Raw genomic sequence first — 72089 nt, 5'->3', positions numbered from 1 at the left:
TGAGAGAGTCTTATTGGTGAAAACCCACACAGGCGCCGAAAAGCAATGGTGAGAAGAGAAATTGAAATGAGAGAGTCTTGTTAGTGAAAACTCGCAAAGAGCACTATAAAGCGACGGTGAAAAGATAAATGAGAGAGGTCAGTTGGTGAAAACTCGTAAAGGGTGCCATTGATTGAAAAGAAGGAATTCCTTACAACCATCCGCACTGATAGAGTCCTGGTAAGGTTTCTCGGTTTTAAGATATGAGTTATGATGGGTTTATAAGAGATTGGATGGTTGCGCAGATCGAGTATCCAGTCCAAGAAGCATGTCTTGTCTATTGAAGTCTGCATGCACTCCAGATAAGTCCTTCTGTCCTTCCCCCCGAAAGGGACATTTTTCGTTAAATTCATTATCTTCTCCTTTGTTTACTTTTCTTTGAATCCCTTTCGGTTTAATCTTTCTCCGAAACTAAATCAAAGAAAAGATGGCAAGATTGGTTTTACAGGGTTCTACCTAACAAAAGCCAAAATTCAAGGAAAAGCACCCAGCCTCAGCAGGTGCATCAAGTCGATCTCGACTAGTCATGATGGCCGATGCTCCAAATTCAAAAATATTGAAAAGGAAAGAAATCCAGAGTCAAGTGCCCCTAAAGGCAAAATAAGATGAAAAGGCCAAAGCCCCACACGGGCTAACCATCATGTGAAATTTTGAAAAGTTCAAATCCCTGGGTTTAGAAAAGAGACAGATTTCCAGAAAGCCAGCGAGCAATGGAGATTTTCATCGAAAGAGTTGGGCCAAGATCAAGTGATCAAAACAATCAAGTCCACAAAACTAACCACCGCTTCAAACTGACGAATTGTTCTATGATTTGAAAATAGGAAAACAGGTGCAGTCCAAAACAACCCTGTAAGAAGCAGGTGCAATAAAAGCAAGACATGCAAAAACCAAAACGGTTCTGCAGCAAGAGTTGACCCGAAAAGGGAAGTCCTTTTAAACTCTTCATTCATTCTCCTTGATAAAATAAAAAGTTAAAAAAAGATTCAAAATCATGGTAGCCTAGGGTCCCCAATCTCTAGCTATGTTTTCCCAACATAGGGTCTCATTCCCTAGTCACTCTCAGCATAACCTGGTAGTCTTTCCCATTACAAGGTTCCACTCCCTAGTTTATTTCCGGCATAACCCGATGACTTCCCCGGCATAACCCTTGGACCTCCCCGGCATAACCCGAGGACCTTTTTCTTTTCCGACATAACCCGATGACTTTTCCGGCATAACCCGTGGACCTTCCTGGCATAACTCGAGGACCTTTTTCTTTTCCGGCATAACCCTATGACTTTCCCGGCATAACCCGTGGACCTCCCCGGCATAACCCCGGGACCTTTTTCTTTTCCGGCATAACCCGATGACTTTCACGGCATAACTCGTGGACCGCCCTGGCATAACCCGGTGACCTTTTTCTTTTTCGGCATAACCCGATGACTTTCCCGGCATAACCCGTTGACCTCTCCATCATAACTCGGGGAGCTTTTTCTTTTCCGGCATAACCCGATGACTTTCCCGGCAACCTGTGGACCTCCCGGGCATAACCCGCTGACTTTTTCGGCATAACCTGTGGACCTCTCCGGCATAACTCGAGGACCTTTTTCTTTTCCGGCATAACCCGATGGTTTTCCCGGCATAACCCATGGACCTCCCCAGTATAACTCGATGACCTTTTTCTTTTCCTGCATAACTCGATGAATTTCCCTGTCATAACCTGAGGACCATTTTTCTGTTCCGGTATAACCCGATCATTTTTCCAGCATAACCTGGTAATTTTCCCAACTTGGGGCCCCCGATCCCCATTTGATTTCATTTTAGATATAGGGTCTCCAATCCCTAATCTCTTTTTCTCAAGGATACACAATCCCGATTTTAATTGCTATCAATAAAGAAATAGATTAGATTTTGTTACAATAACTCACGAAATTTTTCTAGTAAAAATTGGGGCAGAAAAATTTCATTCGTTTGTTTGCTTTGGTGCCCGAATAGGTTTTCACCGTGAGGCATAAGGTTTGAGATGACCAAAAGAAGAAGTCTCAACCCAAACAATAGAAACGAAGAACAAGAAAAAAAGTTGAACTCTTAGTGTAGAAGCAGAGAAAAGATGTAGACTGCTCAAGATATGATTGAAGACACAAGTTTTGCATGTCCCCCTTGATCCGAAAAGCTGAAGAAGAATGAACCAGCGATTGAAACTAACAAGCATCAAGATTCAGATCAGAGTCTGCAGGAAGAACCATCCAAGAATCAAGATCAAGCTTTAGAAGGTTTATAGATAGAGATTTTGTAACTCGTAGTTGATTGGCTTAGCTAGTCTAGCTTTTTATTTTTTATTTCGGCGTAATAAGGAGCTCAGCAAGCAGAAACAGCAGCAGCATCAGTGAAATCACAGTTTTTCGATAGTACCAGCTACCAAAACTTCCAGAACTACACTGACCTGATTCCTTTATAGCGAAGGATATGTAGGCAACCTCCGAAGCAAGGTTCGGTTAGACTTTTTCAAAAGATGCTTCTCATGGAGCTTCAAACGGGCAAAAATCGCTCGTAATTGCTCATTTTATCTTTGCCCGAAAACCCTTCGTGTTCCCGAGCAAAGAGGGGCAGTTGTGAGCATATGATTTTTGAGCTATATGAATTACTCCTATAAAATCCAAGAAAATAGATTTTTCCAATTATTTGCCATTTTTAGAATTTTGTAGGATTTTATTAATTGTTTGCATTTTTGTGCACGTTTAATTTTTATTAAAATCATGAAAAATATCAAAAATACCATGCATTGCATTTAGGTTTTGTTTTTATATTTTTAGGATTAATTAGTTAATTATTTGTTTTATTAAAAAATAAAAATAACAAAAATGGCTCATAGTTACATCTTACCTTTTAATTTTTTAGATTAGTGATTTTTCTCTTTTAATTTAGGATTAAGTAATTTTTGTATTTATTTTAATTACATAACTAGTTTAATTTTACAATTTAGATTAATTTAGGATTTTTAATTAAAGAAAAAGATAAAAAAGAAAAGAAAAGAAAAGAAAATAAAAATAAAAATAAGAAATTGAAGAAAGGGGTTTAATTGGATATTGGGCTAATTCCTATGCCCAAATCGGTCCAAACCCCCCCCTCAAAACCAATCGACCCAGTTCCCATTACCCAGTCCAATCTCGGACATGTCTTAAACGACACCGTTTTGCATTAACCAATCCCGTTTGTTGATACTTGAGATCTAATGGTTGGGAACTGGACACATTCCCTATTTAAAAGTGTCTGAACGAGCCCCCCCCCCCTCTCCAAACCCTTGAGTTCCCTTCAGTTCTTCATCCCTTTCATCTCCAAATAAACCCTAGCCACTGGAAATCGCATTTCGGTGCCGCCGCCCTTAATCACTGCCCTAAACACCTCCAAATCCCCTCCTCTTTCCAAGACCCCTAGTATCATCTCTCGAATCTTCATAGGTTGCTCCGATTTTCAAATCTAAAAAAAAAGAGAAGAAAGCCTAGTCTGTCTCTTTCCTCTTTTTCTTTGTTATTGTTTGTTCAAGCTGGCTTCTACATAAACTTAGTTCCCTTGGCAAGAGAAATATACCTACGTTGGGTTTGTTTCTAAACCGCCGGAATCCGGTCAGTCACTTTACCATCCACCTGAATCCTATAGCCTTGTGACAACATTCTCCGGCCAAGCTAGGGTCAGTACCGTAACAAACATCCATTGTACATGTCTATCTAAGCAAGAATCAGTTGCTCGTGTGACGATATCGACCCCGGCTCGGATCATTTGAAGTTAGCAGTTTCTCTCCCCCAGGTATTCCTTCTGTTCATTTTCTTTTCCCCAATCAATTTGGTTTTAACAGTTCTTTTCTTCTATTTTTTATTTTTCTGACCAATCATCATTTTGTCGTTTAACATAATGTTGATTAGTTTGGCTTGATGATAGTATGTTTAGCCTAATTGTAATGTTCATTTGTCAATTGCAATTTGTTAGGTGAAATAGGTCAGTTTCAATCAATTCAGTTATTAATTAAGTGTTAATCGACAATTTGTTTTCTTTTGGTCTATCCTTGATTTGGCTTTAATTGTTTGGAATGGGAGTTTGAATACCGATTGGAATTAAAGGAATTTGATAGGGTAATTTTGAAAACCTTAAAGGGTAAATTGGAAACCAATTTAGGGAATCTAAGGCTAGAATGGCCTAGTTGGTTCTGGGAGGTTCTACAAGTGGTTAATGGGTAATCAAACAATCAGAATTTTGGTCAGAATTGGTTGGATTTGAAATAAATCAGATATTGGAAGGGTAAAATTGGTTTTACATATGTTAAATATCAAAATGTTCTAGATTTTGTACAGCTGTCCCCATCCTTAGCATAAAAATGATGATATTGTATAAGAAAAATGATAGACAACTGTAAAAAAGATGTTGTACTATTCTGAAATTTCAAAATTAGGTCAGAATATTCCATTTTTGATGCCATCTTTAGGTATTCTATATAAAGAAAGCATTCACTCACACACAGATTTTCATTAACATTTTTCTGCACAAAAAGGTTCTGAAAAACACACAGATACTGCTTTTAAAATTCATACTGATTCTGAAAAAATACCAAGAATGAACATAAAAATACTCTAAAAACTGGTTTCTTTAGCTGGGATTTCTGGTTTAAAGCTGGTTGATTTCGGTTGATTTTCTGGGTGGTTTTCTTGCTTGCTGCTCTAGCACTCCTGCTGATTCTGTTTGTTGCTCCTTTTCTTCCAAGCTTTCTTCCAAGAGATTTATTTTCTCTTCTTTTTTCTATTGTCGTTCAAGGTACACATCTTGAACTCACATGCTTGGCTTGGGTTCACTTATGTGATTTCTCATGCTTTGTGTGTGTTTGTTATGATGTAGTATTCATGTAAAGTTGTAAGTATTTTGAAATGAAAATCTATTTTTTGAAATTGTTGGTGTATTACTATCCATCAGTTATTTGAAGCACTTTGTCTTAGTTTAAGAGTATTATTTTGATGTTCTAGGCTGTTTTGAGTGTAAGTTGTAACTACAAATGTGTTCTTAATACTACTAAGTGTTGCTAGTAATAAATTCATGACATGGCAAGGCTCATTGCTGTGAATGAATCAAGCTGTAGTTTAAAGGTGGCTACTGAACTTGTTGAAGCCAATTCCTGACCCTCAGAAATTTTGAAGCCATTGTAGATTTTATGTGCTGATTCTCTCACATATTTAAGGCTATAATACTATTTTTGGCATGTAAATTGGGTTTTATCATTCCTGTATCTATGTTTAATCATCTAGATCCAACATATTTAAGAGTGTTCAGATTTATTTAGTTTAAGGTTCTCATAAATAAACGTGTGAATTAACTCATATACGATCTACTCCTTGTTCAAAGTTTTGAGATGGTTTAATCATCACAATAGCCTTTTTCTGATTAGAGTGTGATGTTAGAGATTGTTGTATGACTTGGGCCATTGTTTTCTTTTACATTCAGTTTTTTTATTTATTTCTGAAAATCTAGTAAATGATAGAATGATTACATGGTGAGATTAACGTATGTTAAGCTTCAGGCTTGAATAAATATCAACAATGGTTTGATAATTGAATATTGGTTGATTAGTGTTTTGAATTTTCAGTAGTCAAGCGTTATGCTATAATTGTACAAAAGGAATTGGGCTCCCATAGAGCCTTGACGTGAAGGTTTCTTTTAGGTAAAAATGAATTTTTCTTATGGATGGGCTCAATTCTGAGCCCGCTTGTCTTCAGCATCTTGGTTTTAAATAATTATTTATCGTTGGAGATGAGTTTTAACTTCAAAAGGTCACATTTGGGAATCTAGGCCCAAGTGAAGGCTGCCAAGCCAAGAACAAGCCTCTCTAGTCTCCACCCTCCTTTGCCTTTTGTTTGGTCTCAATTTCGAGCCCAATGGACATCAGTTCTATTTAATCGTTCTTAATGACATATCGGGTCTACTGTTGGACCAGTCCCTTTCAAGTAAATAAAGACATGCCCTATATTTCCCTACCTATAATTAATAGCTTGACATTTAAGTCCAAAATAGTTATAAGTAAGAACATCTTTCAATTACTTTTAAGCAAGCCTTCTAACATTGAGGTGTGCCATCTTTCATTGAATCACCTATGGCCCTCATATTAATATTACAACTTAGATATTAAATAATCATGAACACTCGTAGTTTGCTTTAGGCTCGACTTAGACTATTATTATGATTATGTATACGTCTGCGTAATATAATTACGAATTTAATTCTAAAAAAAGTAACTCGAGGGATGCGTTCGCGCAACTTCAACCAGACTTTCTTAATAATTAATAAAGCGTGATTAATTGTGGACACGTACGCGTGACATGATTTTTGACACGCCAAAGGAAATGAGTATACGTACGCGTAACTCATTTCTTTCATTACGAACAAATCAAGTGATTAAAAGCGGTAAAATAATAAATGCACATATGTCCTAAAAATGAGTAGTTTAAACAATTTAAGCCAAATATAAATCGCTAAGCGGCCGTGCTAGAACCACGAAACCCGAGAATGCCTAACACCTTCTCCTGGGTTAACAGAATTCCTTACTTAGAATTTTTGGTTCGCATACCTTTAAATAAAGTCGATTTTCCTCGATTTGAGATTTTAAAATAAATCGGTGACTTGGGACACCAAAAATAAATTATTCCAAGTGGCGACTCTAAATGAATAAAATAATCTCATATCGAATAATGTTACTTTAATTGGAAAAACTCCCTTATATACCCTCTCGAGTGTAAAAGGAGGTGTGACAGTCTCGGACAATGATCAAGAACGCGCACCAGACTGGTAGCCAGATGTACCTGCCTCAGATCCTGTACAATTAAGTACATAAGTGTAGTATGAGTACATAAATAATATGTACACAGTAAGTATCCTGTCTAATCTCGAAGAAGTAGAGACGAGAGGTGGATAGCACAAATAATTAACAGTTTATAGCAAGAAGTAACAGGTCCCTTCCTAGATAATATCACAGTTGGCCATTTACATTTCAGGGCATATAACAAAATCCAATTCACATAAAAATACCGAGTAAGAAGCATGTGCAAGTAGTGTCGAGGCCGTATGGCCCGATCCAACATAAAAATAAAGTGTGCAATACCGGAGGGTCGAACGGCGCGAACCATAGATGCATCTATTACCCCGCTTGCGAATCATACATGCGACGTGGTCGAATATAATTAATCACAACAACGGGCAGACAAGAATATATTAGGGGAGCAATTACTCACATAAATGTCAACTTCTCTTAAAAAGGTCAAGAAAAAGATGTTCCTTTTATTAATTTCATTTACCACATTCAACATGATTTAAGCAATCCAAATTAACCATAAAGTTACAAGAATATCACATAAAGCATGCTTTTGGGTCCTAGACTACCCGAACTTAAGCATAATAGTGGCTACGTACGGACTCTCGTCACCTAGTGCGTACGTAGCCCCCACATTTAGTGGCAAATTATTCAATTATTTCACCTATGGGGACAATTCCCTCTTACAAGGTTAGATAGGAGATTCACGTAGCTCAAAGTGTACTTCCAATACCAAGAACGTGCTCAAACCCTCAATTTGGAGCCGAACGATCCAATACTAATCAAACGAGGTACGAACTAGTCAATACATGCTTAAGAGTTTGCATTTTAATTACTAAAGTAATTTCCCAATCTTAAACACAAGTTTCCTAAAATCCGACCCAGGGCCCACGTGCCCGGATTCTGAAATCTTTCGAAGAAAGTTATTCTTTATAACCTAAAGATCAATAATATATGATTTCTACTTCATTACATAACAAATTTCGTGGTTAAATCTAACTTTATCAAAACCATAGGTTTTGCTCTAATCCCATGATTTTTCCTTAATCTTTGTGTTTTAATCTACCCAAGGCTCAAGTATTAAACTAGAAATAAGTAGGATGAACTTACCTCAAGATGCTAGGTGGAATTCCTCTCTTTGAAAGCTCCCAAATCTCCCAAACAATGGTGAAAATGTGTCAAAAATGATACATTCCTGTATTAAATGAAGGCACTACCTTCAGTGATTTCCGCACCTGCGGCCAGGGGATCGCATCTGCGGTCTCGCTTCTGCGAGAGGAAGTCCACATATGCGGAATTGGCCAGGCGGTCTGGGACCGCTTCTGCGGTCTTGAAGCCGCTTCTGCGCAGCCGCTTCTACGGAGAAGGAGCCGCACCTGCAGTTCCTGGGCTCCTCCCCTTGGACACTTATGCGATGAGCCGATCGCACCTGTGGTCTCGCACCTGCGGCTGACCAACCGCAGGTGCGGTTATGACAGATAACTGGAGCTTCAGCTCCTTGCCAATTTTTCCAACTTCACTCGAGCCCCGTCTGATTGACGCTTGGGGTTCCCGGTCCCCGTCTGAACATACCGACAAGTTTGAAATCATGAAACGGACTCGTTCAAACCTTCGGAATGCCCGAAACAATGCTAAATCTAAGAATCACCCCCAAAAATCAATTGAATCAAACTTATGAACTTCAAGTTCTTCAATTTACTTCTAACGCGCCGAAACGTACTTATGCTACTCGGATTGACACCAAATTTTGCGTGCAAGTTTTAAATGATACAACAGAACTATTCCTGGTCCCGGAACTCCGTTCGGACCTTGATAACATAAAACCCATTCCAAACCAAATACTTAAGAACTTCAAAATCCTTAATCAATCAACTTCCACTATTAGGCGCTGAAATGCTCTCGGGTCATCCAAAACCCGATCTGGACATATGCTCAAGTCCAAAATCATCATATGAACCTATTGGAACTGTCAAATCCCGATTCTAAGGTCGTTTACTCAAAATATTGACCGAAGTCAAACTTGGTCTTTTAAGCCAACCTTAAGGAACCAAGTGTTCCGAGTTAAATCCGAACTCTTCCAAATCCCGAACCAACCATTCCCGCAAGTCATAAATCAGTAAAAGCAAGTACGAGATGTCTTATCTAGGGGGTGGGGTTCTAAAAGCAAAACGACCAACCGGGTCGTTACATAAATAATATTAAAAATTAGATAACATAATAAAGAAAAGTATAGAACAAAAAAAAGTTATTCGATAACTATATAAGTCTCTTTTTAAATTTAATATTTGTTAAGTATATCGTATAGACATATGAGATGACAATTGAAATTTATTAAAACAATATGATCTAATATATCAAACAAGTTTGACCATAATTTAATTAATATTTTTTTAATATTGATCGTGCATTACAAGTTACGACGACCAGGTAATATTAATCAGAAGTGACGTGAAATTTACGAAGAAGAGAGAAGAAAGTATTTACGCCACTCAAGTTAAAGAAAATAATATCTATAATATCCTAACCACTTAGGCCCGCTTTATTCCCACCTAATACTAAAAGAAAGACAGATTGATTGGACAAATGCCAATTGCAATTTAAAACGTGATATTTGAATGCTGCCACTAAATAAATAAGGCACCCTAACATATTCATATGACAAGTACCGGTCGTAATCTAACTAATATCTGAATAGTGCCACTAAATAAGTATTATCTCCGTTGTATTTGATGTTGCGAAATTTAAATATAGTCACTGAATTTAAGAAATTTTTTTAAACCCCTCCAGTCTCACCTCGAGCTGGGTAAACCCCTCTTCCATCATCCACATCTCATCAGCATCGAGATCAGAACACGCCTCGTAGCCATCCTCGGCAATGTCTTTACCCCTCACATCGGCTGACGAAGGAGTACCGGTAGTCAGAGGCGGATCCAAGATTTAAAGTATATGGGTTCCTGTCATATTCCCAAATTAATATACAATAATAACTGGGTTCACAATTAGATATTTATAAATATTTAGTGGATTTTTAATAGAAATATAGGGTCTACGCAAAAGCTACTGGGTTCCCGGGAAACCGGTAGCTGCACTCTAGATCCGCCACTGTCGGTAGCCGGCCGCGAAGTCGACGGTGCGTTCTGCCGCAAATTCTCAGAAGCCTCAGCGGCCGCTACATCGGCTCCTACTGCCACAGAGGAAAGAGGCACGCCCTCAACGGCCCCTGCCGATATCGGAACGTCAAACGCCAACTCGGCATCATCCTCAAGTATTATGGTCGCCGTCTCGCGGATAACAAAGTCATCCATTGCTATCTACTGCCCGGGCGACCCCATCGCCAACGTCTACCAACCTTCTCTTGCGGGGCATCAAATTTTCATCGCTTGGCGACGGTTCCTTCTCCTCGTCAGTGAGACAGTATAAAGGGGAAGTCGGAAGCCCCGCTGACAAAATATTTGCAGGCGGAGAAAAAGCCGATGCTGAGTCAGCTACAAACGGGATCGAAGCCTAAACAGACCTGGCCGTAGTCGAGTAGGGAACGAAACGGAAGAGTGAGCAGGCCCAATCTCGATTGTAGAAGTAATAGACGCCGAAGTGGAGGCAGCTTTCCTCTTACAGAATGAAGGAGGGGGAGATTTTGGCCCCTTCGAAGGTCCTCGGTCTGAAAAAGGAAGAACCAAAAAGGTTAATTATCGGCGAATGCAAACTAAAAGAAATAGGCGACCAAGAGGCCAACAAACTAAAGAAAACAAACTAACTCACCGGTTAGGGAAGGAGCAGGGCCGAACTTCTTAAAAAAGCCCAGCCATTTACGAATTCCGGCAATATGAGGAAGAATCCAGACAACCCAATCGGAGATATCTCCGACCAAAGAGGGGGCACAATCCTCGCTACATAAGAGAGGAGCAAAAGATCAGAACACTAATTTGAGCAAATACATCAAAATGCCTCGAGATAAATTACACTTACGAGTGTGGTTCCAAGTTTCGGGGAAACCATCCATATTAGCCACCACGTCTTCGGTTCTAACGAAGAAAAAATTATGCCAGAAGTGACGATTTGCCTTGTCGTCCATCTTTACTACCATGTACTTACTCCCACGATGCCGAAGGTGCAACATCGCCCCCTAAAGAAACTAGGGGCGAAGAGATGCATCAGATGTCGAACCATGATCTCGACCCCGACCAATTCTGCGAACTTTGTAAGCACCCGATGAGCTTGTAGATGTACGGTGAAAGCTGAGTCGGGCAAACGTCATAGAAGCAGAAAAACTCTTCATCCAGTGGGAAAAGAGGAAGAGTGTAACTAACATAGAAAAGGTAGGCATAGAAGGCGTAGTACCCGGGGCAGTGGACAGAGACACCCCCCGCATTAAGAGGGAAAATCGTCGCCGGAAGGATCGGGTAGTTTTCCTCGTTAGGACCAGAAGGCACTTTAGCCAAAGTTCCTCAAAAGAAAGGATATCCGAAGCGATTAAAGATTAAAAACAACTAGAATGAAGGAGAGTAAAAGCAACTGAAACCTGCGGAACCAGTAAAGGAGACAAACAATGGGGGAAGAAGGAGATGCAGGGATTCGATACAAATAATGCGTAAAGTATGAATGAATACCCCTACACCACTATATATACGAACTCAAGCATCACAACCGAGAAATCAGGCCATCATTACCCAATACTGGTACCGAAATGACAAATACACAGGAAACAATGCAAAGCATGCATCGGACAAATGCGCCATAATGACGCATAATGTTATGACATCATTCTGATGGAGGAGCGATGTGACTCCGAAAGTTGTGGCTCACGAAAGGTCATGTCATCATCTCGTCTGAAACGCCACTACTCTACTTGCTCGTCTAATTTTGCCAACCACAACAATTAGAATCCGCTCATCAAGGTCGTTTGAGGCCGACCTTAATAAGCGGAGGGACTAACTGTATAGGTCGGAATCTGTCTCAATACTTGGGGCAGAGTAACATCGAGAAAAGAGTCAACCGAGGTCAACTAGGAAATAGTGAGGCTAGTGGTCGACATGTTAAGGATGGCAGCGGTCGAGCAACGTAGAAAGAGTTGTAACAACTAGTTTATTAGAATATGATATTAAAGAGAACATTCCATTGCATATTCTCTGCACTTGTACTATTAGAGTTTATTGGGGGTATATCCCATATAAATAGGGAAAAAATAGAGGGACTAGAGGCATGTAACATTCATTTTGATAAGAATGGATCTCTAAAAAAGATTCTCTCTAGGAAAGATACGAACACTACTTTTTATCAAGATTCTTGCATATTATTCCAACTTTTCCATCAAATCCGAGAAGATTTCTGATGTTCTGGGATTTATCTATCACTCATCACTATCAGGAGGAACAATCATCTAGTTTCATCCTTTATTGGGTGAACCACTTTCTCCTATTTACTTAAATGTCATTTATTGTTATTTATTGCTAGTTATCTCTCCATTATTGCGCATACCTTTAGGAATATCTAATGAATGCTATTGCCAACTCCCCACTAAATTTGTCTAACGTTAATAGTCTTTTTGAAACTCTCATCTAGAAATATTACTCCCCCCGATCCCAAATAAGTGATTTTTGGATGTTTTCACACAGATTAAGAAATTTATCTTTTAGCATTAATTAACAATGAAATTGACCATATTAACCTTTACTACTCACATAAACACTCCTAACACATATTCTAACACTATTTACTCCAAGGACAATGTAGGAAAAAAATAATTAATTAATTCTTGAAATTTGAAAAAAATCACTTATTTTGGACCATAAAAAAAAGATCAAAAAATCACTTATTTTGGACCGGATGGAGTATTATTAACTAGGCACTCCATCATTATACAATATAATCGTTTTAATCGAAAGTTAACACTTTTTTATTAAACAGTAACGTATTTCCTGAGGATAACTATCTAATAATGATGAAAGGGACTGGATTTAATGATAATAATTCATTTAATTCCTTTTCCACAACAAGTGGCCGTTCTAATTTCCAGTCCAAGGCATTGATCGAAGGAATGCGGCTGGCCTCTTGAAATCATCACAATAGGCGAAACAAGATTTAAATTTTATGGGTTCAAGATTTTATCTCTTTTAAGTTATTATGTTCTAGAATAATAATTTGTACATATTTTATGAATTTTACAAGATAAATATAAAGTCTTGCAAAAAAGTTATTGAATTCGAACAGAGGAGCTAGATATTGATCAAAGGGATAATTCACAAGTGGTTCATTTAATTCGCAGTCTGCACAATAATTCATTTAATTCCTTTTCCTTAACAAGTGGTTCTAACTTCCAAGTCCAAGATACTGATTCATCCAACAAGGCCGCCGCTGCCCTCTTGAAACCATCAAAACAGTCTTTTCAACAGTAAATTAAGTTTATTGGGTCCAATTATAGTTACACTTATTATAGTTTATTAGGTTACCAATATTTATATGTAATTACCTTATTATAATTTGATAATGTACATAATATTTCTTATAGAGAAGTGATTTGATTCTTTGTATTTTTTCCTTTCTATATAATATTTGAATTTTATTTATTAAAATTGTTCAAGTTTTGTATATTACTCGGTCTAAACAAGTTTTTCTTACAATTTATAAACAATCTATTATCAGTGCCTTAAATTGAGGGAGTCAGTTACACCTTTTCTCTTTTTTCTCTTCTCTCCTCTTTCATAACTTTGTACTAATTTCCATATCAAAATTCAACCAAATTGTTCCAATCAAACCCCATATTCTGATATCTAAACAACATTTAATCTAATTACCCAATAGAAAAAGCATATTCCCAGTTACGTAATGCACGTATTTACGATGCTTTACTAGAATGTAGGATTAGATTGCACAAAAAAAATATAAACTAATATAAGAGAGATGTGATGATAAAAGATTTTTAACCATATTAATTACCAGAGAGTGGTGATGTGCAGTTAATATGTATATACAATATAAAACCTATACAATAATCTGGGTGAAATGTATAAGTAATTTTCTGTATTTACATACTGTATTTCTATAAGAATAGCTACTTTTGATGGAGGAAAGAGAAAGAGAGAGAAAAGGTTTGTGTAATGTGGTATGTCCATCTTTACGATACATCTACAACAATATACTATAAATTAAAATAAATTTCAAACAAGTAATTATACAATATAAAATTTATTTACAACTTATCTTCATCATTCACACATCATGCTTACCCAGATAAATACAACTACAATATCATACAACTTAAATATAATTTTCATACAAATTTTATATAATATGTCTTTTGCCTGTATTTTGTATATGATTTGTGGATATTTTATAAGTAGTGTGTTCTTCTTCCTCTCTGAAATTCCAATCAAAACTTCTTCTCTTAAAATATACTTTGTATATGATATTTATTGGTATTCTAAAGCTTTATAAATAGTAAGGGAATCATGTTCAGTCTGGGTAACCTAAAGACAACTTTCTTAATTCACTTTTTAAGTTTTTAAGCCAAGTTACAAAGCCTAAGTCACACTACTTTGCATTTGGCAGAGAGCAGCCGGTAACTAAAAGGTATGTTCCTATTTTACTTCATCAAGCTCAATTCATGTTCAGTCTGCAGGGAGAATATGTTCTAACATCAAAAAATGTGAATAATCCCCTTGTAGTAGTAAGTTAATGGATCTAATCGGGGATCCATCCTGACACTAAAAACTTATTCGTATCATGTGTTTACACCAAAGCAATAAATACATGATATATATTTTTACAAATATAGTTATTTCTCATCTTAATTTATCTCTTAACTATAGTAACTTGTATAGTTTGGTGTAAACACTAGCATGATAGACCATAAGTTTGCCTTTTGAGTTCATTAATATCACACTAACAGTCTAACACCTATATTGATCAATTTTTAGTTCTTTTCCTTTTACTCCTTTAAAGAAGCAGAAAAAATGGATGGATTTGCTGGTGAGGCTGAGGTTACACGGCGCTGTGGCAATCACCATCCTACTGTTTGGGGAGACCATTTTCTTGCCTATTCTCATCTCTCGGTAAATTTGTATTTTAAGAACCTCGTTTTTTTTGTTTGCATATTCTTCTTGTTTTTAACACACTAATAGCTATGCCTTTGTTCATTTATTTTCAGTTGAAGCAATTCTATTGATCCATCTTTTGGTAAATATTAGCAGTGTGCGACCATCTCATTTAAAATTTAAACTATTAAAGAGAGCACATTTTTATTTATTTAATTGTGTCTTAACATGCCCACTCACATGCAAATTTGATTCTTTTTTATGTCCAAGCACATGAAAATTCTTTTTCGATAATGAGTGTCAGTGGGATACCATATCAAAGTTTGTAACCAGGGGCGGATTTATAGCCCAAATCATGAGACACGTGAACCCATGGTCTTATCGTCAAATAGTGTATTTGTGTTCGTATTTTTTAGAATTAATCTAATATATTTGTTGGCACCGATGCTCAAAAAAGATTGAATGGTGCACTTAATTGAATTTTGGATTATTTACCCTCAAAAATATGGATTGATTCCCACTTAATATTTTTTTCTACTTTTTTTAGTGGTGCACCTATGTTCAAGAAATTCTATATCCACCTCTATAATTGTAATCATCTCATTCAAAAGTTTAAACTGTTAGAGGGATCACTTTTATTTACTTAATTGTGTCTCAATAATAAATAATTTAGAGCGCAAAGATATATAAAAAAGAAGAAGTTATATTTATTTACTCGCACAGGGAGCCAATGAATGGGAAAAGAAACAGCATGAGCACCTAAAGGAAGAAGTGAGAAAAATGCTAGTGATGGCTCCTTCCAAATCGTTGCAAAATCTGGATCTGATAAACGCAATCCAATGTCTTGGAGTAGCGTACCATTTTGAACATGAGATTGAGGAGTCACTGGCCTTTATCTATAGCTGTTATGACCAATTGAATGGTGAAGCTGATGAAACTGACCTTCATACTGTTGCTCTGCGGTTTCGATTACTTAGGCAACACGGTTATTATGTCTCATCTGGTATGCAAATAATTGCAATTGTTACTCAAGCTAATTTGTTTGCCGATAAGAGTTTAATTAACTTTGATGCACTGACCCTATAAAATATGATGAAGCAGATGTTTTTAGGAAATTCACTGACGACCAAGGAAATTACAAGAAAGCATTGGTTGGCGACGTGCAAGGATTGTTGAGCCTGTATGAGGCAACACAATTCAGAGTACACAGTGAAGAAATACTAGGCGAAGCAGTTAATTTCACCACCACTCATTTGAAGCTATTATTGCCTACATTGAGTAATTCATTCGCGATGAAAATCAGCAATGCACTAAAATATCCAATCAACTGTACTATGGTGACAGCAGCAACGAGGAAATACATATCGTTTTACCAAGAAGATAAAGCACATGATGATGTGTTGCTAAATTTGGCAAAATTGGACTATAACATATTGCAGAAGATGTATAAAACTGAGCTATGTGATATCACAAGGTAATTTGCAGGATAGATAATCACTAATTAACATCATACCACTGAATTATTTTTTTAAAAAAAATACATCAATTTTCAAATCCAACTTTAAATTTTTTAGGTGGTGGAAGGAATTGGACTTCACGAAAGCATTACCTTTTACAAGAGACAGAGTAGTTGAGTTGTACTTCTGGTCTTTGAGTGTGTACTTTGAGCCCCAGTATAAGGTGGGGAGGAACATACTAACCAAAGTGTTATGCTTCATTTCTATTGCTGATGACATCTATGGTACATATGGAACAATAGACGAACTCACTCTCCTAACAAATGCAATAGAAAGGTATTTTTTTTCTTTTTGTAACATTAACTGGTTAACTTTTTTTTTTACCTTGTAGTAATGTGTACACTAAATAACAAATTTCATTAACAATCTTACCTATACATGGACGTAGGTGGAACATTGACGACATTTCAGAAAAGTTACCATCATATATGAAGCTTTATTACCTAGCTCTTCTAGATGTTTACAGTGAAATTGAGAAAGAATTGGCAAAGGAAAACAAGTCATTTCAACTCAATTATTCAATAGCTGAGGTAAACTAATTTTTAGTTACCATCATATATGAATATACCCTTTTTCAATTAAGTTTGTCCAAAGTGGACATCCAATCCCACGTGACAGATATTTAATGAGGTATAGATGCCACATGGATTTTCACCTTAGTGCCCCTAACCTATTTTACCCACATGGGGCGATGAGGTGGCAATCCATGTTGCATCCACCTCATCAAATATCAGTGTCACATAAGATTGGAGGTCCATTTTGGCCAAAGAATTATATTTGAACCAATAGTACTATAACGACAGGGATATAAATGGACTCAAACTATAATGAATGGTACATTTAAACCTTTTCTGATAGTACAAGGGTATATTTGGCCCTTTCCCGAAATTTCTGTGACAACTCGTGAGTCTATGCTCTTGATTATTTTCTTTCAGATGAAAAAGCTAATAAAGGCATATTTTCAAGAGGCCAAATGGTATCATGGGAATAACGTCCCAACTATGGAGCAGTATGTGAAAAATGGAATTCGATCTAGCACTATCCCATGTCTTGTGACTCTCTCTTGGTTAGGCATTGGAAATGAAGCAACGAAGGAGGCACACGACTGGCTTGCAAGTGAACCTCCAATTCTGGTTGCTTCCTCTATCATCGCTAGATTATCGAATGATATTGTATCACATGAGGTCAGTGGCGTACGCATAATTTTGTATAAGTGGTATCATATTTAAAAGAGTAAACAAATAAATTTGAAACGAGGTCGCAAAAAATTTTTTTTTAGATCATATCAATCATTTTTAAAGTTGCTAAGAGACTGTAAAACTTAAAAGAACAAAAATGTGTTGGTTGTGGCTTGAAACCTAGGACCATACTCGAGAATTGTAGCATCTAAACCAGCGGACCAAGCAACACAAATTTACCAAGTGGTGTCATTCTATTTTATTTATAATCATTTGTTATTTTTTGCATATCATTTATATGTGTATTTAATAAAATTTTCTGTCGAAGCGGTGTCACGATTACACCGCTTAGCCTAAAGTAAATTCGCACCTGCATGAGGTATACTATACTTAGGAACTAAGTTTTGTCGTTTTTTAGTTCAACTCTGAATATTAATATATAGTTGATCAAGGCTTTAGGAGGCAAATACAAAATTTAATTTTGTGGGTTCAAACTCAGGTTTCAATTGCTGAACCATCACCTTATTTGAGTTATGGGTTCATACTTCAATATTTTCAGCAATTCTAATGATTTTTTCACAAATAAGTTTAGACTAAAATTACGGGTTTAAATGAACCCACACCTACAATTGTTTATACCATTTTTGTCTAATGCCTTTCGCTCTTATGGATATGCAGAGAGAGCAAGAAGGAGGAGATATATCAGGTGTCGTATGTTACATGAATGAATATGGCGTCACAAAGGAAGAAGCATACATGGAGATTAGGAAAATAATGGATAATAGTTGGAAGGATTTGAATCGAGAATGCCTAAAACCTATAGTTATACCGAGGGTTTTACTCATGCCAGTGCTCAACCTTGCTAGGATGTCGGAGTTCTCATACAAAGATGAAGATTCTTATACTTTTTCCAAAAACAACTTGAAAGACATCATCTCTGAGGTGCTAGTTGATCCCATTACAATGTGAAAACTTGAACATTAAAGCTAAAAACATAAAGCAAATGGAATTAAAAAAAACAAATATTGCAATTCTCTAGAATATTTATATTTATATTTTTATTTTATTTCGGTTGAAAGAAGAATACTATGATATATATTTACTATGTGTGATTATATTTGTAATAAAAGAAGTTCCTAATATATCTGCCTCAACTGCTTCAATGGCAAATAGAGGAGGAACTTCAAAGTGAGCAAAAAGGTTGAGTAGCTGCTTCCAGCTCCAGGGGGAAAAAACAGGAGAATGCTTAAAGTTGGGATAAGCTGAATGTATTGGAATTAATATCATTTGGTTTCGTGTAATTTGTTTAGTTGGTGGAGTTGAACTCTTTTTTATACATACATCTTATCAATTTTGGACTTTGTACTGTTTTACTAATTTTTATGCTTTTAGTTTTTTTTTTTGTGGGTGGGGAGTTGGGGGGGGGGGGAGGGGAGACGTACTTGCTATAATATTAACATTAATCCAAAATTATCCGTGAACTCTATGGAGAGGAGAGACCAAATTATTCGCGTCACTCATGTTAAAGAAAATATCTCTAATATTCTAACCACTTAGGGGCCGTGCTATTCCCACCTAAAATAAAGGTAAATTGACAGGACAAGTACCAATTGCAATTTAAAAAAAGAGTAGCGTATAAAAATATTAAACAAAATAATATGCTAATAAAAATTTATATTAGCAATGTAATAATATTAAAAATTGGATGGCATAATAAAGAAAAATACAGAACAAAAAAAGTTATTCGATGTGATGACCAGATTGGTCATCTAGAGTCTAAAATCTTAATTTTGTATTTCGAAACCTCAAATATTTTATTTTTAGTCTTCCTCGATTTGCACCACGGTATGTTCTTTTTCCAGAAGGCTTTTATGTGAAAAATTGATAAAAAATATGAATTTGTGCCTTAAAAGTCCATTTGAATTGACTTTGGCCAACGTTTGGAGCAAACAGACCCGGATCCATGATTTGACGGTCTCGGTGGATCCGTATCGTAATTTGGAACCTGGACGTATGCCCGAAATCGAATTCGGAGGTCCCCAACTCGAGTTATAGCATTTTGTCAAAAATTTGACGTTTAAAGGTTTAATGAATTTAAAAATTTGATCAAGGTTTAACTTTATTGCTACCGGGACCGAATTTTGGTTCCGGAGCTTGGTATAGGTTTATTACATCGCATTTGCGAAGAACAGGTCAGCATTTGCGAGGGCATCAGGGTTCACATTTGCGACCGATTTTTCGCAATTGCGATTACTGGGATCCTGAGAGGAGTTCGCAATTGCGACCTCTTTCCGCAATTGCGATGTTCGCAATTGCGTAAAAACTGAGTTAGACGGGGTTTTTCTCATTTTTTCAAATTTTTAAACCTAGAAACCTTAGAGGCGATTTTTTCCAAGAGCTCGTCTTCCCCAATTTGTTGGTAAGTGCTTCTAACCTACTTTTTTTCAATCACCCATTTCATTTCTTAATTTACTTCCTTCTTTGACCTTGATATCCATGCTTAGACTAGTTTATTATTAAATTGATCGTTCTTTCCGTATTTTTGGGTTATTTGTGATAATTGAGAATTGTTTTTGAAGTTGAGGTTGGTATTGTGGAACTGTTGTTGACGTAAGGTTTATTCTTGCTTATTCTATCTCCCAATTGTTATATGTTCATTGTTACATGGTAAGGGAGAGTATTAAAGCACGAAGGGTAATGTCGTGTCGATCGTTATTGCAATTATTGATTAATACATAGTGAGGAAGAGAGTTAAAGCACGAAGGGTGATGTCGTGCCGTATTTATTGTTTCAAAATGAAACTGAGAGTAAAAGCACGAAGGGTAATGTCGTATCGTATTTATCATTTTATGGAGAGATTGAGAGTAAAAGCACAAAGGGTGATGCCGTACCATTATTACTGTTTCATGGTGAGGTTGAGAGTAAAAGCACGAAGGTTGATGCAGTGCAGATTTTTTCGTTATATTTATCCATTTCACTGGTTGAAGGTTTATTAACTGTTTCATGTTGTCATTTCCTGTTGTGGTTACCGTATATTATACCCCCTTTCGCATGTGTCACGACCCTAAACCCAACCCGGTCATGATAGCGCCTCTCATGAAGACAAGGCCAACCGACTCACTTCCAATTCAGTTTAAGCAATTAAAGTAATAACTACTAAGTCTTTAATCAGAAATAAAATTCCAAAATAAGCATTTAACAGTATAATTTGCGGAGATAAAAGCCAACACAGCACGACATCGGGGTGTCACCAGTTATGAGCATCTAAAATAATACTACCAGTCGGAAAGTTTACTCTACTACTAAATAACTAAATCAGAAAAATAAATAAGATAGAGGGAGGTTGCATTGGGCTGCGAATCGCCAAACAACTACCTAGTAAACCTCTGAAGATCTGCTGGAACTGTCAACCCTCAGTATCAGGACCTGTAGCACCCGAATCTGCACACAAAGGTGCAGGGAGTAAAGTGAGTACTTCCAACTCAGTGAGTAATAAGAATAAATGAATACTGAACGATATAAAATCACGTTAAACACAACATTTAGCTATTAGAGGCATAACAAAATCAGTAACACAATTTAACAATGAAATCTCATAAAAACACCTTTTTAAGCAGTCAACAAGAGATAGGAAAAATAACTAGGAATGATAAACACATAAGAACTGCCCCTCGGGCACAATAACATCAAACCAGCCCCTTGGGTAATATCACAGAACAATACCAACCCCTCAGGCTATATCTCATGTCACAATGGGTACCCGCGCTCACTGGGAGTGTGCAGACTCCTAGAGGGGGCCCTTACGACCCAAGCGCAATATCAAGCCATCTCGTGGCATCATAAATAGGTTCTCGCACTCATATCAATATCAAGCCACCTCGTGGCGTACAATCTCAGGCCCTCGACCTCATATCATAATTAGTGTACCACTGCTGCGGTGTGTAGCCCGATCCAAAAGTATCCTCACAATACAGGCCCTCGGCCTTACTCAGTCAGAATCTCATAAGCCCTTCGGGCAATAGTAAAAATATGCAGCTTAGCTCAAAATATCTTTAAAACATCATTTAAGGTTTCTAAAACAGATTAACATAGCTGAGTTTTGAAAACATTGAAAGATCTGGCATGATTGAGCACAAGTATGAAATCAAATAGTGAGGAAAATATCACTAACGATCCCCTAAGGGTTCAAACAGTTGGCACGAAGCCCGAATATGACATTTAGCCCAAAGTATAATAATATCAAATAATTAGCTACCAAATATATAGATAAATAGTCATTCGGGATGGACTAAGTCACAATCCCCAATGGTGCACGACCCCACACTCGTCATCTAGCGTGTGCATCACCTCAACACAGCCGAACGGTGTATAATCCGGAGTTTCATACCCTCAGAACAACATTTAAAATCATTACTCACCTCGAACTAGCCCAAAAAGCTACTCTGCAACACTCTTGCCTTTCGAACCAACTTCTGAGTGCTCCAAATCTACCAAGTTCAGATTTTTATCATCAAATTATGCTAAACGAATGAATTTCAATTGAAAAATATCGATTTTAAGCATAAAAACCGACCCCCGGGCCTGTATATTGGAATTGGACAAACTTTATGCCAAAATGTTCTTCATTATTTCACGAGTCCGTACATATAAAGAACTCAAAAATCGGAGTTCGTTTGGCCACTCAAATCATCCTTAGAAGGTCTCATAATCTCAAGCCCAAACTCCATCTTTTTCTACTGATTTTCATGAATTAAACACTGATATTTTGTTCCTTAATCACAAATAATCGTGTATTAGGGTCTAAAATCCTTACCTTAATGAATAACAGTGATTTCCTCTCTTCAAAATTGCCTCAAAGCTCTTTTCCTTTTAAAAATGGTGTAAAAGGGTTTAATGGTCGCGGAGGGTTTATTTAAATACTACTCACGCGTTTACTGTTCACCCGAGTTACTGTTCACCCGAGTTACTGTTCATGCTGCTGCAAAAAAATGCAGCAGCTTTTCTTCTAGTCTAAATTGATCTGTTAACCTTTCGAGATCCACCCAAGGCCCTCGGAAATCTCAACAAATATACCAACACGTCCCATAACATCATTTGAACTTAGTCGAGCCTTCGAAACACAAAAAACAACATCAAAACACCAAAATCACATCAAATTCAAGCCTATGAACTTTGAAATTCCTAAATTCCACCAACGACGCCGAAACTATCCAAAATAACCTTGATTGACCTGAAATTTTGCAAACATATCCAAAATGACATTACGAACCTGATCCAATTGTCAGAATTCCATTCCGATCCTGATAGCCTATTTTTCACTGTCGACCGGAAATTGCCAAAAACTAACTTTTGCCAATTCAAGCCTAATTCTACACCGGATATCACAAAAATATTCCGGACACACTTCTAAGTCCCAAATCACCTAGCAAAGCTATCTGAGCCATAAAATCCGCATTTCGAGGTCGTTTACCAATAAGTCAACTCTTGGTTGACTTTTCTAACTATAAAGCTACTTTTAGAGACTAAGTGTCTCAAACCTTACCAAAATCATTTCGGATTCGATCCGACCAACCCGATACCACATAATACGGATAAACAAAGCATAAAGAAGCAGAAATGGGGAAAAACGGAGCAGTAACTCATGAGATGACTGGCCTGGTCGTCACTTCCTCCCTAACTTAAACAAACGTTCGTCCTCGAAGGTGCCCAGAGTTGTTCCAAAAGCAAACCAATCGCTGAATAACCTTACCATGCACATACCCGGGGTTGATCCCATATCACCCTATCTCATATAGGTCCGATAACACAATGCAACTAAAATTTCACAATCCAACCTAGCCCATAAACCTTAGAACCACATTCTCACTTCTGAAATCATCCACAAGATCAGAATCTCATACCTATACTCTGAATAAGCCCGAACAAGTTGTAATAACCCATACCTGCAACCTCAGGTGCAATTACATGATATACCACATAACTCAACGCTTGTAGCGATAATATCTAATCACAGCAGCTGCACACAACGATCGAATACTGGTGGAAAACCCCTTATCAACCAAAGTCTCATTCCAACACTTTCACATACTGCCAATAACAAATGAAACACGCAGTAAGCCATAACTATTTCTTAGATCAACCATTCATGAAGCCACTTCTCATTTGGTAAAGACCATAGCAATTTCTGAGCCGAACCTCGACATTATCCTTCCAAAGTGTTGAAACCAAATCCGTTTGTATACATCAAAGACCACAACGATCTCATCTAATCCGACACGACTACTCTGGTGACATGACACATCAATACAGGCTAAAGCCGCAACTTATGCAATCCGCACACCAATTAGCAAAAACCCGAACATACTCAAATTATGAAAATGACTCAAATGAAAGAGCCATACCGCAAGCTCACCAGCACCACCTCACTATGCCAAGAACCCGTCACACCTCATAGAAACAGAACACACGATTTAACTCGAAGGATCATACCTCCACATAACTTCACTGCAATGCGCGACCCTATCCAAACACTGGTCCATATGAAATACCTCAAGTCACTATGCTCAAAATCGACCGCCATGCAATTTGATGTCTAGAACCAAAGCAAATCATCATCACCACAACAAAATAATTGGCATAACATTACACAACTCGAAAGGAAACAACCGATGCGCTATCTGCCAAGCAATATTCAATACTCCTCCCGCTCGAATTCCACTGAGAGTCCCCCAATAACACCGCACCACGTGTGCCTATAACCAATGAATCCCAATGTCTCGCGACATGGAAAGGTAACTCATAGATCTCCTAAGATTACTAATAAGCTCAATAACAATCAAATCAACCCATCCTTCAACAAACAACTCGGAGCCAACCAGGCTGACTCAAGTTAGAACATACATCCACATTGGCCTGCCAACGAACCCCTATATCAAGGAACCCTAAAGCTGCTCCTTCAAATCTTTTAACTCTGCCGGTGCCATATGATACGGTGCCCAACACCAAATCAATACTGAAATCAACAACTTTGCCCGACGACATGCCCGGCAACAGGAAACACATCCGAAAAAGTTCCTCATTACTAGAACTAAATCAATATGAGGAGCCTCTGCGCTGGCATCCATCACAAGAGCCCAAATAAGGAAGAGAATCCTTCCCAACTATCCGCTGGGTCTTTGAAATATAAACCCACCCTACTAGAACATGAAATTCGTCGAATCTCGCCACTCAATCTGTGGCATTCCCGTCATAGCTAACATCGCCGCGTTAGCGCAATCACCCAGAATGACACAGCGCTAAGACAACCAGTCTATACCCGATATCACATCCAAGATCTAACATACCAATCAACAAAAGATCCACTCGGATCTCCAAACCCCGATAGTCACTAAACAGTGCCGATAAACACGACCCATAACCACAACATAGTCTGAATATGAGAACTTCCCATCTCCAAATCCATATGGCACATGAATCACCAAATCTGATCCCAATTCTGCCGTCCGAATACATACCACACCTCCAATACCCAATCATTCCACGAGAGATACTCTAAAATTCTTCTGTGCCACCAAACAAACTCAAATATCAGTAGTCGATCTAACAAGAAGTGCCACAGTACTCCCGAAGTACCATCAACTTAATTACATTGCCTTTTCTGAAACATATACCCTCACCAAATCACTCCAATTAGCAATAGCATTTCTTAATCATCTGAAGATCATTTCCCTAATCATCTGAAGCTGCCCGCTGCCTAAGAGTTTGATGACCTTCCTTTCAGAACTGAACTGTAACCTTACTTGCGCAATCTCAATCCTCCACAACGTACCACATATACCATACCATCCTAGGATAACATGAGAACTTCATATCCCTTCCGAGCCAAAAGCAATTATGTACTCCACCAACCAAGAACTTTCCATTGAGCCCTTCTGGAAGAAAATCACTATACATCCCATGCTTCTCACACTCATGGAAAATATACACCTCTATCGGTGGTAGAAATCATCAAAACTCCCCGACTCCCTTTTGCACAAAACCTAACGTGTTAGGACTAAATATTTTTAACTCAACCAAGCTACTCATGCCACTAAACCCAAGAGCATTGCCGCGAAACACCTGTAGAAACGCATTACCTCGTAAGAAACCAAAGAACTAATCATATTCTTACCATACCGATCTGGCCTACTACCAAGCTATCCCATCTATACAGGTTCCTTCTAATTTACGTTCAACTTGATGCTTCTTTTTGCTATAACACTACAATCCTCGACCCAGACTCGCTACACGGGACCCAAGTATAAAGCCACACCGTTTAAGGTTCATGACCCGCTGAATACTCTCTTAAATATCCCCAACAGCACCACATTCCAAACACTTTACTCTGAAGAGACTTCCTGCGCATCTAAATTCGTGGCCTTCACCTTTCTAATATTGATGTATATAGAATTCCCTAATTGAAAGGCAAAGCCGTGGTTGAGCTTTGAGTCGATTTTGGAGTGAGGTAAGTATCGTGGTTAACTTTGACTTGGGGGATTAAGACTTGTTTGCCTAATTGCTACATGTTTAAATGTGGGTTACAACGTATATGTGAGGTGACGAGTACTTATATGTTGTAGTTGTTGGGTTAAAGTATGCGGGTAAGACTTGTTTCTTGTAATTTACTTCTTTCTTTGATCTTGATATCCATGCTTAGACTAGTTTATTACTAAATTGATCGTTCTTTCCACATTTATGGGTTATTTGTGATAATTGAGAATTGTTTTTTAAGTTGAGGTTGGTATTGTGGAACCGTTATTGACGTAAGGTTTATTCTTGCTTATGCTATCTCTCAATTGTTATATCTTCATTGTTACATGGTAAGGGGGAGTGCTAAAGCACGAAGGGTAATGCCGTGCCGATTGTTGTTGCAATATTAGTTAATACATAGTGAGGAAGAGAGTTAAAGCACGAATGGTGATGTCGTGCCATATTTATTGTTTCATGATGAAATTGAGAGTAAAAGCACGAATGGTGATACTGTACCGTATTTATCATTTTATGGAGAGATTTAGAGTAAAAGCACGAAGGGTGATTCCATGCCATTATTACTGATTCATGCTGAGGTTGAGAATAAAAGCACGAAGGGTGATGTCGTACCATTTTTATTTGTTATATTTATCCATTTCATTGGTTGAAAGTTTATTGACTGTTTCATGTTGTCATTTCTTGTTGTAGTTACCGTATCTTATACCCCCTTTCGCATGTCCCCTCCCAATAGTACATGTTTAATCTTTCTTTGTTGTTATGTTGTACATATATTTTCGTCTATACTGGTTTAGTTACGTGGGTGTCCTGTCATAGCCTCGTCACTACCTAGTCCAGGTTAGGCTTGACAAATACGAAGTACATTGGAACGGTTGTATTCATACTATACTCTGCACTTCTTGTGCAGATTTTGGTACTGGTCCCAGCTGTCCGTGAGGCACATCAGCTCGGATTAGCTTATTTGGAGACTCGAGGTAGATCTGTTGGCGTCCGCAGACCTTGAAGTTGCCTTTCCTCTTTCCCTATTTACTGTTCATTTCACTCGAGACAGTTGTACTTATTTCAAACCCTATTTGTAGAAACTCTAGAAGCTCGTGTACTTGTGACTCCAGATCCGGGTTGTACTAGATATTGGATTATTATGCTATTTTGTACCTTATTTTGGCTTCATTTCTTTTTATTTGGTTAAATTGCTAGAAGTATTTAGAATTGATAAAGAATTACTCTAACGTTGGCTTGCCTAGCAAGTGAAATGTTAGGCGTTATCACGGTTCCGAAGGTGAAAATTCCGGGTGGTGACATTCGATAACTATATAAGTCTCTTTTTTAAGTTAATACATATTTTGTTACTGAGTATATTGTATTGAATAATGAGATGACAATTGAAATTTATTAAAGCAATACGATCTAATATATTAAAAAAGTTTGATTATAATTTAATTAATATTTTTTAATATTGACCGTGCATCGCACAAGTAGGACGACTAGTTAATATTAACTCAAAAGTAACGTGAAATTTATGGAGAAGAAAGAAGAAAATATTTATGTCACTCAAGTTAAAGAAAATAATATCTATAATATCCTAGCCACTTACGGCCCGTGGTATTCCCACCTAGTACTAAAATAAAGACAGATTGACAGGACAAGTACCAGTTGTAGTTTAAAACGTGATATTTGAATGGTGCACTAAATAAATAAAGCCACCCTAACATATTGATATGACAAGTACCGGTCGTAATCTAACGTATATCTGAATATTGTCACTAAATAAGTATTATCTCCGTTTTATTTGATGTTGCGAATTTTAAACAGCCACAGAATTTAAGTAAAAAAAATTTAAAACTTGTAATTTGAAACAAATCATAGGAATTTCATTGTGAGTAAAATAAAAAAATTAATTTAATTGCTACCAAATTTAAAAAATTATCACTCTTTTTGGAACATTAGTAAGAAATATTACCGGAGGAAGCAATAGATACATAATCTAGCAAAAATTTATGGATGTAATCTAGCATAAAATGTAACGACCCGACAGGTCGTTTTGACCTCTAGCGCGTCATTCGGCGGTTTGAGGTTTTGAGCAGCTTCACTTAAGGTATTATGACTTGTACGCGAGGTCGAAACTGGAAATTTGGAAGTTTAGAGTTGATTTGGAAAGAGAATTCTCATTTCGGAAGCTTTAAGTTGGAAGAATTGACTAAGGTTGGATTTTTAAGTAAACGACATCGAAATCGAGATTTGAAGGTTCCAACAAGTTTGTATGATGATTTTGGACTTGGGCGTATGTCCGGATCGGGTTTTGAATGAACATGGAGCGTTTCAGCGGCTATTGTGGAAGTTAGCATTTTCAGAAGAATTTCAAAAGTTTGGGTTAAAGTGCATTTCAGTATTATCGATGTCCGTTTGAAATTTCGGGTCTGGGAATAGCTCCGCATGGTGATTCTGGTATTGGGGGCACGTTCGAAAGTGGATTCGGAGGTCCGTAAGTCATTTTGGAGTCATTTGGCTAAAGTTAGAAATTTGAAGGTTTTTTAGAAGTTTGACCGGGAGTGGACTTTTTGATAACGTAGTTGAAATTAGATTCCAGAAGTTTGAGTAGGTCTGTAACGTCAAATGTGACTTGTGTGCAAAATTCGAAGTCAATCGGACGTGATTTGATAGGTTTCGGTATCGAATGTAGAAGTTTGAAGTTCTAAAGTTCATTAATCTTGAATTGGGGTGTGATTTATGATTTTGATATTGTTTGATGTGATTTAATGCCTCGAGCAGGTTCGTATTATGTTATGGGACTGGTTTGTGTGATAGGACGGGGCCCCGGGGGCCTCGGGTGTGTTTCGAGGTGGTTTCGGATCATTTCAGGATGTTTTGCAAAAGCTGATACTGGTGTCTGGTGTTGTTCTTCGCGTTCGCGAGGATCCTCTCGTGTTCGCGAAGAAGGATTTGGCTTCAGGGATTTTGTTCTTCGCGTTCGCGAAGAAGAAAATCTCTGTTACGCAGGTCTGATTTCGGAGGCTCATATCTCACAATCTATAAGGAATATGGAAATGATTCAAAAACGAAAGTTGTAGCTCTTTGTATCTAGTTTTCAAGAAAAGTAAACAATTTAGCATTTAAATTTGTGTACAAAAGGTTATGGCTGGTACACTATAGGCTGTCCGGGAAGATTAAGAAGAAATTTATGTTGCACAGGGTTGACTTTGGCAATTATATCTCAAAATCTATAAGGAATTGGGAGATGATCAAAACAAGAAATTTGTAGACTTGGTGTTTAGTTTTCAATATATTAAACCATTTGTAATTTGGAGCTTTGTATAAAAGGTTATGGCCATTATACTAGAGGCTGTCTGAGAAGAGTTTGGAAATGACTTTTGAGAATTTTGTTCATCGCGAACGCGATGGGGGCCTCACGAACGCGAAGAAAGATTTCCTGGGCAGTGTATAAGTTTGCAAAAATGGGTTTGGCTTATTTCATCTCATTTCTTCCATGGGAGCCGACCTAGGAGCGATTTTGGAGCTCCATCTTCATCATCCATGTCAAGGTAATTGATTCCCACATATTGCAAGTTAAATACTAGGATTATATATATATATATTAACGTGGAAATTCATGGAAAATTAGTGAAAACTTGGGGTTTTGTTAGAAAACCTAGAAATTGATATTTTTAAATTTTGACCATAAATTTGGGCATGAAATTGAGAGTAAATTATATATTTGAGTTCGTGAGGTTATAGATAAAGTTTATCTTCGAAAAATTTCGGAATTCGGGCACGTGGGTCCGAGGGTAATTTTTATCGACTTTTTGATCGGGGTTAAAAATTGTTATAAATTGGACTATAATGGGTATTTGAGCATATATTAATGGGTTTGCATAATTATTGGCTAGTTTTGGAGCGTTGGGCATCGATTCGAGTTGTTTGAACGGCTCGGAGGCCGTTATGGAACTCCAGAGCAAGGTAAGTCTCCTTTATAACCTTGTAAGAAGGAATTAACCCCATAGGTGAACTAAATTATTGCGTGCTTCTAATTGTGGGGCCTACGTACGCACAAGGTGACGAGAGTCCGTACGTAGCTACTAGCTATGCCTATGTCCGGGTAGTTTAAGCTCACATCATGCCTTGTTGATATTGTTATTGATTTATATTTATTGTGTGCCTTGAGAGGATGCGAGATTGAGTCTGCTTATTAAATGTTTTGAAATGAGTTGAAATTGAAGAATTTAAGGTTTAAAAAGTTTTATTTGAACTTCGTAATTTCAAAAAGCATTGGAGAATATTATAATAGCTGAAGAAATCTATGTGTAACCGCGTTGCGTGCATGTTTCGCGAGCGGGGTAATTTTCTTAAAAAGCTACAAGTTGAATTTTCCTTATTTTGAAAAGAATCGAGAAAGAGATACAATTTTAATGTTAAATTTATATTTGACCGCGTCGCAAGTATGATCCGTGAGCGTGGTGATTCCTTAAATTTATGTTTGACTGCGATGCACATATGATTCGCGAGCGGGGTATTTCCTACTACTCTTATGGGATTGGGCCGTTCACCTTGGCAAGATTTATGTACCACACTCTCATGGGAGCGGGCCTTTCGCCTCGGCATGTTAATAAATGCATCTATGGTTCGCGTCGCTCGACCCTCGGTAGTGCACAATTTACTTTTATGTTGGATCGGGTCGTACGCCTCGGCATTTCCTATATATATATATATATATATATATATATTATCCTCATGGAATCATGTGTAATATCTTGCAAGAAGCCAGTGTATCTGAGGTTTTCCCTGATTTGAATACTGATAACCTCTTTGATGAGATCCACTACTTATATATATATATATATATATATATATATATATATATATATATATATATATATATGCTCTAGTTACGGAGGTAACTTGCTAGTTGATAACTTGAGTAAAATTGTAAAGAGGGGAATTATACCACGTATTTTATACATGTTTATTTCATACATTTTCTCGGTTTCATATTTATTCACTTCTTTACTGTATCTGATATTATTTGACCACTAGTAAGTATCGAAGTCGACCTCTCGTCACTACTTCTTCGAGGTTAGAGTGAATACTTACTGGGTACGCGTTGTTTTCGTACTTATACTACACTTGTTGTACATTTTGTTGTACATGCATATCTACATTTCGTGGCCTTGTGGATGCAGTGGCGTGGTTGATTCGGGGACTTGAGGCGACCTGCATCTTATGTATGATCCGCAACCAGCAGAGTCTCCTTCAGAGTATTTGTATTTTCTTTTCTGTCCAAATTTGTATTCCGGACAGTTATTGTATTTTACTTATTTCCCTAGTAAATGCTCATACACTTGTGACACCGGGTTCTGGGATGATTATGGGATATTTAGCATTGAAATTGGAAATGTTATTATTACTTTGTAAAGTTCATTTTTCAGTTAAATTTAAGGAAATTTATGATTTCAGAAATATTAAAATAAGAATTAACTAATTATTTGGTGTTGGCTTGCCTGACAGTGGTGTCCGGCGCTATCACGACCTTTAACGGATTTTGGGTCGTAACAACATGGTATTAGAGCACTAGGTTCACTTAGGTCTCACGAGTCATGAGCAAGTCTAGTAGAGTCTTGCGGATCGGTACAGAGACATTTGTACTTATCTTCGAGAGGTTACAAGGCTGTTAGGAGCACTTCTCTTCTTGATTCATCATCGTGCGATTTGCTTCCTGTGAGTCCTATGCCTTCATTTCCTTCCAATTCAAACTTACGCAGCATGAAGCACTTGTTATAAATTGGGAATTTGAGGAATTGTAATGGTACTACAGATGTGGTGCAGGATGTTTCTCCCTCTGTATTTGATTGGGGCTATTGTCGTCGTCTTGCGAAAGGTTGTTCTATCGTTTCAACTCAATATTAGTATTACCTAAGGTATTGAGATTTGGCCCTTGTTGTTATGGTGATTCACGCGCTGCTATCGCACAGTGGTTGTAGAATGGTAGGAAGCTTGTCCAAGCATCGGGGCAGTGAGTGACCTGAAGGGAGGTGTTACTCAGTGTATGATTTAGAGATTCAGTATTTTATTTCTGGCAAAGGAAAGACAATCGGGCTAGGAATGTTGAGGCTTGATAGAGTAACAAGGCTTGGTACTTCGAGCGTGATAGAGTCCTTAATTGTGATGTGGTGTCGTCATCCTTGTTCAACGTGTTAAGGTTTGCCAGTGTCATAGTCTTCATCAATTTGCCTTTGGGGCAGAATAGTGTGAGATGGTGCCAGAGAAGCGGTTGTCAGAGATAGCAGAGTGTAGCAATTTTGGGATTTAAATGAATATTTCTAATGTTGACGGCTCGAGAAAGATGATCTTCGTAGGGGTTTAAAGTTGATAGAAATCTATCAGTTCAAGTGCTATAGAGATAGATTTGGAATTGGGGCAACAATTGGGTAGCAAAGGACGAGAAGAGCATGTGGGAGGTGTTTTGCGGTGGTTGAATTGCTAAAAGGTCAATTACGAACAATAGAAGTCGAGGAGTTGCTTAAAGGATAGGGTTTATCCAAAGTGGGAGAGTGACAAAGTAACATATGGGTTCAGTGGCAGGATAACTACATACCTTGAGAAAAATTTTAGAGTGATTTGGGAATTTTAGTGGACGGTGATTGGGTCCACGGGCTTAATTTGAAATATTGGCTATTATACTATGGGAGATTGGATGCAACAGAAAGGAGTTGCTTGATATGAAGAAGGATGCAATATAACTTTGAATTTGAAAATATTGTTGCACATTTAGTTGATGTCCATAAGGAGTGAACGGACTGGTACTGTTAGTGAATGAGAACAGGCTCAGGATGGGTTATTGATGTCATAGTGAATGTACCCAGTGCAGCAACGTTGGAAAATGTCGGCATGTAATTTCCACAGTTGGGTTATCTCTTATGAGCAGGTCAGCAGTCGCGTGGTTGGCGAAGCTTCTGCGAAGGATTTTACTGACTATCCAGTAAGAGGTCAAATATGTGAATGTTGCTAGAGATTCAGAGTGTTCATGAAATGCTAATAGAAGGATTTCGAGGAGCTTGGCGGGTTGGTTGTGCAAGATCATGTCAACAATGAAGAAAGAATCTTGGTGCATTCCATAGTTGTGTAATAGTAGCTTCAAGCTAAGTGGGAGAGTCCCACCGCCTACGATTGGGTTGCATGGCTATTTACTTTTGGGGTTTGGGGTTATCGGCATATTGGTGAGTTATTGCAGCTAAGGGAAAAGAACATAAGTGGTAATTTGAGTGTTTATCGTGAAAATGGTAACAACAATTTAATTTGTAAATGAGATTCTAAAAATACGTGATCTATTTTCGAGCTAGTTTTTAGAGCAGTTGATGCTAAGAATATGAAGTTTAGTGATGAAATGCAAGCTAAAATGAGGTAGTAATCAAAATGAGGTGCCTGCTGCTCGGAATAGGATTGATCGATGGGAGACCTCGAGGTTGACGTCCGGGTCGAGCTCGAGCTATCGGGGGCAGTCGAGAATGGAATAACAATTAAGATATAATTAAATAAGGCTTGTTATACCCAATGCCAAGCAATAAAATGAAGAACAATTAAGATAGCGATAAATATTAAAATGGCCTCGGGCCAGCGAGAACGAGCAAGTTAGAAAGAAGAGAGAGAGAAATATTATTGCACTTGAGTTGAATAGTTAGAGAGATGGAGCAACATCAGCCTTTTGCAAGGTAATGTGAGTTCCCTTTATATAGGAGGGGAACTCGGCCATAGTACAACATGCATTAATTGTTAAGTATGGAGATGGGACTGCTAGATGCGACGTTTTGGTGTAGGCCCTGGATAGGTCGGCTTTGCTAGACCTAGCTGCTTGCCTTGGGAGCTTCCCCTTCTGTTTTGGCTTCGATTTCCATCTTCTCTGAGTCGGGCCTCGATGAGCCCCGATGTAGGGAACTCAGTCATGGCTTCCTATCCTCGGGGTCTTGAGGCGTTCTTACGAAATGACTTGATAGCGAGAAATCAAGTCCTCTGATTTCGGTGCGTACAGATAGTTTCTGCGTTTCCCAAAATGAAGTGATGGAAAAGGATTCTGACACTTGACTCCTTGAGCTTCTTACGGCGATGTCATACCAATGATGCGACTCATGGCCTGAGCTTTTGTGGCGACCGGGATGTCCCATGGACTTGTGCATTCCGATTTCATTCAATGCACTACTGATTCCCGTTCTTCAAGGTGAATGTACTGCTAACAATTCGATCTTTCAAGAATGCATTAACTGCGTCTGTCGGTCAATCTTCCAAAGCATCGATGACCGTGTCGTTACCCTCTATAAATGGGGGTGCCTTGGCGTTGTTTTTCCTATCCCAGTGCTTTTGTTGGCTCATTTGCCCATCTCTTCTTACCATCTTCCTCTATCCGTGAAGATCATGCTTGGGGATCATAGCCTCAAGACCATTTGGCGGAGCTCCCTTAGATTGTGTTATGGCTTTTTGTCGGGGCTTCCCTTTGTCGAGCATGGTCGTGCTGCCCCATTGCTGCTGTGGTCGTTGACATGTTTGCCGTGGTTGTTGCTGTTGGCTCGAGATGATGATATATGAGGGCCAACTTTCCTTGTTCATAGAAAGCTTTTCAGATTACATATCGCTGCTCAAAAGGGGGCTCGAATTATACACCGCTGCTCACCTTCATATCCCGGCTTGACGTGGTGCTCTGCCCCGAGCTGGGGGCTTGCACGGCTAGACGTTCCAAGAAGTGGATTCTAAGTAGTCGTGCAAGCGGGACCAAGGCTTGTTCGGTCTGCTGTCTCTTCGAGGTTTTCTTGGACAACGAGGGTCCTCGAGCTTCGGAGAGCTATGGAATTTTTTCATCCCTCCCTACTACTCGCCTTATCCCTTGGGGATATCAGTGTGGAAGGCTGGGATGAAACTTTCGAGGATGTGCGTCCCGAGGCGCCCGTTGTAGGAGGCGGACCTTCGAAGGTGGACCGGTCTTCGGGCTTTTACTTCGCCTGTGCATCCCTTTGTTTCTTCATTTATGCTTAGAGATCCTTTGAAGGCTTTTGTAATTGTATGTAATGACCCCTCGAGGGCTATTGTACATGGATTTTTATGAATATGAATATACCCCATCGACTTCTGCTTTCGATTCTTGCCTTGTAATTGCATGCTCTCGTGCCCTTTAAGGCCTTTTGAATGTCTTCCTTTGTTATTGACCGCTGATATCTAACTCGGATGCGAGCGTTCTTTCCGAGCCCCTCGTCGTAACTCGGACCAAGCTTGAATAGATCTGATAGGCTCGGGCTGTCGGACCCTCCGAGTTGTATGGAGATAATATGCTAAGTTTTGGAGCTTTCGAGAATGACATCCTGAATGAAGGTCAGCTTTGGGTACCTGGGGGTCCCTTTTGAACTTGATGCAAATAGCTTTTTAAGGTGTATGGGGTAGACTTCTGTTGAGGAGTTGCCCGTACTCAGGCACTGCCTCGAGCCTTAGTGGAGCTTTTGTGATCAGAGCTTCCCGAGCTTATTCCTCTTTTTAGAAAAGAAAACCATGAGACTGGGTACTGCCTTGAGTCGAGTGATGGCGTTGAAAGCTTCTCAAAATCCTACTTCTTTTTGGCGGGGATCCTCAAGGCAGAATGCTGCCTCAAAATTGGAGATAATACAACCGACTCCTTGAGTCTTGGATTCTCGTCGAAGAATGCTTCTGGGATCGGGTATCACCCTATCGATCTATATCGAGGTCGTGGCCTCCCGGGGCTTACTCCGGATAGGTGAATTGTCATTGTTTCCCGAATATATGTGGGGCGGCTTTGGCTTCTTCGAAAGACCTTACTATTTCAGATAGCTATCCTCCCACTTTGGCACAAGGTTCTTCATTTCTTCAGGCGCAAAAAGCGTTGGCACACATCCTTGCTCTGATTTGTCAATTTTACCATAGTCATGGCAACTACTTCGGGGCCGCCCCAACAGGAAGTGGGGGATGCTGATCCCGACGCTCAGGAACCGCGGGAGTTTGCTCTGAAGACCATGTCTTCAATAAGAAAGGAACATCTAGAGATGGTGAGGAGATGCTGTGGATGGAGCGAGGGGATAACGTTGCAGATGCTTTCCCCGGATGAGAGTATTACGGACTCCGCTGATGGATTCTTGAGCATATAATCCTTTCGCATTTGACCCCTTGATAGGGTCGTGCTTGATTTTTGCTTGAAGTATTGGGTTACTTTGGTGTAGATACATCCGCTGTTTTGGTGAGTGGTGCTTATGATGAGGTTCTTTGGGGAGAGGGGTGGGCTTGAATTCATGCTTAGCCACCTCGTCAGGCTGTACCGACCCTTTCATCACCAAGGCCTGCTAACCCTGAGGTGCCGTTAGTCCATGCCCTTTATTGTCGATGACAAAGAAGATGGGGACCGAGAGTAGGCCAGTTGGTTCATCCGGGTCCGGACGGTCGATATTATCCTTGTGGAGCTTTTGCCATTTCCCAAGGGATGGAATTATGCATGTGACCGGAGCGTCTGATGCTTTTTCAGATTTTGCTTATAGCAAAAATTAGTTGAGTAATCGTGTTTTCCCCCTTTTACAACAACTTTACGGACGCCGGGAGAAGTTCTTGACCTGCCTGGATGGGTCCGGAAGCTAGTGACCCATTCGACCTGCGATGAGCATAGGTGGCGAGCTGTATTTCCCATCAGATGGGGAGCGAAATACCAAGGTATGCGCGCACTCTGCCTTTGCCTTAACCTTCATATATTTGAGGTAACATTTCCCCCTTTCTTTTGTACTGGATTTTCCGTTTGCAAGTATCGGGCGGTTTTTTGGGATGAGGCAGTGCTCTTTCGAAGGGGGGATGGAGGCATCGGCCTCCGAACCAAGGGACGATGGCGATAAATGGGATTGGTATCCGTAGTGTGATGGAGCTTTTAGTATCGCTGAACGGGCCCGTGTCTTCGAGAAGAGGGCATCGTCCGAGCTTGCTGTTCCCAGGGTATCTGATTCCTGGACGGCGGTTCCTCCGAGTGAATATGCTTTGCCCGAGGTTGGTTCCTCTAGGGCCGAAGAGGCAGGATCAACAAGAGTGTGCTCTGACTTCGAGGAAGTCCGCTGACTTCACTTCGTAGTGAGTTTAGGCGCAGTTTTTCTGTATTGCGCTTCCTCCTATCTTCATTGAGCTTTCCCTTTGCAGGCTTGTGATAGGCTCAGGTCTGAGCTACTTTTTCAAGGAGCCAAGCTTCGGAAAGTTCTGGACAAGGGCGAGTCGTTTAGGCTCTTTAGCGGGGAGAATGAGGTTGAGTTGCTGCATTGGCGATATGAGGCGTACCGGAGCTTGAATTACAAGAGCTATCTGATGAAGTAGGTAACCTTTTGTAACACGCGCTTCGCTCCTTTTGGACCTTAAGGTTAATCCCCTTTGGTTATATTAGCTGCAGAAAAAGACGGAGGCCTTGGAGTACCTCAAGGGCGACATCGATCGCGTTAGAAATGCTTGTGGTGAGCTAATGGCTCAGGTGCAAGCTCAAGCTCTAGAGGAGACATGCGCTTTAGCCAAGGTCCCTGCCTTCGAAGCCCAACTCCGCTTGGCCCGTGACAACGGTATAGTTCAAGCGGATATGAAAGGGAAACTCAAGTCTGATCTCTCGAAGATTGGGGCTGAGATAATCGGTGCCCGGGCTGAAGCAACATTAAACCGAACCAAGGTTGATCAGAAGATGGCGATTCGTATGAAGGATGATGCTGATGCCCAAGCCGAGCTGAAATGGGCCTCGACCGGGAGAAGAGAATCGAGGAATACGTTCGTTGCAGGTCCCGAAGAGAAGTACTCGAAGAGATCGGCTCTAGGGGCTTCGTTCTCTCAGAGGAATTGGCTCGAGCAAGGGCGGACGAGGGTGACGCTCGGTCACTTCTTGCTGACGTTGCGAAGAGTGAATCTGACAAGCTGTAGCCCTTTGGAATGGAGTGTAGAATCCGCTGTTTTTCCGCTTTGTATTTGATACTTGTAGAGCATGTTTGTAGATGGAGAGTGTGCCTTTTTTGCGTATGTAAGATAAGAGGAAACTTGGAGCCTTATTTCTTCTACATCTCTTTCTGTATTGCTTTTGACCAGGCAGGTTGGCTTTCGTGTTTCATGGGATCCCCGTAGGTCCGGAACTAATCAGGCAGGCCCAGAGGCTTTTTAGTGCGATCTTTCACGTGAGCAGGCGTTGGGGCCTCTATGCTTTGCCCAGCTGTTTAGGCTCAGTCTCCGAGTCAGGCCTTGACTCGAGTTGCCTGACCGGATGGTGATTGTTCTCATTTCTTGCCCTTGGGCATTCGCTGTTTCAACTATTTTGGGTCCAGTCTCCGAGTCGCGTTGCAATTCGAGCTTTAATTGACCCTTAAGTTCTTTCCTACCTGCATGGGCGGACGACGGTGGCCTTTATTTCTCGCCCTTGGGCATCTGTTGTTTCAACTATTTTGGGTCCAGTCTCCGAGTCGCATTGCGATTCGAGCTTTGACCCTTAAGTTCTTTCGATTTTCAGATGGGTGATAGTGCCTCTTATGTTGTTTTAGTCGTTGAGACCTTTTAATATGTGGCCTGGAGGCTTATATAGTTAACTATTTTGGATCCGGTCTCCGAATCGAGTTACGATTCAAGCTCATTTTAATCCTCAAGTTGTTAATTTTCAAGATGGTGATAATGGCTCTTACGCTATTTGGTCATAGAGACCTTTTAGTGTGCGGCCCGGAGGCTCATTTGGACGGCGATAATGGCTCTTACGCTGTTTTTCCTGTGGGATTTTTGTAGGCTTTGTTTTCCGCTCGTTAAGGTCCTTTGAAATAATTTTTCCTGACCCATCGTCGGTTCCGGAAGAACCTCGATTTCAAGTCGTTATCGACGATGTTTGAGCACCTAGAAAGGTTTTTAGCTCATAGGTCGAGTAGATCGACGCCTTGTGATTTGGAGCTGACATGGTTGAAGCTCGTTTTTGCTTGTTTAGGGAATCCTATTTTAACCGGTTCTTTCTGAAGTATATTCGAAGTAATGACCTACTATTTTTGTTTAGCGACGGTCTGGCGTCCCCGAGTCGCGTTAATTTGGCTGTATCAGCCATTTTGACCGTAGTCATATGAGTTTGGCCGGAGCCATTTTTGATCCCGAATGATAGTTTAGACGTCTACACCAAGGATATGCCCTTTTGGGATTCTTACAAATGCGACGTATAGCCTAAACTTTAGGATTTTCATACCTGTTGAGGTCTTACCGTTTGTTATGTCTGTTGAGGTCTTATAGTTTTATCATACTTGTTGAGATCTTACAATTTGTCATATCTGTTGAGGTCTTACAGTTTTATCATGCCTGTTGAGGTCTTACAATTTGTGTTGCTTTGTAGAATAAATCTGGTTACACCGAGTCTGCCCGCTCGGGGTCTTACAGTTTTGGGTTTTCTAGTGCATGGCTATTGGTGACAGTGTCCGAGTTATCAAGTTTGCTTAGGCTAGAAGGCCGTTTATTCGTGAGCTCGGACTTAACTTGCTGGAGTTTTATGAGCCCGAAGTTCCGACCCTGGGGTCGCCTGGGTGCCAAACTGTTGACGCTAAGTCCCCGAGTATTTCGGGATGCATTTGGTAGAAGGGTTCCTGCTGAGAGTACACTGCGCTTTCCTTGTTTGGAGAACGAGATACCAAAAGATATTCTTTTATTGCTTGGCATAAACATATATCGTCTCAATGTTGTGAGCTCGGCCCGCGCGGGCGCGACTCCTCGGACTATTTGGTCCGGTACATAATTCCCCATTGAAACTCAATCTGTCGTTCCCCGATCTTTTTGAGGGATGGCGCCTTTGAAAGAAGATCATTGCTCATCGTTTGACTGTCGAAGAAGGCCTGCAACCTTATCGAATCCTCCTCTGAGGGTACGTTGCTCTACTAATAATCTTGTTGGCGAGACCCACTTTGGGGTGGACGTCCGATTGAGGGGAAAAAGTGCGGCGGGCCCTATTAAGGCCTTGGAATCTTTGGGTGGAGTTAGAACTTCCGAATGTCCCGGCCTATTGTCTACATACAGGTTAGTAAAAAAATAATCAAAGGAGTGAAACAGCTCTTCCTCACCGCGGGATGTGTAGGCAACATTTCAAGATTTGGTATGTTCCCCTTGATCATTTCGAGGGTGGAGGTATTGATTCTGGCGATGCGTCATATGGTGAGGAATTTCCCCTCGTCGCATATTGCTCCCTATTGATTATTTTAATCCCACCCCTTGCATGGGATTTCATATATTTGGCAAAGTGGGGCCGACACTGTCTCCGTGCACTGTGCCCGTGGCCGTCTGAATAAGATGTCCTTGCATTGCACCTTCTTTGATGGTACAGAGCTCGGCGTCCCAGCCCGAGCTCAGACGGGCTGTATCAAGAGAATGACCTTTGTGACGATCGTCGTTTGGAATCCGTCAGAGATTCGAGATGCGGGAGCGATTTGTTCCGTTAGTCCGGACCACCCCATTGACTTTGGTCCGACATCTTTGGTGTGCTTGATCGAACCACATGAATTCATGAACACATGTTTCATTTGAAATAGATCAAATGAGGGAGATGGTTACCAATGCGTCAGTGTGTGGTCGAGGAGAAGCCTCGGTGTCCTTTTCTCTGGATGTAAGGGTGTCCTCTGGAATATATCTCTGGACCCGTTTTACCCTGGTGATAAACATTTTTACTCTCCATTTTACGAGTCTTTAGAGGGTGTCGCCGCTCCTCCACTGTCGTAGTAATACGTCGCGGCTTGTTTGCTTCATTCTTCCCGGTTGCCTTCCTCCCTTGGGGCTGGATTCGAGCCTGATCGCTCGACGGAACTTGGTGGCGATTTTTATCTAGTACGGGTGTTGCCCTCCTAAGTTGGTGGCCATTTTTGACCCCGTGGCCGCGCGCGCCTTGCTGTTCCCGTGCCAGGTTACGGTTCCTTTGAAAGGGTCTTGGTCGAATAGATTTGAGCCACTCGGTGTCCCTGGTTTTGCTTATGGTGATCATGATGTTTGGTATAGCAATGCTGAAATCGTACTTTGCTGGGCGGGGTGTCCCTGCTGGCCATGCCTCGTCTAATCTGGTTCTGCTGAAGATTCTTCGAGGATGTTGCCGTCGAGCCATTTCCCGATCGTTGCGAGGTAGGTTGCATCTTGTGGCGTTCCTCACATCCACGACGCATGGATGGTACCTCCTTTGTTTGACATTAGTTTCTTTGCTGGGAGCCTGCTTGGGTATACCAAGCCCGTGGAGGCTCTTGGATGATCGTCCATGACCCTGATTTGTGTCTAGTGCCGGGTACGGGCATCCGACCAGATCTCGGCCGGGTGTCTAATCAAGATTCATTTGAAATGTCCTGAAGTCATCGGACACGGTTCATTCAGGCTTCGGGCAAAGCCTGTGTTGCCTAGTCATCCAAATCCGGGGGCGATCTCGTTCGTTCTATCAAGGAACAAGGCGCGAATTCCTATGACATTTCATTCTCTCTTTGTTCAGCCTCAGATGTGTCGGGCTCTCCCGTTGCTACTTCAATGGCATCGGTGTGTGCCTCTGTGGAGGAATCTGCTGGTACGGTAAGCGAGTTTGTGAGGTCAGGCGCTAGGCTATGGCGTCACATCATGGTTCTTTTTTAGAGTGTTTCCCCGAACTTCTTCAACGAGACGGGCTCGAACTCATCATCTTGAAGGTCGCTGCCTTTTCTCGCGCACGTGTAAGTGGTGGTGCGCTCGTCGGGATCAAAGGCCTTGTCGTACTTAGAGAGTTCCGGTGTTCCAAATTTTCGTGAAGCGGGTTTCGAGACCGCTTCCTCGGGGGACAACTATTGCATGAACTTCCATGAACCTGACTCGATCCTCTTGGAGAGATCCCCAAGCATCCTCGCTATGGCAGGGTCTGTTATCGATCCGTTGTTGCTTGATCTCTCAGGTACTCATTCGGCGGGGGGAGCTGTTTCCGGTGCTACTGTGCTAGGAGTCTTCGGATTGCTTTGCAACTGAGCGATAGCCAACTGCTGTGCTTGCAACATTTCAAAAATATCATGAATACTAACTTCCTCTGTTTCCCGAACCGGGGTTTGTTGGGCTTCCTGTCAGTTGATATGTCGTATACTCTCATCGGTGTGTGAGGCTTCGTCGACTGCAGCGCGCTTGAGAACCCGCATCCGCTGGAGTTGGCCCAGATACGTTATCGGGATTCTACAGCGTCGCGCCAACCACTGGAACAACCACACCATTTTTGCCATGATTTTTGAGGTGGTTGTTCTCAACTCTGTTTACCGAGCCAGACATTTTGACCTGAAACCAAGAGATCTTTGGACAAGAAAAAGTGTGAAAGATAACGTGCGTTTGTGCAATGGAACCAACAAGAAAATAATCATTATTATTTTTAGCCCCACGATGGGCACCAAACTGTTTACCGTAAAAATGGTAACAACAATTTAATTTGTAAATGGGATTCTAAAAATACGTGATCTATTCTTGAGCTAGTTGTTTAGAGCAGTTGATGCTAAGAATATGAAGTTTAGTGATGAATTGCAAACTAAAACGAAGCAGTAATCAAACCGAGGTGCCTGCTGCCCAAATATAGGGCTGATCGATGGGTGACCTTGGGGTCGACGTCAGGGTCGAGCTCGAGCTATCGGGGGCAGTCGAGAATGGAATAACAATTAAGATATAATTAAATAAGGCTTGTTATACCCAATGCCAAGCAATAAAATGAAGAACAAGTAAGATAGCGATAAATATTAAAGTGGCCTCAGGCCAGCAAAAATGAGCAAGTTAGAAAGAAGAGAGAGAGAGAGAGAGAGAGAGAAATTTTATTGCACTTGAGTAGAATAGTTGGAGAGATGGAGCAACATCAGCCTTTTGCAAGGTAATGCGAGTTCCCTTTATATAGGAGGGGAACTCGACCATAGTACAACATACATTAATTGTTACATATGGAGATGTAATGGCTAGATGTGACGTTTCGGCGTAGGCCCTAGATAGGCCGGCTTTGCCAGACCTAGGTGCATGTCTTGGGAGCTTCCTCTTCAGTTTTGGCTTTGATTTCCATCTTCTCTGAGTCGGGCCTCGGTGAGCCCCGAAGTAGGGAACTCGATCATGGCTTCCCGTCCTTGGGGTCTCAAGGCGTTCTTCCAAAATGACTTGATAGCGAGAAATAAAGTCCTCTGATTTCGCCGCGTACATTGAGCAAAGGAATTGATAAAGGTGTGATATAGTTGGCCTTATTGACTCATGTTCGGGATTTGGAAAAATTCAGGATTTATGCTTCGTACAGAGGTGATTTACAAGGAAAGTGATTCAGTCGGGTGCTTCATTAAGATGGGTGTTCATGTGCCAGCGGGGCCTTGGAGTTGATTATATTTGGGACCAAGCCATAGCGGCTGACTCTCAACAACGGTCCTAGTGAATTCAAAGGTTTAAATGCGGTTCCTAAGGATTTCAAACTCGCGGTATGGTTAAGAATCGAGCTTTTTTAGTGGATTATGATAAGATGCACTGAATGTTCTATGATATTATTGACTTGCAAAGTAGCATTTGGAGGAAAAAGAGAAAATGACTTCGGATTCGTAGGGGAACTATCAGATTGGGAATACCAGTTGAAGATGCGAATATGCGTGCAAGGAGGGTATGAAATGGTTCATGGGTTTGGAGACAATGTGGTCTCGCGGAATGGGGTCACTAAAGATGAGTGTGGGTTTAGGTTTGTGATGTAAGGAATGGAGCTATTATTATCTCTAGGGCAAGTTAAGGATGAATTAGAAGAAGTTAGATTGGTTAGCCATGATTGAATTGGCATAACGGTGGCGGTAAACAATTCTTTCAGCGTGATTAAGTTATGCATGTGATTTGTGACGGTATATGTGAGGTTTGATGGCCACCGTAATCGATTTTATTTGGAAATATCCAATTATTTTGGCTTGTTATGTGTAGGCGGATCCAGGAAATGTTATGGTGGTTTAGATCATTACTTGAGGATTTGCATGTTCTATGGTTATGAGAATTCACTCGCGTGTTGCTATGGTTCTCTTGGAATGAGTTAAGTAAAAAGTTTCTATGTGATGAAGTGTTCACCCTATTAGTGGTTCAGGAGTTATGATGGAATTCTTGTACTATCGCATATTGGCATGTTAGGTGCAGTGTGTGGTATAAAATTTGAAAGTGAGGATCAAGGTTCCTGTTTGGTGTTGGCAAGGATGTCGTTTCATCGTCGGCTATTTCATATAATGCTATATTATGTTGTGAGAGTTGTGAAATGGCTTGATAAATTTCGTATGTGTTGAGGTTCCGCGTAGCGATAGTGTTATATGAGCAGGATGGCTCTCGAGATTCAGATCATGTATCGTGCCTTAGTTGTGCTTGAGTTTTGTAGCGTATGGCGCTATTTGTCTCCCCAGGGGTGGTATTATGCACTTAATGCGCTTATGTCCGATATTCGGATGTTTTGTGGTTATGAGCATTTTATCTTGGTAAGTATTTCCTTATAGATTTTGTGTATGGATTAGGTGGCACGCCGCCATGGATATGTTGTTTGGATCGGGTTGCACACTGCAACAGTGTGATGTTGAGTACAGTCCACTATATCTATTTTTGTGTGTTTTGTTTCCCATTTTCTGAGGAAAGTTCATATTAGTTGCATAGGTTGAGTAGTCCCTTCCAAAGTTTATTTTCCTTATTTATCACGTTCGAGTTTGTAGCTTATTAGCACATTGTGGCATCATGTGATACTGTTGGTCATGTCTAAAGTGGTTTATTGCCTGAGCAGCTCATACTGGGTGAGTCGAGATTATTGGATCTAGGATCAGTGCGAACGGATTATATGAAGTATATTAAAGAGCAAATGCCATTATTTAGTTCAGAATGAGGTAATCGTTCTTGTCAGGAGTATAGACTCAATGATTTGTCGACTCAGCAGTTGGTTATGAATTCCTACACACCTCTTCCATCGGGGCGGTATTGTAAGAGTTAGAACAAAACTCATATATGTCATGTGGTGCATTATGAGCATCAGATTCGGGGAATGTCGTCTATTATGATCAGAGAGTGTATTACGGGCATGTGAATGATGTAGTGCATGGTGTGAATTCAGCAAAGGTATGCATTCATGTTCTGGTACATCGTGGGGTGAATGATACAATGTTCGTATGTTGGAAGCAGGCATGACAAAGAATTTCGGATGTTGGAACTGGGCTCTCAGGCTTATTTGCCCAAATAAAAGAGAATACCTTCATATTTGATCGAGATAATGTTCTCAACTGCTTTATGGTAGCACGGGTAGGTGCATGAGGTATTAAACAATAATTCCAAACACTCCAGCGCAGTCCTTAGCATGTTTGAGGATGAACGTATGTTTAAGTGGGAGAGAATATAACGACCCGACAGGTTGTTTTGAGCTCTAGCACGTCGTTCGGTGGTTTGAGGCCTTGAGCAGCTTCACTTCAGGTATTATGACTTGTACGCGTGGTCAGAACTGGATTTTCGGAAGTTCAGAGTTGATTTGGAAAGAGAATTCTCATTTCGGAAGCTTTAAGCTAGAAGAATTGCTTAAGTTTCGATTTTTTAGTAAACGGCATCGGAATCGAGATTTGAAGGTTCCAACAAGTTTGTATGAAGATTTTGGACTTGGGCGTATGTCCGGATCAGGTTTTGGATGACTCGGGAGCGTTTCTGCGCCTATTGTGGAAGTTAGCATTTTTGGAAGAATTTCACAAGTTTGGGTTAAAGTGCATTTCAGTATTATCAATGTCCATTTGGAATTTAGGGTGTAGGAATAGCTCCGTATGGTAATTTTGGTATTTGGGGCGCGTCCGGAAATGGATTCGGCGGTCCGTAAGTTATTTTGGAGTCATTTGGCTAAAGTTAGAAATTTGAAGGTTTTTGAGAAGTTTGATCGGGAGTGGGCTTTTTGATATCGGGGTTGGAATCCAATTTCGGAAGTTTGAGTAGGTCCGTAACATCGAATGTGACTTTTATGCAAAATTTGAAGTCAATCGGATGATTTGATAGGTTTCGGTATCGAATGTAGAAGTTTGAAGTTCCAAAGTTCATTAAGCTTGAATTGGGGAGCGATTCATGATTTTGATGTTGTTTGATGTGATTTAATGCCTCGAGCAGGTCCGTGTTATGTTATGGGACTGGTTTGTGTGATTGGACGGGGCCTCGGGTGTATTTCAGATAATTTTTGGCTGTTTTGCTATAGCTCATGCTGGTGTCTGGTGTTGTTATTCGCGTTCATGAGGATCCTCTCGCGTTCGCAAAGAAGGATTTGGCTTCAGGGATTTCGTTCTTCGCGTTCATGAAAAAGAAAATCTCTGTTACACAGGTCTGATTTCGGAGGCTCATATCTCACAATCTATAAGGAATTTGGAGATGATCCAAAAATAAAAGTTGTATTCCTTTGTGTCTAATTTTTGTAAAGGTAAACCATTTAGCATTTGGATTTGTGTACAAAAGGTTATGGCTGGTACACTACAGGCTGTCTGGGAAGATGAAGAAGATATTTATGTTGCACAGTTCTGATTTTGGCAGCTTATATATCAAAATTAATAAGGAATTGGAGATGACCAAAACATGAAACTTCTAGATCATGGTGTCTAGTTTTCAAAACATTAAACCATTTGTAATTTGGAGTTTATAAAAAAAGGTTATAGTCATTATACTAGAGGCAGTGTGAGAAGAGTTTGGAAATTACTTTTGAGAATTTTGTTCATCGCGAACGCGATGGGGGCCTCGCGAACGCGAAGAAGGATCGTCTCGCAGTGTATAAGTTTGTAAAAATGAGTGTGGCTCATTTCATCTCATTTTATCCATGAGAGCCGACCTAGGAGCGATTTTGGAGCTCCATCTTCATCATCCATGTCAAGGTAAGTGATTCCCACATATATATATATATATATATATATATATATATATATATATATATATATATATATATATATATATTCATGAATTATTAGTAAAAACTTGGGGTTTTGGTAGAAAACCTAGAAATTGGTTTTTGAATTTTGACCACGAATTTGGGCAAGAAATTAAGAGTAAATTATATATTTGAGTTCGTGAGGTTTTGGGTAAAGTTTGTCTTCGAAAAATTTCGGAAACCAAGCACGTGGTCCTGAGGGTAATTTTTATTGACTTTTCGATCGGGGTTAGAAATTATTATAAATTGGATTATAATGGGTATTTGAGCATATATTAATGGGTTTGCATAATTATTGGCTAATTTTGGAGCATTGGGCATCAATTTGAGTTGTTTGAAGGGCTCGAAGGCCAATTATGAAACTTCGAAGCAAGGTAAGTCTTCTTTATATCCTTGTAAGAGGGAATTAACCCCATAGGTGAACTAAATTATTGTGTGCTTTTATTTGTGGGGGCTACGTACAAACAAGGTGACGAGAGTCCGTATGTTGCTACTAGCTATGCCTATGTCTGGGTAGTTTTAGGCTTACATCATGCCTTGTTGATATTGTTATTGATTTATGTTTATTGTGTTCCTTGAGAGGGTGCAAGATTGAGTCTTCTTATTAAATGTTTCGAAATGATTTGAAATTGAATAGTTTAAGGTTTAAAAGGTTTCATTTGAACTTCTTAATTTCGAAAGAATTGGAGAATATTACCATAGCTGAAGAAATCTATGTGTAACCGCGTTGCATGTATGTTTCAAGAGCGGGGTAATTTCCTTAAAAAGTTACAAGCTGAATTTCCCTTATTTTGAAAAGAATCGAGAAAGAGATATGATACTAATGTTAAATTTATATTTGACCGCATCGCAAGTATGATCCCCGAGCGGGGTGATTCCTTAAATTTATGTTTGACCACGTCGCACGTATGATTCACGAACATGGTATTTCCTACTACTCTTATGGGATCGGGCCGTTCACCTCGGTAGGATTTATGTACCACACTCTTATGGGAGTGGGCCATTCGCCTCGGCAGGTTAATAGATGCATCTATGGTTCGCGTCATTCGATCCCCCACAGTGCACAATTTACTTTTATGTTGGATGGGGCCGTACGCCTCCTCTCTCTCTCTCTCTCTCTCTCTCTCTCTCTCTCTCTCTCTATATATATATATATATATATATATATATATATATATATATATATATATATATATATAATCCTCATGGAATCGTGCGTAATATCTTGTAAGAAGCCAGTGTATCTGAGGTTTTTCCCTGATTTGAATACTTATAACCTCTTTGATGAGATCCACTACTTATATATATATGCTCTGGTTACGGAGGTAACTTGCTAGTTGATAACTTGAGTAAAATTGTAAAGAGGGAAATTATACCACATATTTTATACATGTTTATTTCATACATTTTCTTGGTTTCATATTTATTCACTTCTTTACTGTTCTGGGATGATTATAGGATACATAGCATTGAAATTGGAAATGCTATTATTATTCTGTAAAGTTTATTTTTTTTACTAGTTAAATTAAAGGAAATTTATGATTTCAGAAATATTAAAATGAGAATTAACTAATTATTTGGTGTTGGCTTGTCTGACAGTGGTGTCCGGCCCCATCACAACCTTCAAGGGATTTTGGGTCATGACATAAAAGATATTTTCTAAGAAAAGAAAAACTCATGTATATACCAACATATGAAACTAATTGATCAAATCATTCATTTTCCGATTAAATAAAAAAGAATATCGCAAGAATAACTAGAACGTGATCTTTCCCTATTATTATAAATTTAAGGTAAAACGTAAACCATTCAGTTTAAAATCCAGGCTTTTCTTTCATCTTCTGTCGCGACCCAAATTTCCCTCCGTAGGATGTCGTGATAAAACCTAGTTTTATGGACTAGGTAAGCCTACCCTTTACTGAAATAATAACAATATTTAACCAACATCCGACAAATACGAAATAGGAATCTCTATACAAACTTACAATCCTAAAACTAGTAATACAAGTAATAAACTCTACTGAGTTTGCTAAGAAAATTCTTAAGTACAACTGTTTGGAATGGAAATCAAACAGTACAAAAATGAAATCAGAAGGTGACTCTGAGGCCTGCGAACGCGACGACAGGTTTACCTTGAGTCTCCACAGCTCGACCTGCCAGTTAATGATCAACAACAATTGTAGCACTTGGATCTGCACAAAAATGTGCAGAAGCATAGTATGAGTACACCATATCGATACCCAGTAAGTATCAAGACTAATCTAGGTGGAGTAGCGACGAGGGAAAGTCAAGACATCTACTGGACTAAACAACTTGAACAAGTATGTAGATGATCTAACAGAGAACAATATTAATATAAAGCTAGACAGGATAAGGAATACAAAACAATACTTGCAATAATGCACTAGTAACAACAATAGGCAACAAGAAGCGGTCAGGTAATAATGCTATAGAGTAACTGATCACAGTCTAAATTCGGGGAAAACCAAATAAAAAAGAAAGCAAGCAATAACTCAATAAGAACAACTGCTTGACACCAGATTTGTTCAAGCCTTTCCACAAGGTGCTGAACCTCATAATCACAACTCACGAGTCCCAATTCTTGAACCTCAAATCACTTGGCATCTTGTGCTCACATTTCAACTCATAACCGCACGGACGACTGATACACTCAAATTATACTTTAACTAAATAGTGAAAGGTGGTCGGTGTCACATATAATAACTCAATAAGGTTGGGGTCAAATCCCGCAGGGAATATGGTGTGAAAAGTTTACTTGAGTAGTGTAGAACTTGACTTAGGTCGTAATTCTATTCCGTTAACGTAACAAGAGAATGATATAGTTGAGAATTAACGAGATAACTAATTGTGATAGGAGAATGTAAATAATTTGATTAAGGAAACCAAGGTTATGTCCCTGTCAATGAAATGTACTGCTATCGGTATTAATATGATATATTTATAATGGAAGGACCTTTGATATGCAAATGGTTTCTAAATGTCTACCCAATATTTTTCAATAATTGGGTAGTATTTTCTCTTTATGATTTTTCCAAATATAAAAGAGTTGCAATGTAAGAACAACCAATCTATGCCAAGTAAAACTCATTTATTCCTAAGTGATTTTATTAAACAAGATTTAAAGTCTTGAGTTCTAGATATTCATTTCTACCAAACTCTAACTCACTTTTCCAAGTAAAGAAAGAGTAAAATGTAATAGATTAATGTTTTAAACCACAAATCATAAATAAAGCACAAGAAATGAATAAATATCAACCAACCATTATATATATTCAATGTTAAACACCCATTAATATTACACCCGTTTAGGGTTCACAACCTTAGTATTTAAAACTAGCTACTCATGCTAAAATATAAGAACAAAGTATTTAATAAAGCCATAAAGCTTACAAAAGTGCAAGATTCCTTCTTCACAACCTTCCAAATAAATGGAGTATTCAATGCTCTCTAAGTAGGACCTTGTTTCAGACTTGAGTGATCCACAAAAACACTATTTATTTTCTTTATAGTGGACCAAAAATCGTAGTCAAAATCGGAGAAAAATGCCCCTTCAGATAGCTTATGTGATCGCATAATGGTCGGAAACCAGCTATGCGGTCCGCATATTCATCATTCCATCGCAGACTTGCTGAGTTCCAGTTCTTGCTTCAGCCGCATAACAGTTATGCAGACAACATGTGTGTTATGCGACCGCATATTCCATCGCATATCATGTTGAGAACTTTCTTCTACTGGAGTTATGCGACCATTATGCGGCTCGCATAGGTGTTATGCGACCGCATATTTTCTTCGTCATTTGGCCAAAAGGCTGTCTCTGTTTTCAATCACCATGTCAGTTATGCGGTCCGTATGTGAATTGTGCGGCCACATACTTGCAGCATATCCATTTTTTTTTTGACTTTTTGACTTCTTTTCCATGTTTTCGGGTCATCAAGCTCCGCTACAAAACAACCAAACTTGATCAGAATTAACTAAAATGCATTAAAACACAAGTTAAAATCTAAGCAATTGGTATCAATTTTGCCGAAATTCTATGGCACATCAACACCCCCAACTTAAAATCTTGCTTATCCTCAAGCAACTAAAACAAAGTTATCCTATTCTCTACTGCTTTTATTTCCGACATTCCACAAAACAGTAGTGACTATAGATGGTTTTGACTGGCAGCTAACAAGCATGTAACCCCATTTATTTACCCTTCCTGAAAAAGAGCTTATCATTAAACTATTCGGCTAATCAATTCGTGACCTTAGAGCCTCAACCAAAATGATAAAATGCTATTTACAGTGAAGTGCACTTGTGTTCTACTTCAAGAACCTATCTTCTGCTAAGTCTTACAATTCATGTGCATTCACAACAACGAAAATTCCCACTCACATCAAAACATTGTCGCTAACACTCGGAACGAAAGCTACATGCTACAAGTATCAGTCCATAAGCTTGCCCTTATTTTAACTTTGTCGCTATCTCATGAATGATTGACCATAGATCACTAAGGACTTTTCACGGGTCATAATGTAGACTTCGGGATGTGTTGAATGAATATTTAGGAATGTAGTGGTTATACTCTCCTTGAACTCTACATACATTGTGCTCTTTTACTACATAGCCCTTATTTACCTCGGGTTACCGACCTACAACCACCTCAAAGTATTTCTTCAAGTTCTACAAGACTCCACTCTTTTTCTCTCTTTTTTTTCTTTTTGGAGTTTGCATTTCGTTATATACACAACTTTGAGGTTATTGCTTTTTTATACACATAGTAGCAAACCTTGCCAATTTTCACTTTATAACGACACCCCAACTTAGGCTTTTGGCCTCAATCTCACACGTTCAAGGAGGGATGGGTTCAAAAGAAGGAATTACTTCACAGAAGGGGTAAAGATTTGTAATGTGGTAGCCAATGAAAGGTTAAAGTCTCAAAGAGGGTAACTAGGGTAATTAATGTACCAGGGAGGTCAATTTAGGAAAAACTGGATAGTAATCACAAGGAGAGACTAGGATCATTTCAACATCCAATCATTAACCTTAGAGTCGCACTAAGAAACCAATCGGGCAAGTTCTAGACATCACAAGTTAGACATGTGCATTACTCATACAAATCCTCACTCACTCACAACACATGAATTGTTCAACTCAACATAGTTTCATCCCTCAAGAGACACAAGGAAATTCAATACTTTTATCTCAAAATATGTAAGATTCTAAATAAGCATGTCAAACAGCAAGCCTCAAATTCACAAGAATGACTAACCAACACATTTTTTTGTTTTTTTTTAAAAAAAGGAAGGGTATCCTATATGTACCACATTTAGCACATGCTTGAAGCTATATATTCAATACCAAATAAGTCAAAACATTTATTGCTACTGCCGTGGATCTACTATTACACCCTTGGAAAAGAACCTGGCGAAGAAAAACTAAAGGGAATTCATTACTAAACTACAAGATTTTATATACAAACATGTGGTACAACACAATATTTACATAAAAACATGGAGTACATGATCATGATCATAACTACCCTACCCCTAACCAAAGATCATGCATTGTCCCCAATGCATATTTTAAACAAAAGAAAGCTCAGGGACTCGTTGGGGCACACTAGGCGCTCGGGGAAACTAAAGGATCTGAGGCAGCTGTGGGATCAGTTGCTAGTAGTGAAACTGTAGCTGGTGGAACCTCGGATTGAGTGTTCTCCTCCACGGTTGGAGCAAGAGGCTCCAACTATTGTGAGGGTATATTAGGAAGATCCACCTGCTGTGAGGCTGGAGCTGGGGCTTGGGAGCTACTAGCCTCACCCGGTGATGGCTGAGTGGTCGAGGGATGTGCCTTGGCGACCATATTTGCTAGTGAATGTGCAATTGCTATCTGCACAACTACTTCCTCTTCATCCTCTGCCCTTGTAGAGACAGCAACCTGTTTACCCTTGTCTTGATGACCCTCAGTGTCCTCACCCAATGTTTCTTTATCTATCTCGTCATCTCCTGACTCCCTCTCATCGGACTCCTCAGTATCTACAGATTCCCCTTCTAAAGGAACATCAATGTGAGCATGAGGAGTTTGAGCCTTGGAGGTCTCAACATGTTGTGCCTCTGGAGCTGTCATCAAGGTTGTGAAATCAATATCCATGCCTAGGACAGAAGTGTCAGCACCCTGCTCTCCATCCTTCGGGAGGAAGGCTGTCAAATCAAACTCTAAACTCTGCATCTTCTGCAGCTCTTCTTTCAAGTTATTCACATCTTTTTGGAGCTAAGGCATACCTCCCACCTCACCCCGCTCAACCTTCTCAAGATGCGCTTCAACGCTCTTGAGGTGATCCGCATAAGTTTGATGTTGCTACTGAAGAATAGTAACTGAGTATTGGATAGGGGTCAATCCTTGCCGGGTGAGGTTGGGAATTTCCTTGATAAGTCGGTCTACCTTAGCATTGGCATGCTGAGCAAGTAGACCCAGCTTTAACAGAGCTGGTAAAGGGACTTGGGCCTGTGCAGTAGAGGGTTGTGGAGGTAGCTGGGGCTTGAGAGGTATCCGGCAATTCTGGGACCTTTGATGCTGCAATATCTGCTGGAGGAGGAATGTGAGTCTCTAACTGAGTTGCAGTTGCCTTTGCAGCTGCGTCACTGATTCTCACGATGTCGATGTCTTTGAGAGCCTTCACCATTTTGTCATGCTTAGGCATAGAAGGCACATTTGCAGCTTGGCAGAGAGCAGTGATCAAGCAAGGGAAAGGAAGTGATGTTTCTTTCTGGTTGGCTCTGATTCGCAGCTCTTGGAATATGATCTCTCCCACATCAATCTTGATGTCTGTCATGATGCACGCAATGAGGAGTACTTTCTCAATGTTGATGTCAGTTTCATTTCTAGATGGCATCAGACGAGATGTAACAAAGCTAAGCCAGTATTGACCCTCCCTTGTGAGATCCTCCTTGTAAATTTTGTGTTTAGGATCAATCTAGGCCGGTGTCCCCTTTGCTATGACAGAGGCAACCCAGGCGCGCTCATTGTGTTTGCTGGCGACCTTAGAATCATATTCGGCTGTACCAGACCTCCAATCCTCGAAATACCATTCATTGATCGTCTTATCACCATAACTAACTTGAACCCCTCGCACTAGGACAGATGTTGCAAAGATCCTGTTGCGCTTCTGTGAAGCACTCCTTAAAGCACCATATGAAGCATAAAACTCCCTCACAAGTGTCTCATTGTAGTCATCTGGGACCTCAGTGAAGAACTCCCACTTCCTCTACTTGATGTTCTCGAGTATGTGAGGGTAATGCTCTGACTGCCCGTATAAGCTCAATAGCTTTTCCTCAAGAATTTTCCTTTTTGAGAGCTCTGCTTTGTATAAATCTAGGGAGCCCTTGACCCCAAACCGGAGGTTAAGGTCCTCCCCCAGCTTTCTTCGTACCTTAGCCTGTAGATCAACAGGAGGTCCGAGGTCACTCTGTGACTCCTCCACTTCATACTGGGAGGAGTGCTCCTTAGTAATGCGGAGAGCCTGAGCCCGCTGACGTTTGGCTTGTGGTGCTTGTTGACTAGGATTTGCAGCCCTTTTTTATCTACGTCCGGGCGTTGATTGCATTGGATTGGACTTCTTTTGTTCCATTCTTGTTGATGAAACATTGTAGGCGTGAGTGAAAGAGGTCAGGGAAAATCATCAGGGACAAAAGAAAAAAAGAACAAAATAAAAAAAAATTGCCTACTATGCGATGGGTTATGCGGTCGCATATCAAGTATGCGGACCGCATAACCATTTCATATGTGCATTGGCAGAAAGTCATCAGCAGTTATGTGATCACATAAGTGGTTATGTGATCGCAAAATGACCGCACATTGGAAGGCTAGAAAGCCTAAATTACTGCCTCAGTCTGCGGCATATATGCGGACCGCATAACAGGTATGCGATTGCAAAAGCAATCGCATAACCTGTTCTAATCTAGGGCAAGATAGGGGGTCATATGTGATGATTATGCGGACCGCAAAGCGATTATGCGGGCCGCATAAGTCATCTTCCTCATGAAAATTATACCCTCTCCCAAATCACATGGGTTCCTTTTTCCACTCATTCAAAAATCTAAATCCTTTGCGATTACTTTCAAAATATAAAGAGAGAGGGGTACTCAGACTTCCCCCTCTTTGGTTTATCAGTTATAGCACACACCCAATTCCTCAATCCACTCCTCACCAAAAAAACAAAAGCAGATACTACACTATCATTCTAGTCACAAATTTAAACCAATTTGACCATTTACAAGTACACACTTCAGATATTCATTAGATTCACAAGCGGGAGAACAAGAAGGAAGAATGAGAGTGAAGAAAAGCGAAACCATAAGTCATACCTGAAACTTGAGGATTCGACAATGGAAATGAGAAAAATTATGAGTGTGTTTTGATCCTTTCTCTGGTTCTTCCTTAGCAAATTTGAGCGTTCTTTTTTTCCTCTATTTTTCTTGTTTTTGTTCAAACATGAGTGTGTACAGAGAGTGGGTTAGTTTTATACCTGGCAGTTATGCGGCGCATAAGTTCATTGCATAACAGAATATGCGATCGCATAAGTGTTATGCGGTAGACTTATGACTGGGCAGCCTAGATATAACATGCGATGCAAAATGCGATCACAAAGTGCACATGCGGGCCGCATAAATGAAAAATGACCGCATAGTTGACAACAAAATTAGCCAAATTTTCTGCCTGAATTTGCGATGACTATGCGGTTCGCATAGTCATTATGCGACCGCATAGTTGTCGCTTAATCTGGACCTCTCTTTCCTTCAGTTTCTTCAGCACTAGTACCCTATTTATGATATTTGACCTGCACTCTATCACACACGTCAACTTGTTCAATCTAATCTACGTAAATAATAATAAAAAAACTACAAAAAGGTGTTACCACACATGTGTTGCCTCCAAAGAAGCGCTTGATTTAACGTCGCGGCGCGACGCAGTTGACTCCTTTTGGACTATTCCTTGGTAGGAGCTGCTGTTGGACTATCCCTTAGAGCAAATTGCTCTATCAAATGCCTTTCTCCTGTAGTACCAAGGTAATGCTTAACTCATTGTCCATTTAACTTGAAAGTTTGAGTCCCATCCTCCAATTCTAGTTTAATAGCACCACAGGGAGACAGACTCACAACTTTGACGGGCCGGACCATTTGGACTTGAGTTTACCCGGAAATAACTTGAGTCTTGAATTGAAGAGTAAGACCAAGTCACCAGAATCGAACTCCCACTTCAAGATCTTTTTATCATGGACAAACTTCATCCTCTCTTTGTACATGGCTGCACTCTCATAGGCATGGAGACGGAATTCTTCCATCTCATTGAGTTGTGTCATCCTCAAGTTTGCAGCCTCAGCCCAGTCAAGATTCAGCTTCTTCAAAGCCCACATGGCTTTGTGTTCAAGTTCCACTAGCAAGTGACAAGCTTTGCCAAAAACCAACCTGTACGATGAAGTGCCAATTAGGGTCTTATATGTTGTGCGATATGCCCACAACGCATCATCTAGCTTCCTTGACCAGTCGGTCCTGTTTGCATTGATAGTTTTTGCTAGGACGTTCTTGATTTCTCTGTTCGAAACTTCAACCTGACTACTCGACTGAGGATGATAGGGTGTGGCCACCTTGTGCTTTACACCATATTTTTCAAGCAACCCGACAAAAGCCTTGTTGTAGAAATGAGACCCACCATCACTCAGGATGGCCCTTGGAGTACCAAACCGTGTGAATATATTCTTCTTCAAAAATGCAGTCACACTCCTTGCTTCATTGTTCGGTAAGGTGATTGCCTCGACCCATTTAGGGACGTAGTCCACAGCCACCAAAATGGAGGCCATGACATACGAGCTCACGAAGGGGCCCATAAAGTCTATCCCCCACACATCAAAGATCTCAACTTCTAATACAAAATTCATCGGCATCTCATGTATTTTAGATATTGACCCTTGTCTTTGACATTGGTCACAAGCCTTAACCATTTGATTTGTATCTTGGTATATCGTTGGCCAATAGTAGCCACATTCAAGCACTTTTTCCACCGTCCGATTTCCTCCATGATGACCACCAACCGGAGACTCATGGAATGCCTTGAGAATTGGCATTACCTCATCTTCCGGAACACACTGCCAAATAATGTTGTCAGCACAAATATAGAACAAAAAAGGTTCCTCCCAATAGTATTGCCTACACTCCCGCAAGAAATTTTTCTTTTGATAAGCTTCCAATCCATCGAGAACAAGGTCACTAACCAAGAAGTTAGCGATGTCGGCATACCAAGGAGCAAATGTGTTGGACAAAGCCCATATGTGTTCATCTGGAAAAGCATCATTGATTTCAAGATCTTCTTTTGGTCTCCCTGCCTCTTCAAACCTAGATAGGTGATCCGCAACTTGATTTTCTGTCCTTTCTGATCCTTGACTTCAAAGTCAAACTCTTGCAATAAAAGGACCCACCGAATCAATCTTAGTTTGGCATCCTTCTTCGCCATAAGATAGCAAAGAGCAGCATGGTCGGTGTACACTATCACTTTGGACCCCAACAAATAAGCCCAAAATTTTCAAAAGCATAGACAATGGTAAGAAGTTCTTGCTCAGTCACAATATAATTCATTTGAGCGCCATTGAGTGTCTTGCTTGCATAATAGATAGGATGAAGAATCTTGTTATGATATTGGTCAAGCACATACCCAATAGCTACACCACTAGCGTTACACATGAGTTCGAATGGAAGAGACCAATTGGGGGAGACAATAATAGGTGTCGTGGTGAGATTTTCTTTCAATTCCTCAAAGGCTTTGAGGCACTTCTCATCAAATACGAACTTTGCAGCTTTCTCAAGGAGTTTGCACATGGGATTTGCAATTTTGGAGAAGTCCTTGATGAAATGCCTATAGAAGCAGGCACGCCCCAAAAAACTTCAAACACCTTTAACTGAAGTAGGTGGAGGGAGCTTGGAAATGATCTCGATCTTTGCCCGGTCAACCTCTATGCCTTGTTTGGAAATTTTATGACCCAAAATAATGCCCTTGTCTACCATGAAATGGAATTTCTCCCAATTTAGCACAAGGTTTGTTTCTTCTCATCTTTTAAGCATTTGTCTAAGGTTGTCTAGACAATGCTCAAAAGAATCACCCATGACAGAGAAATCGTCCATGAATACCTCTAAGAAATCTTCCACCATATCTGAGAAGATTGACATCATGCACCTTTAGAAAGTAGCCGGAGCGTTGCATAACCCAAATGGCATCCGGCTAAATGCAAACATCCCATATGGACAAGTGAATGTTGTCTTTTCCTGATCTTCCAATGCAATATTGATTTGGTTGTAGCCGAAATATCCATCCAAGAAGCAGTAGAATGACCTTCCCGCTAGCTGATCAAGCATTTGATCAATAAAAGGCATAGGGAAATGGTCCTTGCACGTAGCACTGTTTCGCTTCCGGTAATCTATACAAACCCTCCATCCGGTCATTGTTCTTGTTGGGATGAGATCATTGTTATTATTTTCAATCACGGTCATGCCTCCCTTTTTCGGCACACATTGCACCAGACTCACCCAAGAACTATCGGCAATGGGGTAGACTACCATGGCATCCAACCACTTGATGATTTCTTTCTTTACCACTCCTGCATGGAAGGGTTTAGCCTTTGTTGATGCTTCACACTTGGTTTACTCTCATTCTCCAATTGGATTTTGTGTTCGCAAATTCCGGCAGGAATCCCTCGGATGTCCGCAATTGTCCACCCAATAGCTTGCCTATGCTCCTTCAAGACATTCAACAATTGTTCTACCTGCACATAATTCAACAAAGAAGAAATGATTACCAGTAGAGTGTCATTAGAGCCAAGAAATTTATACCTCAAGTGCGGTGGAAGTGGTTTGAGTTCTAGTTACGACGACTCAATAATTGAAGACTTTGCGGGAGAAGTGACTCTATTCTCTAAGTCGAGAGAGAGTTTCTTTGGAGCATAAGTGTAGCACCCAAGCCTTTCCAATTCATTTACCGATTCCATGTACCCCTCCATGTCTTCACCATCGAAATTTACCAAAATAGCTGCCAACGCCTCACCGAGGCATTGTTCTTCCATCTTCATTTCGACTGCATCTTCCACCTCATCAACAACATCAATTACCGAGATGCTTTTGTATTCATGTCGCAGTTTCATACCCTTGATTTCTTGGAATGTGACCTCTTCATCATTCACATGGAACATGATCTCATTCCGTTCTGAATCCATCAATGCTCTTCTTGTGGCAAGAAATGGTCTCCCCAAGACGATAAAGATCTCTTTGTCAACTGCACAATCAAGGATTACAAAATCGGCGGGCAAATGGAACTCTCCCACTTTCACAAGCACATTATCAACAATTCCCACGGGGCTCTTTATGGAACGATCGGCCATTTGCAAACTCATACTTGTAGGCCTCAGCATACCTAACCCCGCTTGCTTGTAAATAGCAAGAGGCATTAAGTTGATGCTAGCCCCATTATCACAAAGAGCTCTTTTAAAATCACACGCCCCAATAGTGCATGGAATGATGAAAGCTCCCACGTCTTCTTTCTTTTGAATGGTGGTTGTTGCAATGGTGGAACTAACTCGGTAAGTCACATTCAACACTTCATTCTTGGTAGTTTTCTTCTTGGTGATCAAGTCTTTCAAATAGTTAGCAAAACCCGGCATCTCTTGAAATGCTTCCACAAATAGGATATTCACCGATAACTGCTTGAGAATGTCATAGAACTTTTCGAGTTTGCTATTATCAACCTTCCTAGAAAGTCTTTGAGGGAAAGGAGGAGGAGGTCTAGGAATAGGTGGTAGGGTTTTTGGTGTCTCTTTTACCTTTTCCTTTACCTCTTCCCGATTCACTTCTTGAACTTTCAACTCTTCCAGAACCTTTTTAGCTTCAACAACAATTGGCTATTCAACTTGTGCCTCAACCTCTTGTTCGGACTCTTCCACTTCAAGCACTTGTTCACTCTCTCCTTGTAGTACCTTCCCACTCCGAGTAGTAATGGCCATGATATGAGAAGTTGGACCACTCCCACTACCTTTTGGGTTCGCAATTGTGTCACTTGGAAGTGTCCCCTTTAGCTTTGGATTTTATTCCCTAGAGAGATCTCTTATTTGCATATCTAATTTTTTAATGGATGCGGTATGAGAATCAACAAGCTCGGTCTTATTCCTCATAGAAGTATCAGACCTTTCTTGATTTTGTAATACCCGTTCAAGCATGCTTTCCAACTTGGAATCAATTGAGGAACCTTGATTTGAATATTGACCCTTTGGTGGAACATAAGGGTTTGAACTTCGATTTGAGAAGTTGTTGTTATTCCAATTCCCTTGATATGAACTACTTTGGTCATTTCGCCACTATTGGTTGCCTTGCCCTTGCGGGTTAGGCCTCCATTGATTTTGTTGTCCTTGACCTTGGTATTGTTGCCTTTGATAGCCTCCTTGAGAGTTGTTGACATAGTTTGCTTCCTCATAATCTTCATTTGATAAGGGTTGCACATCTTCCACTACATTTACCTTCTTCGTTTGGATTTCAATGAACATTTTTGTCAACATATTGGCATTGGTGGCAAGCCCTGCAATTACTTGATCTCTTTCTTGGTTCTCCTTAATCATGTTGGTCAAGGAGGGAGTACCATAAGCAATTCCACTTGTGGTGTCTTCTGAGTTCCACACTTGGTTATGTTTTACCATTTTGTCAAGGATTTGTGTGATCCTTGCAAAAGTCTTATCCATAAAAGATTCATCAGTTGCATTATTGGCTATAGATTGGTTCATAGTATCTAAACCCATGTAGAATTTCTCTAACAAGATAGACTCTAGAAAACCATGATTAGGCGACCTCACCAAATATAACTTGAATCGCTCCCATGCCTCATGTAAATGCTCTCCCGGTAGTTGCTTGAAAAAGAAAATTTTATCCCGGAGCTCAGATTTCTTGCTTTGTGGGAACCATTTAGCTAAGAATGCTCGGATAAGTTCAGGCCAAGAATGAATGGAATTTGGTGGCATATTTTGAAGCCATTTCCTTGCTTCCCCAGCTAGTGAGTACTTGAACACCCTCAACCTTAGGGCATCATCTGAGACGTTGTTCTGTTTGTGCATCGCACACACACCCAAGAAGTTTGTAAGATGTTGTGTTGGATCATCATCAGTGGAATTCCTGAAAAACCCCTCCGCTTTGAGCATTAGGATTAAACCATGTTCCACCTTGAAAGTAGCAGCGCCAACTATGAGAGGTACAATAGCATTTGTATCCTCAATGTACTCATTTATGTCCGCAAAAGGATTTTCTTCCATTTCTTCCTCGTATTCATCCATGATTTCCTATCAACACCAAGCAAAATGTGATGGAATAGAAGAAAACGTAAAGTAAAGCACACTCTAATTAGTAATTTCAAAACCGTATTCCCCAGCAACGGTGCCAAAATTTGATACTCTCAAATTACATTTTAATTAAATAGTGTAAGGCGATCGGTGTCACATATAATAACCCAACAAGGTTTGGGTCGAATCCCACTGGGAATATAGTATGAAAAGTTTACTTGATTAGTGTAGAACTTGACTTAGGTCGTAATTCTATTCCGTTAACGTAACAAGAGAATGATATAGTTGAGAATTAACGAGATAACTAATTGTGATATGAGAATGTAAATAATTTGATTAAGGAAACCAAGGTTGTGTCCCCGTCAATGAAATGTAATGCTATTGGTATTAATATGATATATATTTAATGAAAGGTCCTTTGATATGCAAATAGTTTCTAAATAACTACCCAATATTTTTCAATAATTGGGTAGTATTTATTCTTTATGAATTTTTCAAATATAAAAGAGTTGCAATGTAAGAACAACCAATCTATGCCAAGTAAAACTTACTTATTCCTATGTGATTTTATTAAACAATATTTTAAGGTCTTGAGTTCTTGATATTCATTTCTACCAAACCCTAACTCACTTTTCCAAGTAAAGAAAGAGTAAAATGGAATAGATTAATGTTTGCAACCACCAACCATAAATAAAACACAAGAAATGAATAAATATCAACCAACCATTATATATATATATATATATATATATATATATATATTCAATGTTAAACACCCACTAACATTACACCTTTTTAGGGTCCACAACCTTAGTATTTAAAACTAGCTACTCATGCTAAAATACAAGAACAAAGTATATAATGAATCCATAAAGCTTACAAAAGTGCAAGATTCCTTCTTCACAACCTTCCAAATAAATAGAGTATTCAATGCTCTGTAAGTAGGACCTTGTTTTAGACTTGAATGACCCACAAAAACCCTAGTTATTCTCTTTATAGTCGACCAAAAATCGTATTCAAAATCAGACAAAAATGCCCCTTCAGATAGCTTATGCGATCGCATAATGGTCGCAAACCAGTTATGCGGTCCGCATATTCATCATTCCATCGCAGACTTGCTGAGTTCTAGTTCTTGCTTCAGTCATATAACAGTTATGCGGACCGCATGTGTGTTATGCGACCGCATATTCCATCGCATATCATGTTGAGAACTTTCTTCTACATGGTTTCTGCGACCATTATGTGGCTCGCATAGGTGTTATACGACCGCATAATAGACCGCGTATTTTCTTCTTCATTTGGCCAAAAGGCTGTCTCTGTTTGCGATCACCATGTCAGTTATGCGGTCCGCATGTGAATTATGCGGCTGCATACTTACAACATATCCATCTTTTTGTGACTTTTGACTTCTTTTCTATGTTTTTAGGTCATCAAGCTCATGCACTACAAAACAACCAAACTTGATTAGACTTAACTAAAAATGCATTAAAAGACAAGTTAAAATCTAAGCAATTGGTATCAATTTTGCCATAATTCTACGGCACATCAACGACTCACGTGCCGAGAGAACACCTCTCACACAAAAGGCAAGTAAATAAGGATACATGTAATGGTCAATAATGTCAGGATTCATCCCCCTAACTGATATGGGTGATTAATCTACGTGTATGCTTGTGCAAGTGTTCTACCACAATCCAAGTCAACAAACAATAGTAAAGACAATGAATGGCTCATAAGAAATGGTCACCATGAAATATACAGTATAATTAAGATAGCAAAAAAGTGGGCGTTACGATAAGCACAACAACATTAGCTACATAGGACTGAGTGAATAAAGCAACACGAAGGAAACAATTAGTAATATGCTAAGGAAAATAATAGTCAAAGTCAAGTGCACAGAAAAGGGAAAATGACAATAGAGCCCTCCTAAGGTACCGCCTCGTAGTCTCAAATCGTAAAATGAATCACAACGGCATGACAGAAACCTCGTGCAAACAATAACAACCATACGATAGAAACCTCGTGCAACAATAATGACCGCACGGCAGAAACCCCGTGCCACAATAACATCCGCACGGCAGAAACCTCGTGCCACTATAATGATCGCACAGCAGAAACCTTGTGCAACAATAACAATCTGCACGAAATAAACCTCGTGCCAACACAACACTGAATACCACAACAAAAACGACAATAACATAAGAATACATCAAGTAAATCAACCCGGGAACTCCATAACACACAAAGACGGAAGAACGAACTCACAAGGAAAGACATAACAGGAGATAATGGTACAACATAGCAATAGCTCACCAAGGAAGAGATATTGTGTATCAATGATCCCACATAAGTACAATTCAATTATAAGAGGGATAACATAAATCAAGGACTCCAATTATGGGTAAGTCAATAATGATAAGGGATAACCAAATTAAATTTAAGGATAAGCAGATTATGGGGAAGGCGATAACAACTTCAACTAATAATAGGCAATTACGAAAAAGGTAGCATAGCAATAAAAGAAGCAACCAATTCAGTTAAGCCACTATCACGACCCCAAACCGGACCCGATCGTGATGGCGCCTCTCATGAAACAAGGTCAGCAGACACAAACTCCCAAACCAATTAAGACAATTTTAAATAATTCATTTTAAGTCATTAGTAAACTATAGATCCCAAAAATCAAAGAGTAGAATAGTCAATGCGGAAACAACACAGCCCGACATGCGGGTGTCACCAGTCATGAGCAACTAAACATCTGTCTAAGAGTATGAAGAGACTACATAGTCTGATAGAAATCTAGTACAAATGAAAATAAGGATAAGAAGGAGAAGCACTGGGCTGCGAACGCCGAGCAACTACCTAGTCAACTCTGATCAGCCTATTGGAAAGCAATTAACCCTCGCTAGCATGACCCGAGGCTCCTTGATCTGCACACAGGGTGCAGGGAGTAATGTGAGTATGTCAACTCAACAAGTAATAAACATCTGTCTAAGAGTATGAAGAGACTACATAGTCTGATAGAAATCTAGTACAAATGAAAATAAGGATAAGAAGGAGAAGCACTGGGCTGCGAACGCCGAGCAACTACCTAGTCAACTCTGATCAGCCTATTGGAAAGCAATTAACCCTCGCTAGCATGACCCGAGGCTCCTTGATCTGCACACAGGGTGCAGGGAGTAATGTGAGTATGTCAACTCAACAAGTAATAAAAGAAAAGGCAACTGAGCGATAAGAAAATACGTAAAACACATCAAAATGCTACAACGAGGCAGTATAAAACAAAAACAATGCAATAAAATAGTAAAAGATCGTAAAAATACCTTAGTTCAGTAAAAACCTCTTTAAAATATCTTTTAGTAGTTTAAACGAGTGAATGAAAAACATGGAGAAAATATAGATACGTAAAATCAGCCCCTCAGGCAAAATACCAACAGAATCAGCCCCTCGGGCTATCTCATAATCACTCGTATTAGCCCTTCGGGCAATAACATAGAACAACATCAACCCCTCGGGCTACATCACATCTCAAACTGGGTACCCGCGCTTACTGGGGGTGTACAGACTCCGGGAGGGGCTCCTTACAACCCAAGCGCAATATCAAGCCATCTCGTGGCATAATCAAACAGGGTCTCAGCCTAATATCAAGCCACCTCGTGGCATAACAAATCAGGCCATCGGCCTCATAATCATAAATCAGTATGATACTACTACGGCGCGTAGCCCGATCTCACAGTATCCGCACAACACATGCCCTCGGCCTTACTCAGTTAGAATCTCACAAGCCACTTGGACAATAGTAAAACATGATGCTCAGCCCAAAATATCATTTAAAATATCAAAAAAGAGTAAAGATGACTGAGTTGTGAAAACAGTAGAATATAGCATGACTGAATATAACTACGAAGTCAAAATAGTGAGTAATAGTAGTAAAAATCCCCTAAGGGTCCAAAACAGTTGGCACGAGGCCCAAATACGGCATTCAGCCCAAAATATGATGATAGCAAATAGTTTTCAATTAAATACGCGATTAAAAAGTCATACGGGATGGACTAAGTCACAATCCCCAACGGTGCACGACCCCACGCTCGTCATCTAGCGTGTGTGTCACCTCAAAGTAGCACAACAATGTGAAATCCGGGGTTTCATACCCTCAGGACAGCATTTACAATCATTACTTACCTCTATCTGGTCCAAACTCTAGCCCGTGATGCCTTTTCCCCTCGAATAGGACTCCGGATGCTCCAAATCTAACCAAAATCAGTATATAACCATCAAAGTAAGCTAAGGGAATAAAGTTCACTCGAAAATAATCAAATTACATCAAAATCTCGAAATTGGTCAAAACCCAAACCCTGGGCCCATATCTTGGATTCCGATAAAATCACAAAACTAGAATCCTTACACTCTCACGAGTTCATACATATCAAATACATCAAAATCCGACCACAAATGACCCCTCAAATCCCTAGATTTAGGTCTCCCATTACTAAGCCCTAACTTCCACTTTTTAGTCTTAAATTCCACAAATTCCATGATTAATTAGGTAGAAATCATATTAGGATTGTGTATTAGGTCCATAAGTCTTACCTCCAAGTGATCCCCATTGATTCCCTCTTCAATCCTCCTCAAAAAGCTCTAAAATTGCCCAACAATGGTGAAACTTAGACCCAAAATCGCGGATATGATCTTTTAAACATTCTGCCCAGCTTTTAAAATTCCTTCACCGAGATCGTGGAAAATTCCTCATGATCGTGAAGCACAAAAGCCAACTGCCCTTATCTAACCTTAAGCGATCGCAACAAAACCCACACGATCGCGAAGCTTTACTTCATAGACCCACGTGATCACAACAACCTCACGCGATTGCGTAGAGCAACTCTACCTATGCCCCCAAATTTTTCTTCGCGAACGCGACCTCAGTCACGCGGTCGCGATAGCCAACTCGACATACCCTCGCGATCGTAGACCCTTTTACGTGATCGCAGAGAACAAAAGTCTGCAACAGATCTAAAGCAAAAATCTGCAACTTCTCAACATGCAATTTGATCCGTTTAACCACCCGAAACTCACCCGAGGCCCTCGGGACCTCAACCAAGCATGCCAACATATCCTATAACATCATTCAAACTTGTTCCAACCTTCGGAACACTCAAAACAACATCAAAACACTAAATTTGCATCGGATTCAAGCCTAAGAATTCCAAAAACTTCCAAATTCCGCTTTCGATCAAAAAGTCTATCAAACCTCGTCCGAATGACTTGAAATTTGGCACACACGTCACAAATAACACTAAGGACCTACTCTAACTCCCAGAATTTCATTCTGACCCCTATATCAAAATCTCACCTATCAACCGGAAAATGCCAAAATTCCAATTTCGCCAATTCAAGCCTAAATCTACTCCAGACCTCCAAAACACATTCCGATCACGCTCCTAAGTCTCAAATCACCTCCCGAAGCTATTTGAACCATCAGAATTCACATCCGAGCTCTTTTTCACATATGTCAACATCCAGTTGACTTTTCCAACTTAAGCTTACTCGAAAGAGACTAAGTGTCTCAGACCTTACCAAAACCTCTTTGAACCCGAACCAACCAACCCGATAACACATAATACAGTTAAACAAAGCAATAAGAAGTAGAAATGGGGAAAACAGAGCGGTGACTCATGAAAGACCAGTCGGGTCGTTACATGCACATAAGAGTTAAATATGCAATAAAGGTGGAACGTGGCAATTAATTCCAAATAAATACATGTAGAAATAAAACTAGTAAATGAGGATTTATCATAACAAAAGAACTTCAATCTAATGAACTAAGAATCTAAGAGCCCCAGGCGGTCAAATTTCCACAAATAAGCCCGAGCACGTACTCGTCACCTCGCGTGCACGGACGTCACATGACACAATTAGCACCAAAGACTCAAATCCTAAGGGGTAGTTCCTCCATACAAAGTTAGGTAAGATACTTACCTCAAAGAAGATAGATCGTTACTCTAAAATGGACTTCTCGAGTGAAATAACCTCCGGACGGCTCAAATCTAGCCAAAATAACTTCAAATCATAAATAAAACTCATAAGAAACAATTCTGGATAATAAAGCTTCAATCTTTAACAAAAATTAAAAAGTCAAACCCCGGACCTGCACCTCGAAATCCGATAAATTTTATAAAATCCGAACATCCATTCCGATATGAGTCCAATCATACTAGTTTCACCCAAATCTGACTCTGAATCGATGTTCAAAACTCAAAAATTTACTCTATGAAACTTTGTACAACCCCCCCCCCCCAGTTTTCTCTTTAAAATTCACAATCCAATTACCAAAAATAAAGATAGATTCAAAAAATATATAACCAAAATCGAGTAGAGAACACTTACACCAATTCATATGGTGAAAATCTTCTCAAAAATTGCCCAAATCCGAGCTCCCCAACTCAAAATATGACCAAATGAAGAAACCCTCGATATTAAATATTTTTGCCCAGATATTTTGCCTCGTTTTGTATGACAAATGATCCCGAAACTTATTTTTGATGCCTCCAATGAAATGCTTGTGAAATTTCAGTCAAGTTAGACTTTTGAATCACTCCATTTGACCTTTAATGAAGGAGATAAGATATTTTGAAGTTTTAAATGAAGTTTGAAAATTTAACGGATAAAAATGACATTTTTGTAATTATTTTACACCAGAAAAATCGGCAACGAAAAGGTTTTCGTTTTAACACCCAAAACTCATTCAGAACCTCCCCGACACAAACCATATATGCGTTTCAATCATAAAACACGCCACGAACCTGCTCGTGCACTCAAAACACCGAAAAAAGGTCATCTTGACCCGATATTGACCATGGTCAAACTCCAAATCCTTAACTTAACTAGTTTCTCAACCAATGCTCCAAAACACACTCGAGCCCCTTTGGTCCCCATTCAGTCATACCAACAAGTCTTAAAACACGATACAAACTTATTCGAAGCTTCAAATCACATCAAACAATATAAAACCACGAATTGTACCTCAAATCAAACCTAATGAACTTTTGAACTTTCAACTTCCAAAACTCGTGCCGAACCATATCAAATCAACTCGAAATGACCTCAAATTTAGCATACAAGTTTCAAATCATATAACAAAGCTATTCCAACTTTTGGAACCAAAATCCGAACCCGATATCACCAAAGTCAACTCCGGTCAAATTTATGAACATTCCAAAACTCCAAATTGTCAACTTTCACCAATTAACGCTAGAACCTTCAAGAAACATCCAAATGCAAATTCGGGCATACACTAAAGTCCCAAATCACTATCCGTACCTAATGAAATCATAAAAACTCCTATCCCGGATCAAATACACAAAGTCAAACTTGATCAACTCTTCTAACTTAAAGCTTTCTAGTTGAGAATTATTCTTCCAAACCAACTTTGGATCACCTGAAAACCAAAACCGACGATTCACACAAGTCATAATAAATCATATGAAACTACTCAAGGTTTTAAACAGCTGAATAGAATGTAAATGCTCAAAACGACCGGGTGGATCGTTACATCTTCAATTGAGGTTCTTCAGTGAAATGTTTCCTTTGTGGATAAGATTTTCTTTGGGATGAGGCTAGGACGACGCAATTATAAGCACGCAATTTTTGACATGCATATTTTTTTTAAAAGAAGCTATTTTGGTATTTTAAATATTTATTTGAGTTATTTTAATAGGTTTAGTCTACTCTTGCGTTTAAGTTAGTTGCAGAACTTAAAATTTGAAAACGAAAAAAATAGTTTTTTTTAGCAAACAGGAAACATGTATATTAAGAACTAAGTAGCGTTTGTTACAACATTGTCTAATAGTGTGTCACTTAGGACACATTGATTTCCTAGGCTTGCTAAACTGTTGCAAGCATCCATTGATAAGTATTTAACATAATAACGATCCTTGTCTAGATCAGAGTTGATAAGATTAAAAACTACACATGGGACTATTACAAAAACTCTCTTCTTCACTTCTGGACTTCCTCCCATTTTAGACCGCGTGTGGAGACTTTGTTGCACTCTCTAAACGTGTGCTGGAGGAGCGTCACTTTCCTTTGGTGCATTAACAACCTGCAATAAGAGATAATATTGTCAAAAGATTTGTTACCATGTAGTATAGCCTTGATGGCTTCTGCACAATCCGATTCGATTTGGAGTGGAAATAGGTTCCATTCATGAGCAATTTTTAGTCCCTCTTTTATAGCTTTTAGTTCTGCTTCCAGTGACCCCATGGCCTCTATGTTCTTGGTAAATCCCACAATCCAGCGCCCATAGTTGTCACGAAAAACTCCCCCTAGGGAACTTTTGGAGTTGCCATGGCTAGCATCCATATTTAACTTAAACCATCCTTTTGGAGGTTGATGCCACTTAATAATGATACAAATTTTTTGGATGGGTAGGGGATTGTATTCGGTCATCAGCTTGTAATCTGTTGCTTTTTGCGTGATATTATTAAGGAGGATAGCATTTCTCGTATTGTTTTGGTTATTTCCATTCCTAGTAATCCAAATATCCCAAAGGGCAAAGGGGAGCAAAATATTCTAGTCAATATGTTTATGTCTTAAAGAGACATATTGGTTTTTTAATTGGATTAGCCAGTGGCCTTTAAATGGATCAGGCCTGGTTAGCCCTCCTATTTTATCCCAAAAAGCTTCACTTATGGAGCATGTTATGAAGATATGATGGATGGACTGTACTTCTCCTTTATCACAAATGGGACAAATTTTGTCAATGTTAATACTAATATGGGATAGATATTTTCGACAAGGGAGTGTATTACGTAAGCATTGCCACAAAAATAGTTTCATTGTTTGGTTATTATATATCTTGTTTCAAGAATATTAGTATTTTGGTAATAATGCAATTTTAATCTTCCTACATGATTTAAGTTGGGGAGGAACATACTAACCAAAGTGTTATGCTTCATTTCTATTGCTGATGAAATCTACGATACATACGGAACAATAGACGAACTCTCTCTCCTCACAAATGCAATAGAAATGTATTTTTTTCTTCTTCTTTTTGTAACATTAACTGCTTAACTTTTATTTTACCTTGTAGTAATGTGTACGCTAAATAAGAAATTTCATTAACAATCTTGCCTGTATTTGAACGTAGGTGGAACATTAACGATGCTTCAGAACAATTACCGTCATATATGAAGCTTTATTTCCTAGCTCTTCTAGATGTTTACAGTGAAATTGAGAAAGAGTTGGCAAAGGATAACAAGTCATTTCAAGTCAACTACTCTAATTCCATAGATGAGGTAAACTAATTTGTAACTGGGGTTGGCAAATGGGCTATTTGGGTTGTATTTGAGCTGATTATGATGGGCTGACTCATTAAATATGTTATTGTTCAGTCTTGTCCAAAGTTTATTTGGGTTAAAATTTGCTAAGTCGCGATGGGCTAAACAATGGATTGTAACCCAATCTGTCCAAATTTCCAAATCTTTGCAATATTTTTAATGAGTACCTTTTTTCTCATGTAGAATTTTTTTTTTATTTTAACAATAAGAGTATTTTTTTTCATGATGTAGAAAAGAAAAAAAATTCACAAAATGAGTACTTTCTTTTCCTGTTGTAGAATTGTTTCAACAACAAAAAAAAAATTATATTGTAGAAAAAATATTCTTTCATTTCAACAAAATGACTACTTTATTTTATTTTATTGTGATACCTAAAAAATAGCTCAGTACCGTCCTTTATTTTATTGATATAAATTTTATTTGTTGTTTTTCTATTATGATAATGTGTTTCTCTTTATTTTCAGATTTTTTTTATTTGATGATTATTTTTCTCAATAACTGTTGGTTAAATAAATCATTCGACATCATAAAAAGAAAGTACTTATTTTGTTGAAATGAAAGAAAATACTTTTTTCTACATCATGAAAAAAATACTGATCAGTTGTTGATATGAAAGAAAATACCTTTTCTACATCATGAAAAGAAAGTACTATAAATAACATTTTCCTATATTTATGGTTGGGATCGTGGTAGGGGTAGGGGTGGGATTGGTTGGTGCGTGGGTGAGAGTGGGGTTGAGGTGGGGTAGGGGTTGGGTGGGATAGGGGTGGTGGAGGTTGAAAAAAAAATTTGAAAAATATTTACTTCTCTTGATACGGAAATTACTTTCCTACAATTGGAGAAAAACGAATTCATAAAGAAAATATTTTTCAACCATTTAAATCAATCAAACATGAGAAAATTAGAAAATATTTTTTAGAACACGGGTAAAGGTAAAACTTTAAGATTGAGCATTTCCATAGGTCAAGGTTGGGCAGCATCATGAGTCCATTTAGGCTGATCTCCTTTGATGGGTTAACATGGGCTAGCCCAAAGCAGCTCATCTTCAAAACTATTCTAGCCCAACCCATTCAAATGGGTTTGGGTTAGTTTTGCCATCCTAGCAAATAGTTATTTATAATCAACCGAATTAAAAATTATATGAGAATTCATGAGTGCGTGCTCTTGCTTATATTCTTTCAGATGAAAAAGTTGATAAAGACATATTTTCAAGAGGCCAAATGGTATCATGGGAATAAAGTCCCAACAATGGAACAGTATGTGAAGAATGGAATTCGATCTAGCACTATCCCATATCTTACGGCTGCCTCTTGGTTAGGCATGGGAAATGAAGCAATGAAGGAGGCATACGACTGGCTTGCAAGTGAACCTCCAATTCTCGTTGCTTCTTCTATCATTGCT

The 72089-nt window shown here is 39.5% G+C and overlaps 2 protein-coding genes and 1 non-coding gene across 6 annotated transcripts; 2 read left to right on the top strand and 1 right to left on the bottom strand.

Annotated features, from left to right (window-relative positions):
- The first annotated feature begins 14263 nt into the window (after positions 1-14263).
- Positions 14264-18983, top strand: LOC104210535 (sesquiterpene synthase 15b-like). 4 transcript variants are annotated; one of them, XM_009759459.2, is made up of 9 exons: positions 14264-14428; positions 14807-14910; positions 15616-15895; positions 15994-16366; positions 16467-16685; positions 16798-16939; positions 17345-17593; positions 18266-18529; positions 18761-18983. In XM_009759459.2, the coding sequence occupies exons 2-9, from the start codon at positions 14812-14814 to the stop codon at positions 18794-18796; spliced, it is 1662 nt and encodes a 553-aa protein (XP_009757761.1). In that variant the 5' UTR covers positions 14264-14428; positions 14807-14811; the 3' UTR covers positions 18797-18983. The 4 variants fall into 4 exon arrangements, with proteins under 4 accessions (XP_009757761.1, XP_009757760.1, XP_070006838.1 ...); XM_009759458.2 differs by having other exon boundaries at positions 14801-14910; XM_070150737.1 differs by having other exon boundaries at positions 14776-14910.
- A 39646-nt stretch (positions 18984-58629) lies between these two features.
- On the bottom strand, positions 58630-61347 carry LOC138872880 (uncharacterized). Its single transcript, XM_070151298.1, has 3 exons — positions 60441-61347; positions 59017-59915; positions 58630-58803 (listed from the first exon to the last, which is right to left on the bottom strand). The coding sequence occupies exons 1-3, from the start codon at positions 61345-61347 to the stop codon at positions 58630-58632; spliced, it is 1980 nt and encodes a 659-aa protein (XP_070007399.1).
- Positions 60851-60957, top strand: LOC138874214 (small nucleolar RNA R71). Its single transcript, XR_011401260.1, has one exon. It is a non-coding gene; the product is annotated as a small nucleolar RNA R71 (small nucleolar RNA).
- Positions 61348-72089: the final 10742 nt, after the last annotated feature.

This window comes from Nicotiana sylvestris, chromosome 7, assembly GCF_000393655.2.
Source record: "Nicotiana sylvestris chromosome 7, ASM39365v2, whole genome shotgun sequence".
NCBI classification, from domain to species: domain Eukaryota; kingdom Viridiplantae; phylum Streptophyta; class Magnoliopsida; order Solanales; family Solanaceae; genus Nicotiana; species Nicotiana sylvestris.
The sequence above is the reverse complement of the archived record's forward strand: the minus strand, read 5'-3'. Positions and strand labels throughout refer to the sequence as shown.

Coding starts and splice junctions, on each gene's coding strand:
- LOC138872880 (XM_070151298.1), bottom strand. CDS start 61,347: ATGGATGAATACGAGGAAGAAATGGAAGAAAATCCTTTTGCGGACATA. Junction 59,916..60,440: donor TCAAAGGCAACAATACCAAG/GTCAAGGACAAC, acceptor TTGTTGTTGAAG/CTAAAAAGGTTCTGGAAGAG. Junction 58,804..59,016: donor TGGAGGGGTACATGGAATCG/GTAAATGAATTG, acceptor AATTATGTGCAG/GTAGAACAATTGTTGAATGT.
- LOC104210535 (XM_009759459.2), top strand. CDS start 14,812: ATGGATGGATTTGCTGGTGAGGCTGAGGTTACACGGCGCTGTGGCAAT. Junction 16,367..16,466: donor GAGCTATGTGATATCACAAG/GTAATTTGCAGG, acceptor TAAATTTTTTAG/GTGGTGGAAGGAATTGGACT. Junction 17,594..18,265: donor ATGATATTGTATCACATGAG/GTCAGTGGCGTA, acceptor ATGGATATGCAG/AGAGAGCAAGAAGGAGGAGA.